Below are 72089 nucleotides of genomic sequence, written 5' to 3'. Positions count from 1 at the left end.
GCAATGAATAATGGAACTATCCCAATGACACTAACTGCAGAGGACCCAGCGGAACTCACCTGATGTTTGGGCCAACATTTGTTCCCTGTCATAAAACAAAATATCATAAAACAAAAAGAATAGAAAGGAAGAACATAGCTTTTTTTCTTTGTGATTCCTTCCCATGGACCAATTAGTTGTCAAGTTGCCTAGCAAACAAAGTGAATACATTTCAAAAGTACTTAATTGGCTGTTGAAGTTTGAGAAGTCTTGACATTTTTAAAAACAATTTCTTCTTTTCATCCAAACAGAACACACAACAAATAATTCCTCCCACTTAAAATTAATTGTTGTTTGCACAATTTAAGGAACTTATTTGTGGTTCTTCTAAGGGAATGGACATTACATAATTGACACAAGAGAAACTATTTCAATATCATCTTTTTGGAACTTAAAAGAAATTAAAATCATAGGATTCATAATAAACAAAGAAGGAAAGAAGAAATGATAAGAATGTTCTGAAATTCCTGACAATGATTAGGTCATAAACAGAATAATGCTAAATTGTATCCAGTTTAAGATATTATCGACACAGAGACACTGGTTTCACAGCAAATTATGTTCAACATTTCATCAGACCTGGAAATAATTAATTGTTGATGCTTTTTTCCTACACAATCAAAAAGTTTCAGAACAAATACCTTTCACCAACTGAGAGCAATCAACGCTACTTTAAAGGAATCATTCACAGTCACTTCAGATTAGATGATAGCGAGAGACAGCTTTCAAAATAAAACAGAAAAGCACAGAAAGGTGTTTAAAATTAAGATTTTAAAATTAAAATTAAGGACAGGTTTTCACTGATAGAGGACTGAAGAGAAATATTCTGTATATTAATCGTTAAACTGCACTCTGGAAATGGGTCAGAACTTGAAACACAGAAGTTTAACATTTCTATTTAATTTCAAACGGGGCATGCTGTGACATCATGACTGAATGATGGGCAATTGCTGACATTCCCTGCATAGCAATCAATGGTTGCTCATTTTAAATGGATAGGACTGAGTCTAAAATTTGCTTTCCTGTGAAGATACAATGATAAAAGTTAATTAATATTGGCAACTCCAGATAGGAACAACATCATGTGCTAGAAACCTGGAGTTTTCTTTTAATAATTGATCAAGTAAAGTCTCTCATAGAATCACATCTATGTATCTAGCATTTTAAAAGTTTTACATCTGCATCCATTTCCTGTCTGGTGGCTGTCAAACTCCAGGAGTGATTGTGTCTGTGCGATTGAAATGCCATCTTGCCATCTTCATTCTCAAGTATCTTAGAAACATAGAATCCCTACAGTGTGGAAACAGGCTCTTCAGCCCAACAAGTCCATACGGACCCTCCAAAGAGCAACCCACCCAGACCCATTCCCCTAACCTATTACTCTACGTTTACCCCTGACAAATGCATCTAACCTACACATTCCTGAACACTATGGAAATTTAGCATGGCCAATTCATCTAACCTATACATCTTTGGATTGTGGGAGGAAATCCACACAGATACGGGAAGAACGTACAAACTCCACACAGACTGTCATCTGAGGCTGGAATTAAACTCGGGTCCCTGGTGCTGTGAGGCAGTAGTGCTAACCACTGAGCCACCACACCACCCTGGCTGGAGCTTGAATACATGGTAGAAGCTGGGGTCTAAGCTGAAGCTTGAATACTTGGCTTGCTGGGGCAATAAGCCAAATTTAAGAGTTAGTGGGGAATGCATTCCACAGTTCATCCCAGCTCGACACCCAAGCACCTCTGTAATCCCTTACAAAAAGGCCAGCAGTGGCCAAGACTGGAACTAAATGCATCTCATAGATTCAAAGTCTTTGTCTGGGGAGGGCTTCAGTGAGACCTTGCGCATGAATATGGGGAGGTGCGGTTGATGTACTAGATGGAGATTCCATGAGAGAGGGAACAACCACAGGATGAAGACCTTGGGAAGAGTGTCCAATGTGGATATGGGGCCTTTCAGAAGGCAACCCCATAAAATTGCAGACAGGCTGTGGACTGGCATGGCTTCACAATTTGAGGCTCACAACGTGGATAGAGTGAGTACTGACAACACACACTGAAACTGTGAGTGAAGAAGCTCCAGAGTGTTACTGTATGAAAACAGAGTTCTGTTGATGAAGTAGAGATGCCCTCACAGACCTGCAAAGGATGGTTGTTCAACAAATAGTGGTACCATCCAAATATTCTAAAGAGATCCTGAGAGTGGCATATGAAATTCATATAACAGGACATATAGGTAAATGGAAAATGCTGGCATTGATAAACAAGTATTTTACTCAGACTTCATGCAGACATAAAGAGATCTGAAAAACATACACTTCAACATGTAATAAAGCCAGTATCTTTGATTCCCATACCAGTTTTTGAAGAATTATTCAATCAAGTGTCAGTAGATTGTTTAGATCCATGACCAAAAGTGAAAGCAGGCCATCAGTATATCTTTAAAATTATGGATATGGCAACTCAATCCCCAGAAGCTGCTCCTTTGAGGATAATTGCAGCGAAGGTAGTAGTAGAAAAGTTAACTTGGCTCTTTACTTGTTGTGATCTACCAATTGAGACACAACCTGGCCAGGGTTCTAAACTTTATGCTGAAAACTTTCCAGGAAACAATTAGCAGTGAATAATTGAAGTCAACTGTTTATCATTCACAAACACAGAGTTTTGGAGAGAAATCACTAGACTTTCAAAACCACGATTAAGACATACTGATGGGATTGAGAAAAAAAGGATTATATTTCTTACTGTTTGCTACCAGAGATTTCCCAAATGAACTGATTGGGTTTAGCCAACTAAAATTGATTTATGATCATCAGATTAGAGGTACATTAAAATTGATTCTTGTTCTTGAATGAGCAAGATAAATCCTCAATGTTGGATTGCATGTCCATGGTTATAGAAAGATTCACAGGAGGATGTAGGATAGTACAAAAAACATTTGAAAGTTTCACATGCAAAAATGAAAGTGTGTGCAGATAAACATTCAGCAACTAGAAGTTTTCACATGGGAGATGATGTGCCCGTATTATTGTCTTTGCAAGGTGAATCTCTGACAGTGAGATTCAGTTGTTCATACAAATTAGTTAGAAGGTTTAGGAAAATGACTCCCCTGATAAATCCTCCAGGTGCGAGGAAGAAGAATTGGACAGCACCAGTGAAGGTTCTAATTGAATTCCTTATTCCTAAATGAGAAATTATGAGATTTTTAGGGATCTGTTTTACCAGAAAGTTGTAGCTGTACCTTGAACAAATTTGAGAACTAAACACACAAAAATGATATGGTCAGCCAAATGCCATACAGCCTGTGAGAAAATGAAAGCAATCCAAACACTTGAGCCAGGCCTTTCAAAAGTATCTAGACATAGACAAAACATACATCTAACATAATAACAAGGAAACACTAATTTACACAGATTCTAATTCAATGATCTTCATTGAAATCTTTAATCCTTGAAGTGTGAGACTTTTCAGATGGAGCCTTTTGTTTGAAACAGCTAATATAAAGATTATTCACATTACTGAAAAGATAATGTAATTTCAAATGCATTATCCCAAGTGGAAAATGTTGGAATAGGTTGCAAGTTTGAGAAATGATAAGATTGTATAAGATGGGTAGGGTTTGTGTATCACATATTTTGTGATGAAACGCATCTTTGAATTGACATTTGGCATTTCATCTTATAACAATGAAGGCAAGTAAAACTACTCTTTAAAATTTTTTTCTATATTTTGATTGTGGCCTGAAATGGGAAAAGAATTGTTTCCAAAACAAAAGATTATGAAATGGATTGTTTCACTTTTTAAAAGCAAGTTACACGATACTCATAGTAAGTACAATGCTGCTTGATCAAGCAGTTAGGGGGAAGGACAGCCTACAGGCTCGAGCCAATAGGTGTGTATGAAGGGAACAAGTTGCCAGCAACAAGTAGCTGATTGGTGTGTGGAATGTCGACCATTTGCTATTGGTAAATGTCTTCTGCCTGCCAACAACTATGTGATTGACACTCAGATAGATCAATAGCTTGTGGATGTAAATGTTTGGTCTGAAGCTCTCGGTCCTCTGGAAGGGAAAGTGCTGTTTTGTCCTTTGCAATAAAAACACTTCAAGCCTAAAGAAAACTAGGACATTTCATCTCCTCCATCTCTGTGATCTGCTACTTTTAAGCAATAAGTCAGCGATTTTATAAGTGTCAACAGTCACCCTGTGTCTCCTGTAAGCACGTGAAAGGATCTGGAGAAGGAAGATTAAGAAGCAATAATTCCTGACAAACCAAAAGGATCATCTCAGTGAACACTGCTGAAAAGGACAATCGAACTTCCCTCGCAGATTTTCCCTCTATTCATAATACCCATTTTTTATTGTATCTGTGTGTGTATATAGAATGAGTTTTACAAGGAGGTTACGATTTTAAATAGCATAAGTACATGTCAACAGTTCTTAATTATTTACCTGTAACAAAAATCTCTTCAGTTGCAATAAATAGTCATTCCAGTAAGGAACAGAAATCTGGTCTGTGCTTTCTGTAAACCAATATCTAAATTTCAGGTCAATTGAGGAATTCTGCATTTTAGAAAATTTTTAACTTTTGTGATGACTCTGGTATAAGCAGGGCTTGATTTCTAGCGTATTACCTTACTGAGGTGCAACAGAAGGAATTGAATGTTTGCGAAAGAGCTGACTATGGATATGCAACTACTGTGACAACACTTGTGTTATGTGATGTTAGCCCATTTAACTGTACATGATGTTATTGTACAGTCTTACCTTCAAAAATTCTGTAAAATGTGCCATCTTCCCTTACATCTCTTCCAGCTCTGCTGGTAATGTAAATAGCGCTGGGCCTGATGGTTGTCTCTCAGCAAGCTTTGGAGAACTGTGAAAAGGATTTTAGATTGCCAAGTACAGTAACTCTCTTTCTCCTATCCTCCAGTCCCCACCTTGCAGTACCTCAGTCGTTTCACTAGTCACTAAAAAGTTATTATATTTTTGTGCTGTTCTATCCAACTCACTCGACTTTATTCTAATGCCTTTCCTCATTTTATCACTCTCTGTCAATTCTTTTTCTCCTCATACATATGCAGTTATTTGTTTGTTTCCGGTTTGTGCTGCTACATGTAAAGGGTGGTAGGCTCTCGGGATCTTCTTCCTTCAAATTAGTCAGTTGTCTTGCAATTCTTGCATGGGCTTTGGAGCAATTACTTCAATTAGCTGATTCCAGCAACTGTTTGGAAGCCAATTCAAAGTAATTTAATCCTGATACACAAGCAATGCATTATAGCTTGTGAAAAAAAAAGCCATCAAATGGTGCAATATGGCTATCATTTTCTGAGAAGATTCACATTGGAACACCAATAGCAGACATAAGTAAAATATCCCCCAACACCTTCTACTGGCCAACTGGATTGTCCGGACACACACACTCTAGAGTTTTACGTTGGTCAATCCGAGTTTCTAGAAGGAATACAGTAGTTCTGATATAATGCAAGAGTTCCATTCTTGTGTGATCTCCTAGAGTCATGGAGATGTACAGCACTGAAACAGACTCTTCGGTCCAAGCCGTCCATGCCGACCAGATATCCCAACCCAATCTAGTCCCATCTGCCAGCACCTGGCCCATCAAACCTTTCCTATTCATATACCCATCCAAATGCCTTTTAAATGGTGCAATTGTACCAGCCCCCACCACTTCCATACATGTACCACCCTCTGCGTGAAAAGGTTGCCCCTTAGGTCACTTTTATATCTTTCCCCTCTCACCCTAAATCTATGCCCTCTAGTTCTGGATTCCCCCACCCCAGGGAAAATATTTTATCTATTTATCCTATCCATGCCCCTCATAATTTTATAAACCTTTATGAGGTCACCCCTCAGTCTCCGACCTCCAGGGAAAACAGCCCTACCCTATTCCCTATAGCTCAAATCCTCCAACCCTGGCAACATCCTTGTAAATCTTTTCTGAACACTTTTAAGTTTCACATTATCTTTCTGATAGGAAGGACACCAGAATTGCACGCAGTATTCCAACAGTGGCCAATGTCCTGTATAGCCGCAACATGACCTCCCAAAACCTGTACTCAATACTCTGACCAATGAAAGAAAACATACCAAATGCTTTCTTCACTATCCTATCTACCTGCAACTCCACTTTCAAGGAGCATTCCAAGGTCTCTTTGTTCAGCAACACTCCTAAGGACCTTACCATTAAGTGTATAAATCCTGCTAAGATTTGCTTTCCCAAAATGCAGCACCTCACATTTAATCTAAATTAAACTCCATCTGCCACTTCTCAACCCATTGGCCCATCTGATCAAGATCCCGTTGTGATCTGAGGTAACCATCTTCGCTGTCCACTAAATCTCCAATTTTGGTGTCATCAGCAAACTTACTAACTATATCTCTTATACTCGAATCCAAATCATTTATATAAATGACAAAAAGTAGTTGACCCAGCACCGATCCTTGTGGCACTCCGCTGGTCACAGGCCTCCAGTGTGAAAAACAACCCTCCACCACCACCCTCTGTCTTCTACCTTTGAGCCAGTTCTGTGTCCAAATGGCAAGTGCTCCCTGTATTCCATGAGTCACCAGTGTCCCATGGAGAAGCTTGTCAAATGCTTTACTGAAGTCATATAGATCATATCTGCCGTCTGCCCTCATCAATCCTCTTTGTTACTTCTTCAAAAAACTCAATCAAGTTTGTGAGATGCGTAAAGCATCTACAAGAAAAAAAGGAATGATGATGGCACAAAAGTTTTATTTGACATTTACAATTTGGAAAAATAAATGAAGAAATTGACCATCATCAGGGTAGACAGATGCTCCCTGACCTGCTGTGCTTCTCCAGCAACACACTCTCGACCCATCATCAGGAACAGGTACTAACTCTTTGGTATAATTTTTTTTTTTATTTCAGTGTCTTTAAGCTACATTTTCTTTGAGAGGTGTTTTGGACTTGTCCTCCCAGGATCATTTAAAACTTTTGCTTTTTTTGCAGCCTTTCTTGTTTCTTTGTTTCTCTTATTATAGAGAGAGAGAAGTGTAGAGCACTGATTATGCTTCAGATTTGTAGTCTTTAATTTTGGTTGTGCTAAACATTTAGTTCTGAACTCAAACAGATAGATAACCGTTAGGAAAAAAAACTTTTCAGCTTTAGCATCCACTTACGACCAATAACTAACTGTTATGACTAGCTTTTAGTGTTCCCTTGCTGCCAGCACAATATGGTTTGTGGTTTTATGTATGTGTTAGCTAATGCAGCATACAGCACAGAAATGTGGTTTCTATTGAATCAGATGTCTTGAGGCTTATTAACAATGCAAGCTAGCTATAAGACTACAATTTCACTGACTTGCCTGTATAGTCTATGTTATATATTTATAGATCTATCTCTGTATTATACACATGCATACCTGGCTGACTATACTGACTCTATTACACAGAGCAAACGACTGAATTGGAAAGGCACTGCGAGGTGGATACCGTTATGCCAAAACATTTCCTGTTGTGACCTCATGAAACTGTACACGAACAGGTACAAGATATAAGTTTCAAGATTAGAGTGGTGCTGGAAAAGCACGACAGGTCAGGCAGTATCCAAGGAGCAGGAAAATTGAAATGATTTCTATAACATAATAAAATAGTTGCTGGGTTTAAAGCCCTAGAACTCCTCCTAACCACACAGTGGGAGAACCAATGCCACATGGTGTTGCAGTAGTTCATCAATTTGAAAGCAATTTGTGATGGATAACAATTACTATTCTTGTCCTATCTGCCCAATTTTATGAAGAATCAATATTGAAAAACGAACATGTAAACTAGAAGTAAGTGAGCTGGGCACATGGCAGTAATTTTGACTTTAAATTATAATATAAAAAGATGTAACATTAACCAGGGAATAACAGAAGAAATCAAAGAGATGTGTATGGTGGAAACCTAAGCCAATTTCATTAATCTTGCACTGTTGTCCTCAGCCAAATTTATGCTCAGTGTTCCCAGTACGTCACCAACCCATGATCAAACAGCCAGAACTCAAAATAGAAGGCAACATTCCACTGGCACATCCATTTTAAATTGGGTGTGAAAATGGAAACGAACATCTTCAAATACTCGTCTGTGAACTTTAGTCACCACAGTTCATCATTAAGTGTGATTTTGAAACTAGATTACCTCTGCTGGGATACAAGTTGGAAAGCATTTCTATTCAACTAGGTAACATGTGAGTTGCCACGGGTATGAATGACATTTTGGAATTGTTCCAAATTGGTTTTAAAGCCAGCTGAGAAGGGTTGTGATAAATGGGTTAGACTGAAATATTAATCTGAACTTGCTCCTCAGAGAATTTTTCAGTTTCTGTCACTATGCCTTAAATTAGAAGTCAACTTCAGTTTTCTTGTTTATAGACCTTAGTGTGTTTCCAGAAGTTTATGTCCTGCACTAGAATCTATGAAAACTTTAAGAAATGAGAGCAGATGTCAGTCACACAGCTCCTCAAGCCTGTTTTGCTCATTCAATCACTCAAAATCTGATATTTTACCACAACTTCATTTTCCCACCTTATCCTCGTAATCCCTTGAATCCTGAAAGGCCTAGAAATCCAATAATCTCAGTTTTGAATATACTCAATATTAGAGATATGCAACATTTTCTGGGTTTGAAAATCCATACATTTGCAACCCTCTGAGTAAAGAAATTCCTCCTCATCTCAGTCATGAGTGGCCAACCCCTTAACCTGAGACCATGATCCTTAGCTCTAGCTGTTTCAAGCAGGAGAAACAGCATCACAACAACATCCATGACATCTCAACATTTGCTGTTTTAAATTAGAACACTTCTTGTACATCTAAACACTGAGAATATGAGATGATTCTCATTGATTTCTTCCCATTGTGGACAATCCTGTTATCTGAGGAATCAATCTAATTTCATTCACTGCTCTAAGGTATGTGTTCCCTTTCTTGGGTAGAGAGAACAAAGATTTACACAATACTCTAGATGTGTTCTTAATAAAGCTATATAATGCAACAAGACTATCTGGGGGCAAAAAATAATAGTCTGTGAAAATGGGCACTAGGAACATATTGTGGAATTAACTCTGAGCAGCTGTTAAATGCTGTGTTGAGTAAATGCATACCTCAGCTATGGTCTCCAATATCTGTTCAGCTACTGCTTCCAAAGGTTGCCAAGCACCAATTAAGGTTACCTCTTGCAGGGTAAGTGTATTCTAGTTAAAGAGGGACTGGAACTGTTTGTGGGATAAGAGCATGGATAAAAGGAGTTATGGGCTAATTAAGACTCAGTGTAGGGAGCACATTGTATTAGCTTTATTGTCACATTCAGTGAGTGCAGTGATAAGTTTGCAATGTCGCCACTTCCGCCACTATCTTAGGTAAAATACCTAGGTACAGGTATTTAACATGCTGTAATGTTCTCTGAATTGCATTGTGGAGGAGGTAGAGGGAAAGACGGATGTGATCTCCCTTTTCGGGGAGCAGTAGATCTCCAAAACAATCTTTGGGAAAGCAGGGATCCACACTGCCAATGTCAGTAAATTTAAGGATTGAAATCTCAAGGGATTGTGGATCAGTGACACAAAAAAAACATTTGATGACCTGGAACAAGTGGTCAGTGGAAGTACTGTGTACATTGCTGGGTTCCATATTTTAGGAAAGACGTGAACACGTTGGAGAGACAACATAAGAATTTTATGAGAATGGTTCTGATGATGAGAAACTTTAGTTATGATGATCGATTGAAGAAATTGGGTGTCTTCCTTGGGGAAGAGAAAATAGAGGGGAGATTGAAGGATGTGCTCAAAATCACAATGGGTTGGAATGGAGTAGATAATGAAAACTGTTCCTGCTCATCAGAAAATTGACAACCAGAATACATCATTCTGTGTTCTATGAGAAATGCAACTAAAATGTGGTCAAAAAATCTTTCCCACATAATAACTGGTCCAGATTTGCAATACACAGCCTGGAATTGTAGGTGGAGGCAAGAAACTTTCAAGAAGGTACTGTGCTATATATTTATATATTGATATATATTGCCCATGATAACATTTATGTGTCTCTGCCAATTCCTTAGTGGCCGTTACAACTTCTGTCTTTGCCTTTAAGTGATATATGTGCATTTCACTAATTGTTTTTAAGATAACGACAGACGTTCCTATACAATTTGATTTTGTGTTTGTTGATAGTGGAATCTTATGTTCCATTTTCTCTACTTCTCCAAAGTTGTAAGCATCCTCCTTCTAAGCTAATATTAATCATAACTACATGTAAGCATATAATTCATTAATGTTGTAAAAATTTTTTGAAAAAAGTAGACAGTAAGTTTATAAATACCTGTAATTTTTGGATCGAGAAAGTCAAGTCAAAACTTTCTTGAGAAACACAAACACCATATATCCTTTATAAGTCTATCTCACGCCCTTTTACTGAAATAATCCTGCTTCTTTGCTAATCAAACCTGAATTATTCTGGGACAAACCTGTTAAGGCCAAAACTGTCCAGTAATGGATTATTTGAACATAATCCAGCAGACTGAATTGAAAATTCAATACATCCTGGTGGTTAAGGATGTTCGATATGATGAAGGAGAAAGTGAGGTCTGCAGATGCTGGAGATCAGAGCTGAAAATGTGTTGCTGGAAAAGCGCAGCAGGTCAGGCAGCATCCAGGGAACAGGAGAATCGACGTTTCGGGCATAAGCCCTGAAGAAGGGCTTATGCCCGAAACGTCGATTCTCCTGTTCCCTGGATGCTGCCTGACCTGCTGCGCTTTTCCAGCAACACATTTTCAGCTCGATATGATGAATCCAACCTACGTCACTCTACAACTGAAGGATGAGAAGGATATGACAGGAAAGTTGACTGCAAGATCGTGACTATGTCTTATTTCCATTACATGAATTGTTGCATCTGGACATGATTATTCTGGACCAGTTGAAAAGATCTGTATTACGAGCAGTATGGTTTTATGTCTCTCATCTGTCTTTACGTCTCTCTCTCTCAGATAGCATTGTCACGTGGGGAGGACAAAAGTGTTGTGGTGAAATCCGATTCACATCATTGATCAACTAGGTTGTATTTGTTGTAAGCCACTCACCTCTGGTTGGGCTATGTAGGGATGGCAGCAGGGATGAATTAAAGTAAGGATTTTTAAAATATTGATGAGTAATGACTTTTTGAAAACGAGCAAAATATTTGATGTAGCTATCAGACTCTTCCAGTGTAAAATTTGGTTTATTCAGCTGTGCCTCGGTGGAGCAGTTTTCCATTATGTCTTTTAAGTAACATTGTTGAAGGTGCCACACTGGCAGCGTGACAAAGACTTCATATCCAAGAGTGAGTGCTGGCCCCCTTCCTATCCCGGCACGGTGGCATAGTGGTTAGCACTGTTGCCTCACAGCGCCAGAGACCCGGGTTCAATTCCCGACTCGGGCGACTGACTGTGTGGAGTTTGCACATTCTCCCCGTGTCTGCGTGGGTTTCCTCCGGGTGCTCCGGTTTCCTCCCACAGTCACAATGATGTGCGGGTCAGGTGAATTGGCAATGCTAAATTGCCCGTAGTGTTAGGTTAAAGGGGTAAATGTAGGGGTATGGGTGGGTTTCGCTTCGGCGGGTCGGTGTGGACTTGTTGGGCCGAAGGGCCTGTTTCCACACTGTAAGTAATCTAATCTAATCATTCTGCATTTCACTGCATTCACTTGAGTCCCTCATCTTTCTTACAGGGTATATGATGTGGCAATGCCCCCATCATCCAATAGCATCCTTGAAAATTTCACAAATGATTGACACTTGTGGGCATCATCCACCTCCTTTTACGATAATGTCACTGTTGGCTGCGTTGTTGAAATAACATGTCAGTTTGGCTGTGCCTGCTGCAATCCATTTTTAACTGATGTATGATACTTCTGTCATAATTTGAAGATGCTGGTGTTGGACTGGGATGTGCAAAGTTAAAAAAATCACACAACACCAGGTTATAGTCCAACAGGTTTGTTTGGAAGCATTAGCTTTTGGACCGCCGATCCTTCATCAGGTGTTTGTGGCCCCACAACCTCGAGTTTGCAAACTGGTCATACTTCATGTTTGGTGTCGAACAGACATGGATCCCATGCTCTCACTTATCAAACTGACACTGACTCCGCATTGTCTGAGCTTTTTTCCAGTTGCATTGTGCATCTAGTGATAGCGGAGAGCGCAGCTCACAATGGACATAGTGAGCATGTCTGTTCACCAGGTACCCCTTATGTCACATTATCCTGACAGCCCATTTCCACCCATCCCTTTCGAAAGTGGAGACCCATCACACAGGCCGTTGCCTCCAACTGTCTTCCACACCCCCGATTCCCAACATTACAACTTAATGACGGTGCACCGTCCTCCTCTACACTCCTGTGGAGGACATGGCAGTGATAACTGCCAATAATCCAACCTTGCTTAATTTGCAATTACTCTTTATGCAGTTCCATACAGCCCCTTCTACTGTCCTCATTCCCATCTCCACAAATGCCTCTTCCTTTCCTTCCCCCACCTGTTCCATTTTGCAGTGATTCTTCACTGTTTCTGCAGGCCCCACTTGCATTGATGAATGATCTCCTGGACTGTATTCCTCCCAGACCTCTGACTGTCTTTCATAAGCATCCCTGGGAGTTGACTGACCAGACCTTGACCACTGCCTTTGAGCTCCCAGACTGACAATACTGAACTCCCTTGATAGATGGTGCTGCCTCTACAGGTTGGACCATTGTCCCCTCCTCTGACTGTTGTTGGTCAGATCCCATGCTGGTGAGTGTACCAAACTGAAGATGACTGTAGCCAGTCCCCTGAGCTGAGTGCGAAGTGTGCCGCTTGACTGGTAGTCCTGACTACATCTGAATGATGATGACTGGGCTGAGCACTAATCTCACCCACTTTCCAATGTGGCCATTGGGTGAATGTACATCATGCAGTGTGTTTGCTGTGTGGGCATTTGGCACGTGCTGTCAGTGCTAACTGACATATTGGTGTTCTGCATATCATGACGTCCATCTTCCCCTGGGCAGCTTGGACAAGCATGAAAAGCAGCAAAGAATGTCCATCAATATGGCAGGACTGAAAGACTTTGGCTTAGACTCAAGTGACAACGAGCTGACTGTCATGGCATAACTCAAGACGAGACAAGTCAATGATGCTGCAGGCATGCAGATAGGTGCTAAGTGAGTGAGTGCTAAGATGCTACCCAGTGCAATCCTTTCAGTTGGCTGCCTGTCCCTGTGTGCAGCCAGTGTACCATGCAATGCAAATCTGTGCTTCTTGAACATTTTGCAAGTGTATTGGAGAGGTACTATGATGGCTATGAGGGGTTGACAGACGCTCAATGCCAATCCCGAGGATGAAGGTTTGCATGTGACTGGTGCCTCTGGTCCATGCCCTGAGAAGCTGTTTGCTGCTAAGCAACATGGAACTCCTTCAGAGCAACCAGAGAACTGAAGATGCCAGGTAGCTGTTCTGATTTCCTTGTCGACATTTTTCTATGTCCGGCTTGTCTGGCAGTTTGGTAAGTTGGGAAGCTGAATATTAATGATCTGAGTTGTGGCATTAATAAGGTGTTTAACAAGCTACCATTCCCTCTCCCATTATTTGACAACTCATTGCTGTTTAATGAGAAATCTGCCTTGCTGATCTGCAAAAGCATTGAAAATGCACAAGGTGCTCCTGATGCCAAGAGAATCTTTATTCAACTTCTCTTCCAATTCTGCCACAGATCTCACCATGCTCTATGCTGCTCACGATAAAGTGATGACTGCAGATGCTGGAGATCAGAATTGAGAGTGTGGTGCTGGAAAAGCATAGCATTCCTGGTGAAGAGCTTATGCCCGAAACATCGATTCTCCTGCTCCTTGGATGCTGCCTGACCCACTGTGCTTTTCCAGCGTCATACACTCGACTCAATGTGCTCGGACCCAGATAAAATTCCACTCAAAGTATCTTTTCCACTTGAATCTGCTACTTGCTTCTACTTGTCAGTATACCGGGCTATAACTTTCCTTCTCTCTGAGTTTTGCTCCTTCATCTTCACATTTCTGGTGAGCAGAACATCAGCAATTTAACAGTTAGTAAATACTTTAAAATTAATTATGGTATGTTAGAAAGTGAACTGATGATAAAGCCAATGAAAATCAGTTTACAACAACAGGAACAAGAAGAAGGAAGTTGATATTAATTCACCAATACTCTGATCCATTAATTGATTATTGATTTGTGCCCTTAAGCATTTAATTGCTGCCCCTAATGTCTGCTTAGGTTGCTGCCTCTGGTTACTTAATTAGTTGGCTGGTGCTCCTTTATGACTTAATTTATTAATTTGTTACTCTCTGCTCTTGGAATCAGTGAGGGCCATTGTTGCATTGCTATTTGAATGGTCCTTAGGTGCACTATAATTTAATATTAAAGTTGTTGCTGAATCATGAGGCCCATGGTCCATTTTTTGCCTTTTTATGTTGTCACTGTACATCGTGTAAGAGTACGTCTTACAGTTCAATACTCATTCAAACCTACGCTCTACATTACGTGCTCAAGTACTCGTGTTAAGGCAAAGAGGTTTTGATGTGGGTTGTCATGGTGCATTCAAGGTGTTATCACTTCACAGGAGGAGGGAGAAAGCTATAATTACTATTGTAGACTTATGTTAGACAGACGTAGAACTTGTTGGCTGAAACCCACAAATCCAAGATTGGGTAGCAAGGATCCTATCATTGAGATAAACTGATTTATAATGGAGGTAATTTTAATCTAGCTCAATGGGTTTGGAGAGGGTACTCATTTTTATGTGGCGTCAAATTTCATGTCACTGGAGCTAAAATCTTAAGTTGAACACCGTTTGTCATCCAGCTTGGTGCAGGGAGGCATTTTGCTGCTGAAACACAATTAATTGATAAAGAACAAGAACGCTGCTCCAACTAATGATGGCAGCCTGACTCCCAAGACTGACCAGCAGCTCAGCACCTGCAACAGCACCACCACCATTGTTAAACCCGGAGAAGAGCATCAGTGGTCGGGTGCTGTCAAGGAAAGTGAGAGTGGCTTGGGAAATGCCAGAACCAGGCATCCAAGCCAAGGAAACCAATGTGATGAGCATCATAGAAGCATAGAAACCCTGTAGTGCAGAAAGAGGACATTCAGCCCATCGAGTCTGTGATGACCATCCAAAGAGCATTCCACACAGACCCACCCTATCTCCATAACCTCCATGAATTTTTTATCATGGCCAATCCATCTAACTGCACATCTTTGGACTGTGGGAGGAAACCGGAACACCCGGAGGAAACAAATGCATACATAGAACATAGAACAATACAGCACAGAACAGGCCTTTCGACCCACGATGTTGTGCCGAACATTTGTCCTAGCTTAAGCACCCATCCATGTACCTATCCAATTGCCACTTAAAGTTCGCCAATGATTCTGACTCTGCCACTCCCACAGGCAGCGCATTCCATGCCCCCACCACTCTCTGGGTAAAGAACCCACCCCTGACATCTCCCCTATACCTTCCACCCTTCACCTTAAATTTATGTCCCCTTGTAACACTCTGTTGAACCCGGGGAAAAAGTTTCTGATTGTCTACTCTATCTATTCCCCTGATCATCTTATACACCTCTATCAAGTCACCCCTCATCCTTCTCCGTTCCAATGAGAAAAGGCCTAGCACACTCAACCTATCCTCGTACGACCTATTCTCCATTCCAGGCAACATCCTGTTAAATCTTCTCTGCACCCTCTCCAAAGCTTCCACATCTTTCCTAAAGTGAGGCGACCAGAACTGCACACAGTACTCCAAATGTGGCCTAACCAAAGTCCTGTACAGCTGTAACATCACGACTCTTGAATTCAATCCCTCTGCTAATGAACGCTAATACACCATAGGCCTTCTTACAAGCTCTATCTACCTGAGTGGCAACTTTCAAAGATCTATGAACATAGACCCCAAGATCCCTATGCTCCTCCACCTTACAAAGAACCCTACTGTTAACCCTGTATTCCGCATTCTTATTTGTCCTTCCAAAATGGACAACCTCACACTTGGCAGGGTTGAACTCCATCTGCCACTCCTCAGCCCAGCTCTGCATCATATCTAAGTCCCTTTGCAGCCGACAACAGCCCTCCTCACTATCCACAACTCCACCAATCTTTGTATCATCTGCAAATTTACTGACCCACCCTTCGACTCCCTCTTCCAAGTCATTAATAAAAATTACAAACAGCAGAGGACCCAGAACTGATCCCTGCGGAACTCCACTTGTAACTGGGCTCCAGGCTGAATATTTACCATCTACCACCACTCTCTGACTTCGACTGGTTAGCCAGTTTTCTATCCAACTGGCCAAATTTCCCATTATCCCATTCCTCCATACAGGGGGAGAACATGCAAACTCCACACACACAGTTGCCCCAGGGTGGAATCAAACCTGGCTTCCTGGAACTATGAGGATACTGTTTAAGTGGCTGCAGTAAGATTGCTATGGGTAGGGCCACTGCTGCCTATGTGTGGAAGGAGAGGGTGAGACCCCTTTTATAACCAGTTGGTTGAATTCCCTGATTTGTTATAGTTGCAGACAGGAAACCTCAAACCATTAAGTTGCTGGGTGAGAAGGGACAAAATGGCTCTCTGTGGTTATTAATCTGCCCTCAATCAGTCTCAAAAATGTTAATTTTTAAAGGCTGTCCTCCCTCTATACAGGCATAGAGGCAAATAGTACAGAAGAGGCCATTCAGCTCATCACATCTATACTGCCTGAACCTACTCAATTTCACTTTCCGGCACTAAGCAAAAGCCTTGAATATGATGGCACTTCAAGTGCTCATCCACATAATTTATTAAAGGTTGTGAGGTTTCTTGCCTCACCTATCCTCCCATGCATTGTATTCCAGATTCCCCTCCCCCCCCCCCCATCCCCCCCATCCTCTGTGTGAAAAAGCTTTTCCTTAACTTCCCTCTAAGCATCCTGTATTTTGAGTTTTGAGAAGATTTGGAGCTCTGGTTGAGGTTCTGGAGGTAGGTTTGCTCACTGAGCTGGAAATTAACATCATCAGTGACCCTCCAGATGAAGCACTGGTGGTATGGCCCACATTTCCTGAGATGAGGAAGGACACCACTTCGACAGGGACAACACATCCATCCTAGGACAAGCCAAACAGAGACACACACGAGAATTCCTAGAAGCATGGCATTCTAACCAGAACTCTATCAACAAACACATTGACTTCGATCCCATTTACCACCCCTGAGAAAAAGAACAGGAAATGACATCACCACAGGAAATGATGTCACCAATTCAAGGAAACCTAAACACAGAAATAGAAAGCGGGCTAGCTGAAAGAAGACAGAAGGTGGTGGTGGATGGGAAATGTTCATCCTGGAGTTACTAGTGGTGTACCGCAAGGATCTGTTTTGGGGCCACTGCTGTTTGTCATTATCATAAATGACCTGGACTAGGGGATTGAAGGATAGGCTAGAAAATTTACAGATTACACTAAGGTCAGTAGAGAAATGGATAATGATGAAGAATGTTGTAGGTTACAGAGGGACTTAGATAAACTGCAGAGCTGGGCTGAGAGGTGCCAAATAGTGTTTAATGTGGAAAAGTATGAAATGATTCACTTTGAAAAGAACAACAGGAATAAAGAGTACTGAGCTAATGGTAAGATTCTTGGTAGTGCAGATGAGAAGAGAGAACTATCCATGTGCATAGATCTCTGAAAGTTGCCACCCAGGTGATAGGTTTATTAAGAAGGCATGCAGTGTGTTAGCTTTTATTGGTAGAGGGATTGAGTTTCAGAGCCACAAGGTCATGCTGCAGCAGTATAAAACTCTAGTGCATCCGCACCTGGAGTTTTGCATACAGTTCTGGTCACCGCATTATAGGAAGGATGTGGAAGCATTGAAAAGAGTTCATGAGGAGATTTAGATTAGATTAGATTCCCTACAGTGTGGAAACAGGCCCTTCAGTCCAAACAATCCATACCGACCCTCCGAAGAGTAACCCACCCAGACCCATTTCCCTCTGACTAATGCACCTAGTACAATGGGCAATTTAGCATGGCCAATTCACCGAACCTTTTATGAAGATGTTGCCTGGTATGGAGGTAAGGTCTTATGTGGAAAGGTGAGGAACGTGAGGCTGTTTTCGTTAGAGAGAAGAAAATTGAGAGTTGACTTAATTGAGACATACAAGATAATCAGAGGGTTAGATAGGGTGGACAGTGAGAGCCTTTTTCCTTGATGGCTAGCATAGGGGACATAGTTATAAATTAAGGGGTGATAGATAGAGGACAGATGTCAGAGGTAGTTTCTTTGCTCAGAGAGCAGTAGTGGTATGGAATGCCCTGCCTGCACAGTAATAGACTCGCCAACTTTAAGGGCATTTAAATAGTCTTTGGATAAACATATGGATGAAAATGGAATAGTGTGGGATAAATAGGCTTCAGATTGGTTCCACAGATTGGCTCAACATCAAGGGCTGAAGAGCCTGTACTGCGTTGTAATGTTCAATGTTTAAACATGAGAAAAACTAGCAAAATAACACACATACACACGGATTCAAAATCAGAGCTGGAGTTTTGCCAGCCCCTGAATGATGTGGCCCCTGGAAAAAAGCTTGGGAAAAGTAGGTAAGATATTCAGTGAGAACACTCCCTACATTGAGACCAAGAAGTCCCATTTTACAAACAGGTGTTGGATGGCAAGAGACCCATTTGTGTGGATTAGCCCTCATAACTGCCCTTTTCACTACCTCATTAATATGTAGTTTCTCATTTTACAATCTACTCGATAGAAACTAGACACCAAGAATTCTAAATTTGAAACAACTCCAACTCACCCATTGCTCTTCAGTAACTCCATTTTGGACACCCAGCATCACCATCTTGGAGCAGACGCTGTCTAGTGGGTAAGGCATGAATATTCTGTGTAATCTTCTGAATAAATCTGTGTAATGAATCTTCTTGAACTGTAATAAATCGACCGAAGATACATTAGCAATTCCTAAACTACCACCACGCCATAAAAACATTTTTCCATTAGTCTACAGAGATAATTATTTCAATTAAATTGGATTTCCCTGGATTTATATTTTGCTTTTTAAAGGAGTGTATTTCTTCTCAGATAAAAGAAGATTCAATGCTGGAGAAAGCCATTCCACTGGAGAGTGAAGCTAAAGTTCAGAAACAGCACGGAATAATCCTAAGAGAAGAAGGTTGATCTTATCAAAGGAAAACTGCAGAGTTTGGTCAGTTTGTGAGATGTAAATATTCAAACAACACATACTAGAAGCAAATTCAGAGAGAAGATTTGGAGGGGTATGTTTTCCAGTTCCTGGGGCGGCACGGTGGCTCAGTGGTTAGCACTGCTGCCTCACAGCAGTTCGATTCCAGCCTCAGGCGACTGTCTGTGCAGAGTTTGCACATTCTCCCTGTGTCTGCGTGGGTTTCCTCCAGGTGCTCTGGTTTCCTCCCACAGTCCAAAAATGTGCAGGTCAGGTGAATTGGCCATGCTAAATTGCCCATAGTGCTAGGTGCATTAGTCCGAGGGAAATGGAAAGGGAATCTAGTCTAAACTAATTAAAGTAATTGTCAAAAACCTGTATACCTTCATCAAAATTATCTGTGTCTGGACTATAACTTTATCAACAATAATGACAATCAAATGCAGAAGTGTGTTTACTCATTCTGATTTTAATTTAGCATGTAGTTTGCTAATTCTATATTTAAGAAAAAATGGTTTCACCAAAATATATTCTATTTGGCTCTTCTCTAACATAAATCTTCCTGACAATGTTATTTTTCCTGGTATTTCATCCTAATGTGATTATTTAGCCTACTTTAAAGCTTTTCAATTCAGCAGGGTCTGAGTGCTGGTTAACTCTTGTTTTAAAGGCTTTTAATCCTGTCAGATATCAATGCTGCTTTGTTCTCCTTGCCCGAATGATATTCCATGAGATGGAAGGAAAGGGCTACTGAGAAGGGAATGCTTGCATTTGGGAGTTCACCAAAGTCAGTACTGAAGTCTTGAGCTGCATCATAAGTACGTCAGAGATGTGCACAATAATGTGTTGTGTCCGTAGATTGGCTGAATCCAATCTCCATGGAAGAGGGATGTGGTGCATGTTGCCAGTGGACTCTATTGTATGGCAATGTTGTTTTATTTTCTTTGTACTAAAGCCTTTTAACTGTGCAGTACAGCAATGTTGTTTGACTGTAAAGCTTACAGGGTTTACCCACACCTTTACAAAATGGTGGTTTGTTGATTTTTATGGCCAAAATGGAGTTTACCTGCCTTTCCATGAGCAAAATGGTCAGTTGTCTGCCTTTCAAAGGTTAATAAATAATATTCTCCAACTTTAGTGAATATATCCTGTTGCTTGCAGCCTTAAAATTAAATCCTGTTTTCTTAACAGCTTTACTGAGATGGTTCACGTAGTTTGTAGCATTTCTAATAATGCCTATTAGATTAGATTAGATTAGATTAGATTGCTTACAGCGTGGAAACAGGCCCTTCGGCCCAACAAGTCCACACCGACCTGCCGAAGCGCAACCCACCCAGACCCATTCCCCTACATTTACCCCTTCACCTAACACTACGGGCAATTTAGCATGGCCAATTCACCTACCCTGCACATTTTTGGATTTGTCTAACAAAGAACGATTTCTAGTTTCTGCAACCCTAATAGGTTCTGCTCACCTTAACTCTGGCTTTAATTATGGATCTCCCACCCTGATTACAAGCTCGATATTCTCCATACATCTTTCTTCTGTTAAATGCTATCAGCGTAGACTTCTCAATTGCCCTCTTATAACTTTAATTCTGGCTTTGCAACATTGCTGGGTGATGTAACCTCGGTCCAAACAATTACTTTGGTCCTTGATTTCCCTAACTATAGCTGTGCCTCACGATGTCTGCCGACTCTGAGGACAATGCTCAATCTGCTCTCAGCGTTTCTTAAAATTTCTAGCCTTTTCAGCTGTGACTGTATCATTTGTTTTGTAATGTTTTCCTCATGCTTAGGGATTTTAACTTTATTCATGGAGCACCTATTGTTCATTTGCTCTCTGTGGCTGAATCTCAAACCGGGATGTTCCTACAGTTCATTGTTTCTCAATGTATTCTGTAACTGCCAGCAATGAGTAATGTGTCACCTCCATGTAGCTTCTCACACACATCTGCACTTCTCTTACCAGGTCTGCAATGATTTGTCCCTTGACTGCTCATTTTTTTGTAAAATCTTTCCACAAGTTTATCTACTGCAGGCTGCTCAATTGCTCAGCTCCTTGTGTTGTTGAATATCTGAGTTGGTCTCAAAATTGTAATGAGAAATATATTTTGGATTCAGTGAAATTCATTCTGCACTGTTAAATTGAACATCAATTAGCACTGTTGCCTTTTGCATTGTGCATGCATCTGTAACCAACTGCTCTCAACATTTGGTTGAGGAGACAGCTGTAACCAAAACTGCAGTGCTGCAGGAAGTTCAACATTGAAGCACTCAAAAACCAGAAAAAGCCCCACACATCCAGCTCCTCTCCACAAACTTATTGACCCTTGGCCACACCGAGTCGCAGGATTCCAACAGCCTCAGGTCTGCCCTCATGCCTTCCACCCTCAATGCCTGCAACAAATGCCAGGTGAAAATAGCGTGAGGAGCGCGCTGTCACACCAACACCCCACCCACCCCTCCCCACAGTCACCTTTTGCCCTAGTATGGAAGAGTCTGTGGAAGCCACATCAGACTGTACAGCCACCTACGGACTCGCGCAGAGAGTGGAAAAGAGTTATCTCATCTGCAAGGGACCACCAATGATAATGAACTGGTGAGGTCACATTTGGAGTACGGTGTACTGTATTGCTCTCCCCCTATTTGAAAATAAAATTTAATTACATTAGAACGAGTTACATAGGTTAACCCCATTCATTCCTGGGGTGAAACTTAACTTACGTTGAATGGTTAAACAGGTCAGCAATATATCCAATAGAGTTTGGAAGAATAAGAAATGATGTTATTGAAACATGTGATCTTAAAAGGTCTGGATTTGTGCATACCCAGAGAATGACAGACACTGCATTGAGGGAGGTGTAGTTTAAGAACAAGAGATCTTTTTAAGACAGAGAAGAGGAGACTGCTGTTTCTTTCAGACAGTCATTAGATTGTGCAATTCTCTTCCTGCAAGACAGTTCAGACTGGGTATTTCAGTTTATTTAGGACTGAGTTAGATGTTTCATTGACAAGGCTGTCAACATTTCTGGGATACAGACAGGAAAGTGAAGGTGAGACCACATCCAGAGCAGCCATGATCTTATTAAATGATGATACTAGCTTGAAGGGCCAAATGACTAACTCCTGCACCTAATTACCATATTCCCGTGAAATGTCTAAAACTGAATTTTGAAACATGAAATGCTAAAACTATTGGGATGTAATGCCAGTTGTTGGAATCTGTTCATTCACTTTAGTTTGGTGTTCATTGCAAGGTCAAAAAAGTCATCCACTAAAACCCCAATCAGAATGCTTTAAAATGGACAGGATGGAAATACTGTCACTACCTGACAGAGTAGTATCCAATCACTGTCGACTTGATACATAAATGACAGCACTGAGGTCAGCATTGTGTAGTCAGAAACAGTATACATTGACACTACTACATTGTGAGATGTTTGTTTATGGATGTACCATTATATTAGCCGAGTTTTCTGTCTGATTTTTCAAACCAGATAAGGCAGGTCTCATACAGAAGACTGACAGAGGGAGAGAGAAAAAAAATGATAATTGCTCTCAATTGTAAAGAAAACTAACATGTTTCTCACTGCAGGGCTAATGCTTTTTCACATAATCCGAATTCCTGTTTGTTAACATTTCTTGTAATAATTTTAATTAAAAGACATTAATATGATAATTGATGTGCACTAATCTGTGCACATATTTGGACAAAATTTGAAATATAGAGAACAAAAGACTGAGACATGACTGATGCACTATGTATTCTATTGCTGAACTGGCTTCATAACTGTATAGTTTGCATTCATACTTTAAAAATGTTCAGAAAGTTTCAAAGAATTCTGATATAGCTTCGATATCCTGAGTACTGTGATTGACAAAATATGTTTAACTCAGAGAAGTGGAGTGCACAAGGTCAAATGCAGAATATATCTTCATCCCTTAGAGGAAAGATCTAAAACTAATTTTAAGGTTCATAACTAATACTATGAGCCTATAAAAGATGTTTGTTAGCAGGCGAATTCACAATAAACAAGATATCCTATTCTGTCATGTTACAAAGCTCTTTAATATTCCTCAGTCTCCAGTTTTGTTCTCCTCATTTGGAAGAGGTGTACAGGAATGCACAATATTAATTCCTAATTTAAACTGGTTAGCCAGATCATCTCAAAGAGCCGGTCCTCAATATTTAATTGATATGAAAGTGTTGGGATGCTTTGTCTGAGAATTATAAATATTGAAAGAAATATACCATGTTTATATGAACTTGTTCTTTCAGCTATGCAGGTTAGAGATGACTAGAGGCTCATTCTAACAAACTTATACAGGGACAGAAGTAGTGCAAACATTTGAATCTAATTTCCCAAGAAAAGTAGATCAATGGAAGGGATTGTGTTCATAAGTAAGCTTGACTCAGACAAAAATATCTTGCAAAGTTTTACTCATCTAAGGGATGGGAGTGACACTTCCAGTTTCATTTCTCTTAATTAGTCTAAACTTTGATTTGTTTTCATTTTTTCAAAGAGGTTACCTGGCTTCCAGCTGAAGTAGGGCATCCATTTACAATGATGGACTAGACCAATACAAGACGATAAGAGGTTACTTAACAGTAATGAGATGAGGTGCACATAGCTCAGCCCTAATAACACGATCAGAATATTGAGGTCAGGTTCAATGAGACTGAAATGTAAATATATAATAAGCCCATATGCATTGAGTTGACTTGAATATGTGTGATCCTTAGCCATATTTAATTACTGGTTGCAAACCATACTGGGCACACATACTCAGTAAATATTAATATAAAAATATTAGTCAAGGGCAAATCAGGCTGTCAGAACACTTTGTTTGCTTGAAGTTTACGTTTTTGCTATTCCAATGAAATTGCTAGAACAAGTCAGTGAGAATACCTTGGGGCAATCTGCTGACATTACCTACTGATTCTGAGGCCTCCGTCATCCGATTTGCTAAGTGCTGTGGAGATCAGAGTGACATTAATTGATGAAGCTTGATCTTACCATTGATTTTAGTGAAGCTATAATAATTAATGTCTGAATGCTTTTGGTGAGGATCTGGGTGCAGCAATATGAAAGATCCCAGCAAACTATAGCACAGCATAAGTAATGGCATAAGTTACTTATAGAACATAGAACATAGAACATAGAACAATACAGCACAGAACAGGCCCTTCGGCCCACGATGTTGTGCCGAACTTCTAACCTAGATTAAGTACCCATCCATGTACCTACCCAATTGCCGCTTAAAGGTCGCCAATGATTCCGACTCTACCACTCCCACGGGCAGCGCATTCCATGCCCCCACCCCTCTCTGGGTAAAGAACCCACCCCTGACATCTCCCCTATACCTTCCACCCTTCACCTTAAATTTATGTCCCCTTGTAACTCTGTTGTACCCGGGGAAAAAGTTTCTGACTGTCTACTCTATCTATTCCTCTGATCATCTTATAAACCTCTATCAAGTCACCCCTCATCCTTCGCCGTTCCAACGAGAAAAGGCCGAGAACTCTCAACCTATCCTCGTACGACTTCCTCTCCATTCCAGGCAACATCCTGGTAAATCTTCTCTGCACCCTCTCCAAAGCTTCCACATCTTTCCTAAAGTGAGGCGACCAGAACTGCACACAGTACTCCGACTGTGGCCTAACCAAAGTCCTGTACAGTTGCAACATCACTTCACGACTCTTGAATTCAATCCCTCTGCTAATGAACGATAATACTCCATAGGCCTTCTTACAAACTCTATCCACCTGAGTGGCAACCTTCAAAGAGCTATGTACATAGACCCCAAGATCCCTCTGTTCCTCCACCTGACTAAGAACCCTACCATTAACCCTGTATTCCGCATTCTTATTTGTTCTTCCAAAATGGACAACCTCACACTTGGCAGGGTTGAACTCCATCTGCCACTCCTCAGCTCAGCTCTGCATCATATCTTATGCCACATACTTATGCCATAAGTATGTGGCATAAGAATGCTACAATATTGTCACATACTGTAAATGTTGCAGTTAATGTGATGCAAGTTTTCAGCCAATTCAGTCTTATTAAAAGATACCTCAAACTTATGATCAGAGGGAAATGTGACAATTCAGATCAGGCAATTAAACTCTCAAATATATGCCTTCTCCTTTTTCCCTGAATATTTTAACTCAACTAATTATGTATATGCTGATATGTGGAGGTGGTTATGTTTTCAGAATTTCTCAGGTTCTCAGTGGACTTTTCTTTGCATATAATATCCAATGTTGCTGTAGCTCTGTGAATTGACTATGAGCAAGAGACAGAGTTGTGCAGGGTGGGTATTTCTGGCAGGACAGAAGGAATTGTTTTAAAGTCTCGCAGCTAAACTCCTCAACACCAAAGTCCAAGATGGCAGCACACCCAAAAGATGTTAAATACTTAAAAGGGGTGAAGAATTTAAATAAATCTCCAGTCTGATGAGGCTGGGAGCACTCTCTGACCTCTTGGCATTGCTAAAGATGGAAAGCAAAGTGAATAATGTTTAGCAGCAATTAAAGTCACCCTGATGGGATACAGTGCTGAGGAAAGTAGGAGGGCAAAGAAATTGAACTGGGGGCTGGCCACTACCTTTCCTTTCTCCTTCAATACATGGCAGGGTTGCCTGATGACAGAAACCATTACGATGGAATAGGGCATCTGAACCTAGGGTCACCAGCTTTGTCTGCTTTCCTTGCTGTTTCTTTTCTTCACTCTCTTTTCTTTTCTCTTTTCTTTTCCTTACATCTTGTTGAAGAGCTTGGTCGCCGTGATGGCGGTGGTATCTGAGGAGAGTTTGAGTTCTTGGTGGCATCTGCAGATTCATGGAGGCAGAGGCGGGTTTGGGCCCAGTACGAGATCCAGTGGCATTGGCAGTGGCTGCATCGGCAAGGTGGGATTCTTGGCAGTGGTGGAATGAGTTTGGGCCAGTGCAGTACCTAGTGGCATCTGAATTGGCGAGGTCCATCGAGGACTCAGTGGCACTGGTGAAGGCGAGAGAGTGCTGAAGAATAGCTACTTTCAATTCAGCGATGGCACGGCAAAGTGGACTCATGCCTGTCACCAGGCCATGGCCTGTGATGGGGCACTTAACAAGAAAGACTGCAAAGTTGAACACGCTTTCTTGATTTCTTGATTTTTCTACCTTTATGTTTTGTGCTTTGTTTTTTTTTGTGTTTTAAGTTGGTACTGGAGTACAACAATTTACTGCATTTTGTGGCAAAATATATGTGATAATAAATCAAATCACTTTTGTTGAAAAAGGTGGAGAAGGAAAAATCTGTCAATTGCAGGCAGTGCTCTCTGAAATGGGGAAGCTTTTAGACCTAATGATTTTGGAGTAAAAGATTTGGATAGGCTAAGCATGGAATTAGGAAAGAGATCCAGCATGGATTTATGAAGAAAACACGTACGGTTAACCATTTAATTTAGTATTTGATGAGAAAACAGAGTCAGTTGAATCAGACTGTGCAGTTGTTGCTGAGTGTATGGATTCTTAAAAGATGCTTGACAAAGCACCATAGATTTAGCTTGTGTGTACTCTTAAAAATTATGGGATTAAAGGGGCTGGAACTTCACAAATGCAAAATTCGCTGAGGTCTTTCCAATACTAAGCTGGATAGGGAAAGCTTTAACTCATCCTATGCTGGATGTTTAACAAGTAGTCTTGCAATTTACCAAGAATGGTGGGATCGAGAGAGTTGGGAGAGTTTTCAGCGTAAGCATGGAATGTGACACTGTTTTGTGGTGACATTGCAAAGGAGCAGCAAGGAGACAATAAATATGAGGGAGGGGTGGGTGGAATCGATCCATGGGGAACATCCAGTAATATGGTGATGCAGCAGCAACAGAACTAATTTATTTTATTCTGAAGAAGAGCCATTGGACCCACAATGTTAACTTTACTTTCTCTCCACAGATGCTGCTAGACCTGCTGAGTTTCTCTTACAATTTCTGTTTTTGTTTCAGATTTCCAACATCTGCAGTTCCTTGGTTTTCTTTTTTTCATTCTTTCTTGGGAAGCAGGCATCACAGGAAAGGCTAGCATTTGTCACCATCCCTAATTACACTTGAATTGAGTAACCTGCTCAACTCTTTCACAGTTAAGGAGAAAGTGAGGACTGCAATGCTGGAGATCAGAGCTTAAAAATGTGTTGCTGGAAAAGCGCAGCAGGTCAGGCAGTATCAAAGGAGCAGGAGAATCAACGTTTCGGGCATAAGCCCTTCTTCAGGAATCCTGAAGAAGGGCTCATGCCCGAAACGTCGATTCTCCTGCTCCTTGGATGCTGCCTGATCTGCTGCACTTTTCCAGCAACACATTTTCAACTCTTTCAGAGTTAACCACATTAATGTGAATCTAGAGTCACACGTTGGCCACACCAGGAAAAGATGGGAGATTTCCTTCCCTAGAGGAATTCATGAATCACAGGGGTTTTTCCAACAATCAATGATATCTTCATGGTAAGTATTACTAAAGTTTAATGCAAGATTTATTAATTGATTGTAAATTCCACTAGCTACCATGGAGCAATTTGAACTTAGGCACCTATACATCAAAGTGGGCCATTTAGATTAGATTAGATTCCCAACAGTGTGGAAACAAGTCCACACTGTCCCGCCAAAGAGTAACCCACCCAGACTCATTTCCCTCTTACCAGATAATTAGTCCAGCAAGATTACCACTATACTGCGATCTCACTGCAAATTACAAATGATAGTTTGGCTACAATTAGAGATAAAAAATGGCTAATGACAGTGCAGTCCTAACCTAGCTAAATGATGGTGGAGTGGCGTTGGAAGAGGTTGTATGATAAACTCTATTACACACTGCAGGAATATCAAGGAATGCGAGGAAGGATAATTTTTCAGAGTAGATCAGTTATTTAGAAAGACTGAAGAACTGGGCTTGTTCTCCATAGCTCAGAGAGGCTTAACAAAGATTTAAAATTATGAAGGGTTAAGATAGTTTCATATTATTTATATTTCTAATGATTGAAGGGTCAGTTGGCAAAGCCACAGTTTTAAGAATTTTAATTCTCATGCAATGAATGGTAAGGATATAGAATTCATAGATGATAGAATCAGATTCAAAAGGGAATTAGATATGTCCTTGAAGGAGAAAGAGTTGAGGACTAGGACTGACTGAAGTGATCCTCAAAAAAGCTGACATTAACTTGATGGCTAAGTGGCCTCTTTGGGGTTTCTCATTCTATTTCTGTACCGATGATGCTACATCAACTCAAGTTTTGAACAAATTATTTTAAGTGGGAAGTTCTGCTTAAGTGGGTAGACTGCCAGCAGTGTACTCATTTAAACACAAGAGATTAAACATTTTGGTCCCCTTAAATGCAGGGAAAGGAACAGAGTTGGATCTGAATATACTGATACTAGGGCGGCACAGTGGCTCGGTGGTTAGCACTGCTGCCTCTCAGTGCCAGGGACCTGACTTCAATTCCAGCCTCAGGCAACTGTCTGTGTGGAGTTTGCACATTTTCCCCGTGTCTGCGTGGGTTTCCTCCCACAATGCAAGGATGTGCAGGTTTGGTGAATCAGCGATGCTAAAATTGCCCGTAGTGCTGGGTGCATTAGTCAGGGATAAATACGGGGGGGGGTTGGATCTGGGTGGGTTACTCTTCAGAGGGTTAGTTTGGACTTGTTGGGCCGAAGGGCCTGTTTCCATACTCTAGGGAATCTAATCTAATCATAAACTTCAGTTAGCTTCACCCAAACAGGAAGGAAACATCACATTCAGAGTGAGACACAACCTGAGTGAGCATACAGTCCAGGGAATTTGTAGCAACGTGGGGATAGAGCTATTAAATCTTTTTTTTCTCTCTATTTTCAAAGTTTAAACTTCAGTAGTCCAGTGAAAAGGCTTATAAGGTAGCTGGCTGAGGGACAGTTATCAGTCAATCACCTGAATCCTAAATAGGGCCCCAGTAGGTGTTAGTTACTGTTGAAGTTTAACTGGAGTGATTCATTTCAGCTCGCCTCAGCTCTGTTTAAGAGAAAGCCGATTGAAAAGGCCTGACCAGTAAGCTTTGCACATTCAGAAGGGAGCAATCATTTCCGAAGTAAGAGACAGCCTGAGGATATAGTTCAGGGAATTTGGAGGCAGTGTGGGAATTCATTGCAGAGGGAAGAACTGCATTTTGCTGATTTTTTTTAAATCTCATATTAGTAAGATTTTTTTAACAGGAAAATTGAAGTCCAGAATTACATGCTCAGCATAAAAGAGTTACGTCACAGGTAAACCGTAAGTTTATTTGTTGGTTACAGCTACTAATTTGACCACTATTATAAGTTACTACGGGGTACAAGTTAAAAGACCAGTATGAATTTTTTTAAAAATCAAACGAAGAACAGCGTAATTAAAATAGAGATGCTGGATCAGGTGATGCTTTGTAATTGCATGATGTGGGAACTGATGGACTCCATTGTGGATCATAGTGACCATATCTGTAACAAGTGTAGGTTGTTTGAGAAACTTTGGCTCAGTTGATGAGCTGGAGTTTGAGCTTCAAACGCAGCGCCACATCAAGGAGGGGGAGAGTTGCCTGGAAGCTGTGTTCAGGAGGCAGTCACACCCCTTAGATTAACTATCTCAAATTCTGTCAGTGGTCAGGGACAGGTGGATATGACTACCAGTGAGGCAGGTAGAGGGATCCAGGAGACAGTGCTGAAAGAGCCTCAATGCTTGTCTAACAGATGTGAAATTCTTGGTCCCTGTGTGGGTGAGAATGGGGACTACGAGGAGGATGAGCAAACTGACTATATCACCGTGGTACAGGAAACCATTCAAGATGGAGGGAGAAAAGAGAACTGTAGTTGTAATCAGGGATAGAATATTGAGGGGAATAGACACACTTCTCTGTGGCCTTGTTACAATGCAAGTATCAAGAGTCCCGAAGGCTGTGTTGCCTGCCTGACGTCTGGGTTCAGGATATCTCATCTAAGTTACAGAGCAACTTGGAGTGGGGATGATAGATCCACATAGGTGCCAATAATATAGGTAGCCAAAGGAAAGTGGTCCTGCTGAGGGAATATGAGCAGCTAGGGGCTAATTTTAATAAAGCAAAATGAAAAAGCACTAATCTCCAGAGTATTACCTAAAAGAGGAGGAGAGGAATTGGAAATGGAGGGAATGGTGTTGAATAGACAAGAGCTTACAAAGAACAATGTAGCACAGGAATAGGCCCTTCAGCCGTCCAAGCCTGCGCTACCACATTTTGTCCTTCCATACTAAAACTGTCTTCGCTTACAGGATTTGTATCCCTCTACTCCTGTATTCGTCCAGGTGCTCCTTGAATGCTGCTATTGTGTCTGTTTCCTCCACCTCCTCTCGCAATGCGATCCAGGCACTCATCACCTTTTATGTGAAACACTGATCTCACAAATCTTTTTTAAACTTTGCACCTTGAACCTGTCCCCCCCAGTAATTGAACCCTCCACCCTGGGAAAAAGCTTCATATTTTCCACTCTATCCATGCTATTCACAATCTTGTAAACTTCTATCAGATCGCCCTTCAACCTCCTGTATTCCAGTGAGAACAAACCCAGTTGATCCAACCTTTCTTCAGAGCTAAAAATCCCCCAATATCTGGTAAACTTTCTCTGTACCATCTCCAAAGCACATTGAATGATGAAAGATAATGCAAGGCTGTTCACTGGCACCCTCTCTTTGTTAACCTTTCTCTCTCCCTCACAGTCTCTGACTTTAAATCCACGTTGGTATTGAAAACGCAAAGGTCTCCTGTACCTTAAGTGCCAGACCTCTGGTTCTGCTGTGACATTTTGCTCTACTCTGTGAAAGTTGAGTGTTTTGACACAATTGGCAGTTTGCTCGCTCAGGACAACAGCAGCCTCAGTGATGTGATGTTTAAATGTCCCAAATTTGATTTGACCATCTCCTTTCAGGCTCAGGCTTGGAGAGCCGAAGGGCCTGTTCCTGGGCTGTAAATTTTCTTTGTTCTTTGTTCTCTTTCCCACTGCAAGGCTTTAATTGAACAAAAATCTATCTCCATGCTACTTAAGTGCACACCTGTGTGAAAGTTTGATCTTTAGATTTTTTAAAAATTCACTCATTGGTCATGTGTCAATTTATTGCCTGTCCTTAGTAACTGTTGAAAAGTTGGAGGTGAACTGCCTTGCATGAACAACTGCAGCCTATGTGCTTAGGAAGGGAATTTCAGGATGTTGACTCAGCAACAGTGAAGGTATGGTTATATATTTTGAATTCAGGATCGTGAGTGGCTTGGAAGGGATCTTGCAGGTTGTTGTGTTCCCATGTATCTTCTACCCTTACCCTTTCTGATGGAAGTGGTTGTGGCTTTGGAAGTATCTTTAGTATCTGCTTTAGTATCTTTGAATTCCTGCAGTGCATCATGTAGATAATACACATTGTTTCTACTGAGCATGTATTGGAAGACATTGACGTTTGTGGTGTCAATTAAGCGGGTAGCTTTGTCATAGATAGTGTCAAGCTTCTTGAGTGTTATTGCAGCTGCACTCATCCAAACAAATGAGGTGTATTCCATAACATTCTTAACTTGTGCTTTGTAGATAGTGGACAGATATTGAGGGGTCTGGAAATGAGTTAATCACTGCAGCATTCCTAGCCTTTGACTTGCTCTATTTGTTAATGGCAAGTCCATTTGCGTATACGGTCAGTCATAACCCCTTGGATGTTGGTGGGGAATTCAATGATGGTAACGCTATTGAATGTCAAGGGGCAGTGGTTCGATTGTCTCTTATCGGAAATGGTCATCGGCTGGCCCAAAACAAACTGGGCTTCTGTTTCCTATCTCCTTGATGAAAATTCAGCTCATAAAATGTATCCAGATTCACACCAAGCAGGCATATTTAGTTTTGTAGATTTTCCAAAAACTGCTGAAAGTATATAAGTTTTGTTCTGACGAGTAACAAAGTACTTCATTAAATCTCAGGCCAATATTTACAGAATCTGCATCCATAACCTGCTTGGTGTGTACTCAGATGAATTTATTCAGACTCCAAAAGCCGATGCATCAAATTAAGAAAAACTCCGCATTATTATATAGCCAGTTAACAGCCTTCCATTTTTATTGAAATCAAGGCCTTGTGCCCTTGCCCCTGCTGGTGCTCTCCAGTGAGGTACTTATTTTTTTGAGATCATGGCTAAAACAAATGAATAAGCTGACCATGTGCTATGTCAGCTCTTAGGTTTGCAGCTGCTTGCAGAGGGCTGGACTCCCAATGGATCTACACTGGAGTTGCATCATTCACCCTTATGTTTGTTTAACATTAATCAAAAATCACTTCTGGTTATGAAAAGTTTCATCAAAGCGGCTAAACCAAGAGTTGTAATCAATTATTTAAAAGCCCCATCCTGGGTCTAAGTGCTTGAGGTCTCAAAGACCCACTGAGGAACAAGCTGTTCTGCTAGCTTATCAATCACAGCCAGTCCTGTCAACTGTCTTGTTCCATCTGAGTGACAAGTAGAGAAATTGTTCTATTTCTCCATTAAGTCCTCCCATCATAACCACAGGCTAGTATTCATGCTGCTAATTCAACCAAAGCTTATAGAATCTACATGACAAGTTGTCATGACATCCCAATCACAACAGCCCTTCATTATTATCCTTTCACCTATTTAGTTTTTCTGTGTGAAATTGAATTTTGATTGCCTTTGTCTATCTCATTCTGGAGACAAAAACAAGGGCTGACTTTTGGCACACAACAGGGATGGGTAAACATTTTGAAAATTGGAAATCCACAACTCCCAAGCTCAAACCTGCCCACCTCCAGGTTGTAAAGGAACAGAAGTCGGAGTGGGCGGACAAAACGCTCCTAGAAGGTGGTTTGGCAGTTTAATTATTTTACAGATGCTGGTAGGCTCTGATATAACTTATAATAGACCAGAATTGTAAGGATGCAGAGATTCAGGTGGATTGCAAGGCTGCTGGAGTTTGCAGGTACAAATTTAGCTCTGAAGATAACAGCAGCTTAGGTAAAGATTTCAGCAGCAGATGAGATGAAGTAGGTGGAGAGTCAGATGATGTTATGAAGGTGGAAGGTGGCAAACATTGCTGTAGTTACGTTGGCGTAAGCACATAGCTAGGTCCTATGTGAGCCCTTTATTGAACATATTCTGTTTTCAGCTTAAATAATCACTTTTTGAGATGGAACTGAGTTTGCAGCAGGGAATGAATACAATGGCAGTATTCGTGCGGTTGTGTCAGGAGTCTTGCTTTCCTGGCTGCAGGCCACTTTGTCAGCACACAGGAAAGGTTAAGTGTGTAAAGGAAGTGTGCGGTTAGATGGAAAATACAGTAAGTAGGGTGTCGGTGTGACTGGCATGTTCTCTTCTCAATGAAAAAGTTCAAGAGGTAACATTTTTGCTCCAAAGCTCACAAGGCACTGAGATCCCAGCAAGTTTGGGAACTGTAGTGAAATTTGAGATGGAGGCCATCTGCTATTGTCTCAGGCCGGAGTGGATGGAGAGATGCAAAGAAATTGCTGAATGTATCAGTCGCTGCCATTTGTGCACATCAATGACAGTATGCAAACATGAGAAAGTGGTAAAACTTGAACCCTAGATCTCCTGTAGCGATGGAGGCCACCTCAATATGGCACAGTGGCTCAGTGGTTTCCCTGCCTCACAGCACCAGGGGCCTGGGTTCGATTTCAGCCTCTGGCGACTGTCTGTATGGAATTTGCACATTCTCCCAGTATCTCCGGTTTCCTCCCACAGTCCAAAGATGTGCAGGTTAGGAGAATTGGCCATGCTGAATTGTCCTCAGTGTCCAGGGATGTTGGGTTGGGTGCATTAGTCAGGGGTAAATGTAGGGTAGGGGAATGGGTCTGAATGGTTATTCTTTGCAAGGTCAGTGTGGAATTGTTGGGCCAAATGGTCTGTTTCCTCTCTGTAGGATTCTATGATATGGTGAAACAAGGCATTGACATCAGTTTCTATCTGAGCATTTTCTAGATTCAGAGTTGCTTGAGACTGCCCTCCAAGGCCATATGAAATCTCCCCCAGTAATGTCAGTAACCTTTGACTAGCCATTCTGGGCAGCACTATATTACTGTACTTGGATAATCAAAGGAGACAGGCAGGAGGCTGGAAGAACACAGCAAGCCGGGTAGCATCTCCACCAGGAGGTGGAGAAGCCAATGTTTTGGGTGTAACCCTTCTTCAGCTTCCTGCCTGTCTACTTTGGATTCCAGCCTCTGCAGTTTTTTTGTCTCTAACCTTGGATAATCAAAGGCACACCAGATAAGTACAAAGGGACTTCATATAAGTGATTAGTTTAATTTTGTATACAAAATAACATGATTTCATTTCTAAGTTGATTTGTATTTTGTTGATTTTTTTTTTGCATTCAAGCCTTTTTTCCATTCTAGCCATTTTTGCAATGTTAAGGTCAATGACTGATGGAAAGTAAGTCTTGTGCAACAGTTGATGAATGGTAAATTGGAGTTTGGACAGCTAACATTTCACTTCAATTGGTTTTTCATAGTCAAGAAGATTTCTGGGTTGCAACCTCCATTTCTCTTCCTTTCTTTCCTCTTTGTTCATCTTCCTCTTTTCCTCAACCTCCATTTCTATCTTGTTCTCCTATTCCTTAGCTGTACATCTGATCATGATCATTGATGGCAAGGCCTCCTCTTTCATGATGGGTCAGGCAGCTTACCATCAAACTGTTTGGTTGCGTACTGCTGCAATAAAGGACTTGCTGCAGGGTACCGATGGATTACTCTGTCAGATTTCTTGTGGGAAAATGATTCGCATTGAATGGCATATGTGGGTCACGAACCGGTATCATAGAATCATTAAATCCCTACAGCGCAGAAAGAGAAAAATTAGCCCATTCAAATCTGCACTAACTTTCCAAAGTGCATCCCACCTAGACCCACCACCCCACCTGTAACCCCACATAGGATATTTACCATGGTTAACCCCCCAAACCTGCACATCCCTGGACACTGTGGACCAATTTCATAGAATGGCCAATTCACCTACCTGCACATCTTTGGATTGTGGGAGGAAACCGGAGCACCTGGAGCAAACCCATGCAGACACTGGGAGAATGTGCAAACACCACACAGACAGTCGCCTGAGGTGGGAATTGAACTTGAGTCCCTGGCGCTGTGAGGCAGCAGTGCTAACCACTGAGCCACCATACTGCCCTCAAAGATGGAAACATTTTCCTAATATTTCACTGGATTGTCATTTAGTCTATAGGTTATGTCCTCAGATCTCTGGGGTGGGACTTGAACTTGCAATCTTCTGATTTGGTTCAGGCTTGAAGGGCTGAAAGACCTATTCCTGGGTGGTAAATTTTCTTTGTTCTTTGTTTAGAAGCAAGGGCACTGACTTTGAGCCACAGCTGGAGCTTGCCTTTGTTGGGCAATGATCAGCCTTTGGTTTGATCTAGACTCTGAAGGACAGATGCACAGTAAGCTGCTATAGGATGATGGCATTTCAATGGCTGTTGAGATTGAGAGAACAGATCTGATTGATTCCTATGATAGCACACTGAGGGGCAGGAACCTTTCTTGTTGCTGGTGCATGGCACAGTTTACTTACAGCATCAGCAAAACAATGTTCATTTAATCACTGGCATTCTCCAGCGGTGGGAAGCCTGTAAACCCCACAAATCCGTGTGCCCCTTCATTTTGCTTTCCTCTGGCAAGATGGAATGAAACAAAGTTATCACAGAATCCCAGTATTGTTATGAGACAGAAGGAAGCCCATCAGCCCTTTGAGCTTGCACCACTTCTATTACCCAGTGCCAATCCCCTGCATTTTCCTGAATCCCTGTAAGCTCTTCTATCTAAATAATTATCCAATGCCCTCTTGAATGTGTTATGACATGGGATAACCTCCCCCTCCCCCACCCTACTGATTCAAACCAGACACACAGAAAAGATTTACCCTGTGTTGTAATCTGTTAAAATTCGAGAACTATCCCAAAAATCACGATTTAAAGTCCAAAAAAATTAAGAACTTTACTTTATTCTTTAAGTCTAACATTGAATATTAACTAACCAAATATGTACAACTCCTTTCTGTAACCTATCTTTTATGTTCCACTCTATAATACTAGAGGTATTAAGATTTTCCAAAACATTCAAATTTTAAAACCAGCCAGCTGTTGAATCTTCTCTTAGTATCTTCCTCTGTTCTCTTTTCTTCTTCCGAGGGATTTCTGTTTCATAGGTCATTGATAGATAAAGGTACCTTTAAAAGAGCTATTCTCTGGGCAGTCTGCATCTGTCCGTGGCTTGACAGTTCTCCTTCAACTGTTCAATTTCCCTGGTCTTATACCCCAAAACATTGGATTGTTTCATTGGTTTTTAATATTGTCAATATCCTAAATTCAAGCTTGTTTGGAGGTTGGTGTTTTGGGGTATAATTTAAACTTATCGGCCGAATTTGAATTTGTTTTTGTCTCCAGGCAACCCAACCAGTGCTAGCTGTGTTGAACCAAAAGTTGCATTATAAATTCTCCAGCACTCTGTATGTGCTTGCTGAGTTCTTCACTCTCTTAAATGTACAGTACACCTCTACAGCTTCATAACAAATGCCTCATTTGAACTTGCTTTCACCACATTTCTAGGCAGTGTATTCTATACCATACACTGTGTGCAAAAGTTTTTTTTTCCATAAATCTTTAGATTTTAAAAATCTAATGTCCCCTCATTCTCTTTTTCTTTTATGAGCAGAAACAGCTTCACGCTATTTACTCTATCTAGCCCACTTCTGATGTTGAAATCCTCTATCCAATCTCCTCTTGGCCTTCTTCAGTCTAAGGGCAACAGGTTTCATTTCTTCAATCTATCTTCATAAGTAAAGTTTCATGTTCTTGGGGCTATTCCTGTAAGTTGCTTCGGCACTCTTTCTCTCATGCATTCACAGATTTCCTATAATATGGTTCCTACAACTGTATGTTATACTCCCAAAGGTGAGTTATAACAAATGTCTTGTACAAGTTCAACATTGCCTCCCTGCTCTTGTACTTGATGCCTCTGTTAATCAAGCTTTTGTTGCTGTATGCATTATTTACTGCTCTGTCTGCCTGTCTTGCGACCTTTAATGATCTGTGCATGTTTTCACTCCGGTTCCTCCTGTAGAATTATATCCTTTCTTTTATGCTGTCTTTCAGTGTTTTACCTCACGGTTCTCCACACTGAGCTTCATCTGTCAAGTACTTGCCCTCTCCATCAACTTGTCAATGTCCACAATGTCGTCCTCACCATTTACAATGCTTCCAAGTTTAGTCTCATCTGCAAACTTTGAAATTGTCATCTGGACACCAAAATCCACATTATTAATATATATCAGAAAAAGGAATGGTCCCAATACTAACGTTTGGGGAAATCGACACTAGACTTCCTCCAGCCTGAAAAATATCTGTTGACTAATACTTTCTGTTTCCTATCACTAAGCCAATTTTATATCCTCATTGCTAACATTCCGTTTATACCATGGCCTATAACCTTCCTCACAAATCTATTGTGTGGCAGTGTAAAAATCACCTTCTGGAAATCCATGTGCCACATCAGTGGAATTACCCTCATCAACAATTTCAGTTGCCTCTGTCAAAACAATCCAGCAAGTTAGTTAAACACCATCTCCCATTTAGAAATTTGTGCTGACTATTACTAATCTGCCTACTTCTTTTCCATATGACTACTAATTCTACCCTGAATAATTGATGTCAGAAGTTTCTTCATCACTAACATAATTTAACTGGTTTGTATTTGCTGGGATTTTCATTGCAACCTTTTTAAACAAACCTGTAATTTTTGCAATTGTCAGTTTTCTGGTACCTCCCCCGCATCCAAGGAAGATTGTGGTCAGAACCCCTGCAATTTCTACCCTCCGTTCCTTCAAAATCCTTGGATGCATCCTATCTCTGTCAATTTTAAGTGCTAACAATATACTCACAGCATTTTCCTTATTAATTTTTAACCCTTCTGATTCCAGGCTTTCCTCATGTATCATCATGGTTTGGCAGAATTCTCCTCTTTTGTAAAGGCAGATGCAAAGTATTAATTTAACATCTCAGCTATGCCCACTACTTTCATGTGTAAATTATGTGTCAATGACCTTAAGTTTGTACTAGTTTCTCTCTAATTAGTCTATCAAAAACCATCATAATCATGAACACCTCTCTTAAACCTCTTTGCCTGTAAGAGATTCTAGGTTTGTCTGTTTTCTCTATGTACCAGAAATGCTTCGTCCACATTGATGTTGTATTTATAGTTTTCTCATTCATTTGACATGCAGTTGGATTCAGTATGGTAGATGTTTAGGGAGTGTTTTCATGTCCCTTAGGATGTGAAAATGTCATCTGTGATGCACACCCACACATTCAATGTGATACATTGAGGGCACCATAATAGAGCAGAGGTGCTGATATTATGCAGAGCAGACAGATCATGATTTGAAATATCACACATCATTCATTTGGTTTGATAGCTTGGGAGTCTAGCCGATGCATTGCTGCAATCTCGACAAGCTGAACAAAACATTAAGCAGCACAAAAGGCTCTCTTTCAATGTTATTTAAAGGGATCATCAACTACTTACAGTTAGCTGTGGGTTTGCTCTTTTGGTTGTCGCTAGGATTTCTCATAATTTTCATGTGTCCTATAGCTACTTCAGGTTTTAAAAAAGCCACAGGAGAATGGTGCGGCAGGTGCTGAAGATGCTTTTGCCTACTTTACGGCACCTGCCCACATTGGCACATTAGTAACCATTTCTCTGGGAATTGAGGATGATTGGCAGAATGAGCAGAGGTTATGCAGAGCCTGTCAAACTGAAAGAGAGCAGTAGTTGGGAGAAGGGCTCTCAGCAGAAGGACCCCAAACCCCAGGTACATGTCAAGGAGCAATTCACCTACCTGAACCTTAGCAAAACCAAAGTGTGAGACACAGTCAGTTCACTAGCATGTCATCACTGAAATCTGGTCTACCTGGTCAAGCAATAACTGGCTAAGGACCACATTGCCAGTGCTGAAGAAGGCCTGTGGCAATGCACTTGTGGCTCCCTTTGGTCTGCTGTTGAATTACTAACAACAGCTCAATTTTGCAGTGCACTTTGCAGTAAGGGAGGTCGCTGGTGATTGTCTGAAATAATCCTCTGAGTGTGCTTATGACAGGTGTTATGCAGAAGATACAATTGAGAATCAACAAGAATACTGAAGGTTTAGGAGGAAGGTGAAAAGCAACTAAGAAAAGCCAAGTGGAACTATGAGGAAAGATTAGCAGCTAACATAAATGGAAATCCTAAAGATTTTTGCAGGCATATAAAAAATAAGGGAGTAGTTAAAGGAGGAACACAGCTGATCAGAGACCAAAAAGAGACCAGATCAGCACTGAGGCCGTCAATTTTGAGCAGCTGATGATGACCATGCTGGGTGTGTGGGACAAGCATTTGGAGACCGAGGGAGATGCCAGAACCTTTTGTCTCTCACTGAGGATAGCCTTTGATAGACTAAATACAGAGAGACTGATCGAAATTTAAAGCAATTGGCAAAAGTGTCAAATAGATGAAGATTTTGCTTTAACACAGCATGGAAGGGTTGTGCAGTAAATTCAATGGTAAAATGTCGAAAGGAGATTGTATACATTTGAAATGGGGAAAACAATTGCACTGATTTGGGGAAAGACTGTGGGAGCAGGTTTAATTAGATTATTATTGAAGGTCCATCATAATATGATAGTTTCCCAGTGAAATATTCAAAAGAGGAATGTAAATGGTGGAAATCTGAAACAGTTGCTGAGAGTAATGAACTTGTTGATCACTTGGGGAATGGAGTAAAAAGTGGGTCATAATGAATTGGCAGACCTTTGTGCAGAAGAAAAATAATCAGGGTGCAAAACAGAATGCTAACTCACTATCACTTCTATTCACTTTTTAAAAAAGCTAAAGCAAAATCACGTTTGACAAAAATAATGTTGCAAGTTATTTTTAGGTACAAACTCTTCATAGGCTTTTGCTACCCTGTTTTAACCATCAACAAAGAACAAAGAAAATTTACAGCCCAGGAACAGGCCCTTTGGCCCTCTAAGCCTGAGCCGATCCAAATCCACTGTCTAAACCTAACACCCAATTCCTAAGCATCTGTATCCCTCTGCTCCCCACCTACTCATGCATCTGTCCAGACCATACCTGTCTCTACTACCTCTGCTGGCAACGCATTCCAGGCACCTACCACCCTCTGTGTAAATTACTATCAAAAAACTATTTGTGAATTAGCACCTTTGGAAAGCCACTATTGTCAGTCCATTTACCATTTAAACTCTGCTCACTGGCAATACTTTGAATAAAGACTAACCTGAAACACATAGCTTCATGTCCTTTGGTCTAACTTCACGAATTATTATCGAAATATACTCTGCTGATTGTGTTTCTTTTTTGTTGATCATCATTGACCCATCTCCTGCACTTTGTGTGCCCCTTCTCAATATTCCAATTTAATCTTTGGCAACAAAATCACTGATGTCAGCTTTGTCCACATATTACACCAGCAAATCTTCTAACAACATTAACCAGCAAATCTCTTGCTACCAATAACCTCCCTGCTCCTTTCTTGTATCACTGCTTGCTCTCCAATTCCCCTAGGCTGGACTGTCTTGTCATTAATTTCTCTTTTCCACCTCCTCAGCAATACCTTCGGCAGGAGCAACATCATGTGCAATCCTTCTATTTCTTGTGTTACTTATCTGAATCCTGAATCAAAGAAAGGTCTCATTTAAACTTGGGCAAACAAATAGCAAAGGTGACTAGGAATGCTAAACAAAAATTCAAATCTTAGTGGGCATTGTTAGCAATTTTCAATGTTCAGATAAATTTAATAAAGAAACTCTTTGTAGAGAATCTTGTTACTGCTCTGTTGCTGAATACGGTTTAAAGCTTAGCTTTAAATAGAAGATAATCATTAAAAGGTCCAATAAGGAATTCAGACAAAAAATTCCTTTGTCCAGCATATGGAACTTGCTACTACATCGAGTGGTTGAGATGGAGAGCATGATAGCATTTCAGAGGAAGCAAAGTAAACCAATAAGGGAGAAAGGAACAACAGTACCTGTGAATAAGCTTAGATGAAGTAAAGTGAGAGAATGCTTACAAGGGACTATATTAGTCTGAGCTGGTGAGAAGAATGACCAGATTCAGTCTTGGAAATTCTATGAATTGTTTTCTGTATTGACTTGTATAATAACTCATGGGGGCAGCTTATCGCCAACTTCTCCAGGATAATTAACGCTAGGTAATAAATAATGACCAAACAGCAATACCCACATGCCGTCAAACTAAAAAGGAAGTGACGTCCCCAGTATCAGAGTTCCCCTCGGAAGCATTTCAAGTGAAGCTCTCAGTGAAGCTCTCAATTCCAATAAATAAAAACCAGAACAGCACTGATTAGCAAGGTTAGATCTCATGGAATACAGGGAGAACTAGCCATTTGGATACAGAACTGGCTCAAAGGTAGAAGACAGAGGGTTGTTTATCAGACTGGAGGCCTGTGACCAGTAGAGTGCCACAAGGATCGGTGCTGGGCCCTCTACTTTTTGTCATTTACATAAATGATTTGGATGCAAGTATTTAAGAGGGACATTTAATAAGTTTGCAGATGACACCAAAATTGGAGGTGTAGTGGACAGCGAAGAGGGTTACCTCAGATTACAACAGGATCTGGACCAGATGGGCCAATGGGCTGAGAACTGGCAGATGGAGTTTAATTCAGATAAATGCGAGGTGCTGCATTTTGGGAAAGCAAATCTTAGCAGGACTTATACACTGAATGGTAAGGTCCTAAGAAGTGTTGCTGAAAAGAGAGACCTTGGAGTGCAGGTTCATAGCTCCTTGAAAGTGGAGTTGCAGGTAGATAGGATAGTGAAGAAGGCATTTGGTATGCTTTCCTTTATTGGTCAGAGTATTGAGTACAGGTGTTGGGAGGTCATGTAGCGGCTGTACAGGACATTGTTTAGGCCACTGTTGGAATATTGCGTGCAGTTCTGGTTTCCTTCCTATCGGAAAGATGTTGTGAAACTTGAAAGGGTTCAGAAAAGATTTACAAGGATGTTGCCAGGGTTGGAGGATCTGAGCTACAGGGACAGGCTGAACAGGCTGGGGCTGTTTTCCCTGGAGCATCGGAGGCTGAGGGGTGACCTTATAGAGGTTTACAAAATTATGAGGGGCATGGATAGGGTAAATAGGCATAGTCTTTTCCCTGGGGTCGGGGAGTCCAGAACTAGAGGGCATAGGTTTAGGGTGAGAGGGGAAAGATATAAAAGAGGCCTAAGGGGCAACTCTTTCATGCAGAGAGTGGTACGTGTATGGAATGAGCTGCCAGAGGATGTGGTGGAGGCTGGTACAATTGCAACATTTAAGAGGTATATGAATAGGAAGGGTTTGGAGGGATATGGGCCAGGTGCTGGCAGGTGGGACTAGATTGGGTTGGGATATCTGGTCGGCATGGACAGGTTGGACCGAAGGGTCTGTTTCCATGCTGTACGTCTCTATGACTCTATGAAAATTAGTAGCTGTTCGGCCTTTATTGCAGGAATATAAGGTATCTTGTTACTCTTCAACATTCTTTCTAAATACAAACATGGTCGTGTTCTAACTTCACACAATCGGTGCAAAGCCTGGCTTGCGTGAAGCAAAGGTTAAGCCTTAATTTCATCATACATGATTTTCCAATCTTTGGTTCAAATGGTGAATAGCATATCAATGGACTCAATGTGCTCTGCTGACAAGCAACGCTTTTCACTGATGATACAAAGTCATAATGTCGTACACAAAATGCTGGCAGGGAAGCATCCTAGCTCACTTGCGTCTGTGAATGCATTCCAAACTACTTCAACGTCTTTGGACACAGAAACAATGAATGAGGCAATGAAGGGGATATTTTAATTATCACTAACGTGGTGCCACTCTTTAAGAAGGGTAGTAAGGACAAGCCAGGGAACTATGGACCATTGCACCTGATGTCGGTGGTGGGAAAGTTGTTGAAGGGAATCCTGAGGGACAGGACGTACATGTATTTGGAAAGGCAAGGACTGATTAGGGACAGTCAAGATGGCTTTGTGTGTGGGAAGTCATGTCTCACAAACTTGATAGAGATTTTTGAAGAAGTAACAAAGAGGATTGATGAGGGCAAAGCGGTAGATGTGATCCATATGGACTTCAATAAGGCGTTCGACAAATTTTCCCATGGGAGACTAGTTAGCAAGGTTAGATCTCACAGAATACAGGGAGAACTAGCCATGTGGAGACAGAACTAGCTCAAAGGGAGACAACAGAGGGTGGTGGTGGAGGGTTATTCTTCAGACTACAGGCCTGTGACCAGTGGAGTGCCACAAGGATCAGTGCTTGGCCCTCTACCTTTTGTCATTTACATAAATGATTTGGATGCGAGCATAAGAGGGACAGTTAGTAAGTTTGCAGATGGCACCAAAATTGGAGGTGTAGTGGACAGCGAAGAGGGTTACCTCAGATTACAACAGGATCTGGACAAGATGGGCCAATGGGCTGAGAACTGGCAGATGGAGTTTAATTCAGATAAATGCGAGGTGCTGCATTTTGGGAAAGCAAATCTTAGCAGGACTTATACACTTAATGGTAAGGTGCTAGGGAGTGTTGCTGATCAAAGAGACCTTGGAGTGCAGATTCATAGCTCCTTGAAAGTGGAGTTGCAGGTAGATGGGATAGTGAAGAAGGCATTTGGTATGCTTTCCTTTATTGGTCAGAGTATTGGGTACAGGAGTTGGGACGTCGTGTTGCAGCTGTACAGGACATTGGTGAGGCCACTGTTGGAATATTGCGTGCAGTTCTGGTCTCCTGCCTATCGGAAAGATGTTGTGAAACTTGAAAGGGTTCAGAAAAGACTTATAAGGATGTTGCCAGGGTTGGAGGATTTGAGTTATAGGGAGAGGCTGAACAGGCTGGGGCTGTTTTCCCTGGAGCGTCTGAGGCTATGGGGTGACCTTATAGAAGTTGACAAGATTACAAGGGGCATGGATAGGGTCAATAGACAAAGTCTTTTCCCTGGGGTGTGAGGAGTCCAGAACTAGAGGGCATAGGTTTAGGGTGAGAAGGGAAAGATATAAAAGGACCTAAGGGGCAACCTTTTCACGCAACGGGTGGTACGTGTATGGAATGAGCTGCCAGAGGAATTGGTGGAGGCTGATGCCATTGCAACATTTAAAAGGCATTTGCATGGGTATATGAATAGGAAGAGTTTGGAGGGTTATGGGCCAGGTGCTGCCGGTTGGAACTAGATTGGGTTGGGATATCTGGTTGGCATGGATAGGTTGGACTGAAGGGTCTGTTTCCATGCTGTACATCTCTATGACTTCCAACAAAGAGGCATTTGAGCATTTTCTTCGTTATGCTAAAACCCTCATCTGCCAAACTTCATAAAGGCACTGTTCCATTCCAGTTGATGGTCACCTCATTATGTAGTGTAGTACAGTGATAGTGGAATTGCTGATGTGATCAGGCTGGGCTCTTTTCACTTGAAGTGACAGGACATAAGAATTGCTTAATTGAGGTCTTTAAACTATAAAGGGTCCAACAGAGTAGTTTAGAAAATATGTTTCCACATGTGGGAGAAGCTGACCTCAAGCCCTTTAATATGATAGTTACTATTAATTCCAGCACTTAACAAAGGAAAAACTTTCACCAGAGAATAATGAGAATGTGGAACTAGCTGTTCCAAAGGTGAACAATGCAGGTTAGTATATGTAAGAAGTATGGTATACAGTTAATATTAGAAGAAATAGGCAAAGGAATGCTCCAGCATTACTTGTTTAGACCAATTGTCTTGTTTCTGTGCTGTAAATTCAATAATACTTTTAATGAAGTGGTCACTCTCTCTCTCTCTCTCTCTCTATGACAAAAGGAGCCTGACCAATGAGCTACATGAGGTGGAGAATAAAGCTCACGGCATTCTGATTAAACCCTGGAATTAAAATAACGTATTTTAAATGAAAGGAGGACATTTCCATTTAAAACACCACAAGCCTTGTAACTTTTTTTTAGAATGAGTATGTTTTTCTCAATATTTATTTGAACAGATTCGTGATGCTGTAGTTTCTTAGACTTGCCAACAATACCATTCAATAAATACCCTTCCTTTCTGTTTTTGTATGTAAGCTTTTCTGTATAACTTCACATTTAACCAAGTTGTAGTGCATCTGCCATGTGTTGGTCCATTCACTTGTCCAAATCACTTTGAAGCCATCTTACAACTCTTAATCTTGGCCAATTCTGTACTATCAGCAAATTTGGCTCTTCATCCAGGTCATTTACATATATTGTGAATAACTGGGTACCAAGCACTGATCCTTGTGGTATCCCACTAGTCATTGCCTATCACTCTCTGTTTCTATCTATCAACCAATTCATGATCTCAACCAATATAATAACCCTATTCCATGTGTTTTAACTTTGCTCATTAGTCTCTTCCGAGGAACTTTACCAAAACGTTCTGAAAATCCAAACAGACCACATCCAATGATTCTATTGGATCTAGTTACGAGAAGTTGCCGAAATGATGAGTTTGCACACTTTCCACTGTAATCATGCATCCCTGTAGTTGGGAATATGTGACTCTAAACCCTAATTCTCATTGTAGGTTGCATATTCGAAAACAAAACTCCAGTAGATTTTTATGCCTGATTTGCATTTCATAAGCCCATGCTGGGTTTATCCAATCCAATTAATGCTTTCCAAATGCTCTATTATCATATCATTTTTAACAGATTCCAGCATTTTCCCTGATGTTAGGTTAACTGGTCTGTAATTCTCTTTTTGTTTCCCTCCCTCCATTTTTAAATAGTGCAGTTACATTTTCAACCCTCCCTTTTGTAGGAACAGCTTCAGAGTCTCTGGAATTTTGGAAAATGACGACCAAACTAATGTTACAGCCATATCAGAACAGTACCATTGGAGGGACAAAAAGCTACAAAGATTGTTTGTGTCAATGTTACCCATGCTCCTGGTGTATATGTGGAACTCCTGCTTTCTCTTTCCTTTATGATAACTTTGGTCACTGTATTTCTCTTGGAGTCAATGGCAGGCTGCATTTGAACAACTGATTAGATGAAGTCAGACTACCAGAGAGTTTTACAATTGGAAGCAGTATTACGTAAATCAAATGACCATTTCAGTCTTTAGAATTTTTAATGAAAACTAATCTTTTCATGATTATGGAATGTGGAGTTTGTTTTTGCAGGGTTCTTAAAATTGTATATGTGAAGTGATGCAGTAGCCTAGTATCTATTTACCATAAAATAATCATTCCAGCTGGTGCACGTTCATTTGTAAACCCAATATGTAACACAGTGTGCCTAGTCCTGAGCTTTATCTTTGCTAGCATAATTACTTTTCAGACCATTTTCTCAAAATGGTCATCAATTTAAAAAAAATACTCAAATAATGTAAGTATTTTTTGAATAAAGTTATTGCTATATCCTAGTGAATTACAGTACCAATAAATATTTTTAGGCTGAAACTATTATATATGCCAGAAAGAAAAGTATCCTAAATACATAACTATTCATCTATATGTATAATATTTATTGAATGTTTTTGAGTGTTTTCTATTACTGCTATAAAAGCTCTAATGATACAGAGCTATAAGTGCAGAAACTACTTTGATGAAGAATTATGCACATTTATCAGTATCTGTTTTATTGTAATATATCCTAAAATGTTACCAGTTTTGGCATCATTTCGTCTGATATTATTTTAATGTACAAAAAAATCCCAATGTAACACTATGTCATTAGAACTTCTAATAGAAATCAGTCAAAAATAATGAAATACATCCAGGCACTCAGTGGAAACAGCATCTGGGGTCTAGCACACATTGTGATCCCTTGCCATAACTGCATGCAGTAAAGGCATCAATGGATAGTAGTTCATCTTGAATGGAGATGAATGAGAGGGAGCATTCCAGACATATAGGTAGAATCTTCTCAGCCACTGAATAGTATTGACAATAGTGAAAAAGTTGGGAGAATCACGGAAATGAAATTCATGACGTCGAGTATTGTTAAGGTCTTTTCTCCAGCGTGGGGGTGTCTAAAACTAGAGACCCTAGGTTTAAGGTGAGAGGAGAAAGATTTAAAAGCGACCTGATGGGCAACTTTTTCACACAGAGGGTGGTATGTATATGGAATGAATTGCCAGAGGAAGTGGTAGAGGCAGGTACATATAACATTTAAAAGACATTTGGACAGATGCATGGAGAGGAAAGTCCTAGTGGGGTGTGGACCTATACAAGCAAAGGGGATGACTTCAGTTTAGGAAATCTGGCTGGCATGGGTGAATTGGGCCGAAAGGCCTGTTTCCATGCTGTTTGACTCTATGACTCTGAATGCAAAAAAATCTCATTTTCCAAAAAAAGGAGTAATGAGGCCTATTTACATGCATTAACATGCATTTATGTTTCATTAACATTTTTATTATTATCATCTTGCCTCTTTGTTATCTAGTTTCTAATTCTCCCACTTGCTAGGTAGAAGCTAGAGGTGACACAAATATCACAACTATAACCAAGTGAATCCAGCTCACTGCTTGCCTTTCCAGACCTCTATTTTGAACACCAGTCACCGATATGTAAGGACATACTCCAAGAGCATTCAAATGAAGCATTCCAACATTTTGCATTTCTGAATTCTAGGAAATTAGTCATAGAGTCGTAGAGATGTATAGCACGGAAACAGATCCTTTGGTTCAACCCGTCCATGCCAACCAGATATCCCAACCCAATCTAGTCCCAACCACCACCCGGCCCATATCCCTCCAAACTATGCTCCAGGGAAAACAGCCCCAGCCTATTCAACCTCTCCTGTAGCTCAAATCCTCCATCCCTGGCAAAATCCTTCTAAATCTTTTCTGAATTCTTTCAAGTTTCACAACATCTTTTCGATAGGAAGGAGACCAGAATTGCATTCAATTTTCCAACAGTGGCCAAACCAATGTCCTGTACAGCTGCACCATGACCTCCCAAAAGAACACCAGGGACGCACCCTTAGATTTGGCTGTGCGGAACTCCAGCAAATCAGATATGTGACACAGAATGTCTGTTACTGCTAATGAGCCATTGGAAGGTTGAAGATGAACTTCAGGTTGCCAGACATGTGAGGAGATATCCTTCAGCATTTACATGCAAGTTTTTCCAGAATGATCACGTACAGCATCCTGCTCATCATGACATGGCACAGCACAGCCAATTGAAAATGAGTGTGGTCCCTTTACTTGTGTTGCATAGGGAGAACAATGAAGATGGTGAGGAGGAATATAGTTATGAGGCAACCTTCACCAAACCAGTTGCTGTCTAAGAAGCCACAAATGAAAGGGATTTGTGGCAATCACAATCTTAACATCATGATGCTCCGTATTCTCATTGTTATGAAAATAGAGACCATATGTCAGAGATGTTTATATTTGTGTGACCAGCTACTTACACGTTTCTCCATCTCGAAACAGGGATGTACATTTGGCAAGTACCTGCAGGCTATTTCCCTCTGTATCTGAGGTGTACTGCTTAGGCCCCCACTTCCAATCCTCTTTTATATTTTTCCCTTTCTCTTCACTTAAAGAGGTGATAAAGAACTGGAAGCAATGTGTTCACCTGACGGGTGAACTGCATTTAATAAAGGTGACTGATGAACGTCCTCCATATTGCAGAAGGATTGGATAGGAAACAATAGCTGATAGATAAAGGGGCAAGTGGTGAAGTGCTTAAAAAGTGAAGAGTCTGTATTTCTGAAATTTTAGTAGCTTGGGAGTGGTGTAATGGAACAGTTTAGCAAGGCCAAATGAATGAGGGTGAGGTTTTACAACACAGCATGTAGATGAATCAACAAATATATACAGTATTGCTAACCTGCTTAAACTGCATGCAAAATGGGGGCATTACTCCTCTGAGGATCACTTCCTCAGATTCTTCCACCCACACCTTCTCAGTGAGAGCTGCAGGTTGCTTCCTGCTACTAGCATGGAAAAGTCTATCTTTCCTTCTCCTAGCTGCAGCCTGTGGTAAATCCGCAGCTCTATCATAATAACTATTATTGCCCTTAATCTCAATGAAGCCATCTTAAATTACCATTTCTGCAGTCTCCTTTCAAAAGAGTTAACATAATAGCATAGGTAGGCACCTCTTACACACTGTGGAACTTGGAAATATGAAACCTGGAATTCAAAATTTATTGCTTCAGTTCATTGCTATGTCAGATACCAACCTATTGATTTGACTTTCAGGTTTTCCCCATGTCATTCTGTGCCTGATCCCAGCTCAGAAGATAACTTCAGATTAATATCAGGCCAAGATAGTTCTCCCTGCCCCCCAGAACCCTGAGGGGAACACCACCCCTGCTCATGACTCCACCCCCATTCCCCCCACCATCACACCCACTCCAGTTACAGGCTCCGCCCCTACTCCCAGCTCCACCAGATCCCTCCAGACCTCCCCCTCACTGAGGACGAACGATCAGTCCTCAGCAAAGGACTCACTTTCATCCCCCTTCGTCCACGCATCAATGAATTTAATACACGCCGTGACGTCGAACACTTCTTCCGCCTCCTCTGCCTCCGAGCTTACTTTCACAATCAGGACTCCCGTCCATCTTCCGAGGACCCCTTCGCCCACCTCCAACACACTGCATCCACTTGGACACCCCACACTGGCCTATTACCCGCCCTCGACCTCTTCATTTCCAACTGCTGTTGGGACATTAACCGCCTCAACCTGTTACCCCCCCTTCCCCACTCCAACCTCTCACCCTCACAACGCGCAGCCCTCCAATCCCTCTGCTCCAATCCCGACATCACCATCAAGCCAGCAGATAAAGGGGGTACAGTGGTAGTCTGGCGCACTGACCTCTACATCACTGAAGCTAAACGCCAACTCGAGGACACATCTTCCTACCGTCCCCTCGACTATGACCCCACCCCCCATCACCAAACCATCATCTCCCAGACCATACAGAACCTCATCACCTCAGGAGATCTCCCACCCACAGCTTCCAACCTCATAGTCCAGGAACCCCGCACTGCCTGGTTCTACCTCCTTCCCAAGATCCACAAGCCTGACCACCTTGGCCGACCCATTGTCTCAGCATGCTCCTGCCCCACTGAACTCTTTTCTACCTACCTCGACACTCTCCTATCCCCCCTAGTCCAGAAACTCCCCACATACGTTCTAGACACCACCCATGCCCTCCACCTCCTCCAAGACTTCCGTTTCCCCGGCCCCCAACGCCTTACCTTCACCATGGATATCCAATCCCTCTACACCTCCATCCGCCATGACCAGGGCCTCCATTCACTCCGTTTTTTCCTCTCCCGATGTCCCCAACAGTAACCTTCCACCGACGCTCTCATTCGTTTGGCCGAACTGGTCCTCACCCTTAACAATTTCTCCTTCAAATCCTCCCACTTCCTCCAGACCAAAGGGGTAGCCATGGGCACACATATATATGCCCCAGCTGTGCATGTCTCTTTGTTGGCTACGTAGAGCAGTTGATCTTCCGTAATTACACCGGCACCACTCCCCACCTCTGCCTCCGCTACATTGATGACTGCATTGGCGCCACCTCGTGCTCCCGCGAGGAGGTTGAGCAATTCATCAACTTCACCAATACATTCCACCCTGACTTTAAATTTACCTGGATCATCTCTGACACCTCCCTCCCCTTCCTGGACCTCTCCATTTCCATTACTGTCGACCGACTTGACACCGACATTTTTTACAAACCCACCGACTCCCACAGCTACCTAGATTACACCTCTTCCCACTCTACCTCCTGCAGAAATGCCATCCCGTATTTCTAATTCCTCCGCCTCCGCCGTATCTGCTCCCAGGAAGACCAGTTCCACCCCAGAACACACCAGATGGCCTCCTTCTTTAGAGACCACAATTTCCCTTCCCAGGTGGTTAAAGATGCCCTCCAACACATCTCGTCCACATCCCGCACCTCCGCCCTTAGACCCCACCCCTCCAACCGTAACAAGGACAGAACGCCCCTGGTGCTCACCTTCCACCCTACCAACCTTCGCATGAACCAAATCATCCTCCGACATTTCTGCCATCTCCAAACAGACCACACCACCAGGGATATATTTCCCTCCCCACCCCTTTCTGACTTCCGCAAAGACCGTTCCTTCCGTGACTACCTGGTCAGGTCCACACCCCCCTACAACCCACCCTCCCATCCTGGCACCTTGCTCTGCCACTGCAGGAACTGCAAAACCTGCACCCAGACCTCCTCCCTCACCTCCATCCAAGGCCCTAAAGGAGCCTTCCACATCCATCAAAGTTTTACCTGCACATCCACCAATATCATTTATTGTATCCGTTGCTCCCAATGCGGTCTCCTCTACATTTGGGGGACTGGACGCCTCCTAGCAGAGCGCTTTAGGGAACATCTCCGGGACACCCACACCAATCAACCATACCATTCTATGGCCCAACATTTCAACTCCCCCTCCCAGTCTGCCGAGGACATGGAGGTCCTTCACCGCCACTCCCTACCACCAGATGCCTGGAGGAAGGATGCCTTAACTTTCACCTCGGAACACTTCAACTCCAGGGCATCAATTTGGACCTCAACAGTTTTGTCATTTCCCCTTCATGCACCCTAGTTCCAAACTTCCAGCTCAGCACTGTCCCCATGACTTCTCCTACCTGCCTATCTTCTTTTCCACCTACCCACTCCACCCTCTCCCCCCCTCCCTGACCTATCACTTTCATCCCCTCCCCCACTCACCTATTGTACTCAATGCTACTTTCTCCCCACCCCCACTCTCCTCTCACTTATCTCTCCACCCTTCAGGCTCTCTGCCTGTATTCCTGATGAAGGGCTTTTGCCCGAAATGTCGATTTTACTGCTCCTCGGATGCTGCATGAACTGCTGTGCTCTTCCAGCACCACTAATCCTGAACAAGATAGTTCTCAGCCTGACTCATAGCTCACTACCAAGAAAACTGGCTAAATACAACAGAGTTTCTTCATGAATGTCAAACCAATAATCGAAAACTAAAACTCTCATCTCCACTACCTGAGACCTTCAGAAGTTGGGTTTTAGTGCATAACCTTTTGACTTAGATGGGAGTGCTGCCAACAAGCTGAGCTCACTCCTTAAAATAATACAGATAAAATTAATTTGGAACTCTAATTACATAATTGATCTAGGAATAATTACTTACTTGTTTCAGAAATATGGCATAAAAGGTTTCGCAGGTTTTCTTTCTAGTTTGCTCGAATTCTGGAGCACCAGGGCATAGGTCAAAACTGGTGAAAGGGAAAGCTTGGATAGATATTAGGAGGAACCTTTTTATGCAAAAAGCAATCAACAATTGATAATGGAGGTGAAACCTTTTGAGTCACTTCAGTGGCAGATGATCTGATGAATGAAGACTAAGCTTTTCTTTATTCTGAATGAATTTGCTAAAATGGGTGAAAGCTTTCCTTCACCTTTAATGATTTAGTGGCCTTGTTCAAAGTGTGGCAGTGTGGGATTCCTTCCCTTAATCTATTATATCTTTTGTATCAGGTTGTTATTTTTAGAATTTAATGAGATATGTGTATAAATTATTTATCTGGTGATTAATCACAACCTATGCTTTTTTTGTTAGTGTCCATTATTGTTTTACTATTCATATCTTGCCATTTTATATTTTATCAACAATTGGATATAAATACAGGATTCAATGTTGAATATGTTGTGAATATGAGTCAGTCAAACAACCCTGGTAACCAATGTGTAACTACTGCACAGAAGGGCAATAAGCTTTCTACTAACACAGAACTAATGTGAAGGCAAACTCCTCTATGATCAAGAAGTCATAATTAAAGAATGCTGTTGGTTTCTCTCCCCCCAATTTCTTGATGAAATTTTGCAAGAAAGATATTCTGCATAAATACAGAATAAGCACAAAAGTACGTATGTATTGCAACCAAATATGTGACATATCCAGTCTATTACTTGTCTATTTTTGATTTCAGAAGCTCCGGAATGTATTTTTTAAGGCACAGTCTGGTACATTTGGTGTTTGATATTGTACTACTGCTAAAATCAAAATAGGATAAGAATGTTTTAGCATTGTTGAAAGTGTTAGAATCAAGGTTATTCACCCTTAGGGTTTAGGCAATAGATTAGAGTCTTCTGCATGTTAATAGAAGCTAATATATTGCTTCATTATGAAGCAGGTCTACATTTCTAGTAATAGTTCTGACTCCAGACTGACCAGACCCCAACCACTGTTTTTGTAATTGACTGACTGACGACAATTCCCTTGACCACTTGCAATGGCCCAATGGGATTGACTGTTGCTTACTCTCTGGACTATACTGGGACAGATCCCCTGACTCTGAGCGAACCAGGTGGATAACTGATTGCTGAAAAGACCTTGAACTGTGTGCAGACTGTTTCTGTGACTGATGGTCTTGAGAATCCCTGATCAACAGTGCCCTTCTCCTCCCTAGACTGAACTGAAAACAAGGCCCTTTCAGTTCCTCATATAGCAGTTTGGTTGAATAATTGTGCATTGTGTTTGCTGTGTAAGCAGTTCTCACACACTGTATAGGTGTTAAGTTAATGTCTCTGTGTATCATACACCAAGCTATTTCCACTACAGTGCAGTGTGATTCCTACGTGGCCTGTCAACGTATCCATGAAGGTGCCATGATGTACATGAGGGGTTGGCAGATGTCAGATGCCAACATCCTTGGATGAGGGGTACACGTGGCTGGTGTCCATGGATCAGGCCTTTAGATGCTGTTAGATTATATGCAAAATGGAAGCTTCAGAGCAAATGGTCATCTGAATCTGTAAAGTCCAAGGTCTGCTTTACATGTGTTTTTTTGATGTCTCGATTGGTGCATTTGGTAATATAGAAAGCTTAATATTAATGAGGCGAGTTTGTTCATCAAAAAGATGTTTAACAAGTATTATTACTCATTAATTGAAAATTCACTGTTGCCTAGCAAGAAACTTGCCATGCCACTTGTGGAAAGCATTAAGGATGGCATGAGATTCCACAACAGACTGCTTGTCTGATTCAACCACAAGTCTTACTACAACAAACTTGGAGAAGGAAGTCTAGACAGCCATTTGTAGAATTTGCAAGAGAAAGAAAAAAACAGGATGGGATCAGTAGTTTGGATCACTGGATAAAGAAGCAGGTTGAGAATGTAAGATCAATTATGATTAATGGAAAATTTGGAAATAAACAGTAAACATTAAAATTTATTTAGCTGAACATCAAGTATCAAAAATCCTCAAAGCAGTAGCTCTGGCAATTACATGTCAGGACAAGGTCATATGGTAACCCATAAGGAAATTAGAAAAATGGAACATCTGGGCTGATAAGAGTCAGAAATAAAGAGAAGGATACTAAGGTAATCTCAGGTGGTTGGACAACTGGTTTGCAATGCAGAGTGATAGCATGCATTCAATTCCTGTAGTAACTGAAGTTACCATCAAAGTCCCATCTTCTCAACCTTGCCTCCTCATCTGCGACATAACTACCCTCGGGTTAAACTCAGCACTAAATTTTTTTCTTTAATGAAAGAACAGCCCTATGATCCGGTAGAATGATGGTGATTTCGCTTTATTACTTTAGTAAAGATAAAAGGACTGGAACTTAAATGTGACAAAGTGAAAATAACATGTTTTCATTGTAACAAATCTGATATATTAAGGCCAGTGGATGGAGGTTAAATGGGAGACCGTTTATCATCGTGGGAGTGCTAAAGCAATGTTTAAGAAATGGCACATCAGGAATGGAATTGAGTATTAATGTAATAGCTCAAGTCCAAAAAGACATGTATACTTAGAATCTATTAAGTAAGGAAAGATGACTTAAGACAGTCAAAAAATTATTTCTAACTATTGATAAGGAAAATCAGAACACCAAAGATTCTTGTTGTTTTTAGAAAGGGAGGTATTTTCTTATTCTTTAAAACAAGGAATTAAACTAATGTACAATGTTGGAAGACATTGGAGCAAGTCATCACCAATGTCTTTCAGATGGGTTAGTGAAGGAGAAAATATTCATTGATAGTATACACAAAAGTTACTAACCAGTCTCATTCTACAGATTTGTATTAAAGAATGATTTAGTCAAAAAAGATTAGATTACTTGCAGTGTGGAAACAGGCCTTTCAGTCCAACAAGTCCGCACCGATCCTCCGAAGAGCAACCCACCCAGACCCATTCCCCTACATTTACCCCTTCACCTAACACAATTTAGCATGACCAATTCACCTAACCCGCACACCTTTGGACTGTGGGAGGAAACCGGAACACCCGGAGGAAACCCACCCAGACACAGGGAGATAAGTGGGCGGCACGGTGGCACAGTGGTTAGCACTGCTGCCTCACAGCGCCAGAGACCCGGGTTCAATTCCCGCCTCAGGCGACTGACTGTGTGGAGTTTGCACGTTCTCCCCGTGTCTGCGTGGGTTTCCTCCGGGTGCTCCGGTTTCCTCCCACAGTCCAAAAAAAGATGTGCAGGGTCAGGTGAATTGGCCATGCTAAAATTGCCCGTAGTGTTAGGTAAGGGGTAAATGTAGGGGTATGGGTGGGTTTCGCTTCGGCGGGTCGGTGTGGACTTGTTGGGCCGAAGGGCCTGTTTCCACACTGTAATGTAATCTAATCTAATCTAGTAATCTAATTATTGAGAATGGTGCAACAAATCTGTATTGAAGGAAATCATTTCATCTTGGGGTCTGATCTGACTTGTTCCTCCCAGAGTGTTGTAGTAAGTAAGAGAAACTTAACTGCTGAGGAGGAAAAATCATGAATTGTTACCTGACTGTGTTGTGACTAAATCTTCGGCCCATGTAAATCTATAAAAGGATTAGACTTGGAAATTCAGGTATTGGATTCAATTTTTAAAAAACTTGAAAAACTTTAATAGAAAGATAAGGTAAAGAAAAGAAGATTGACACATACACCTAATCTCTTTTAATAGAAATTCAACAAGTGGATCCTAAATTGAGTTATATTTTAAAAAAGCTTATTTAGAAATTAAACCAGAATGAATACCAGAGTGTTTTCACTGAAAAGACAAAATAGTCATAGAGATGTACAGCACGGAAACAGACACTTCGGTCCAACTCATCTGTGCCAACCAGATATCTTAAATTAATCTAGTCCTATTTGCCAGCATTTGGCCCATATCCCTCCAAACCATTCCTATTTCTATAACCATCCAGATGTCATTTAAATGTTGTCAATGTACCCATCTGCACTCCACCTCCCTGGAAGCTCATTTCGTACACACACTACTCTCTGCATGAAAAAGTTGCCCCTTGCGTCCCTTTTAAATCTTTTCCCTCTCACCCTAAACCTATGTCTTCTGGTTCTGGACTCCACCACCACAGGGAAAAGACCTTGACTATTCACCCTATCCATGTCCTTCATGATATTATAAACCTCTATAAGGTCAATCCTCAGCCTCCAATGCTCCAGGGAAAACAGCTCCAGCCTATTCAGCCTCTCCCTATTGCTCAAACCCTCCAACCCTGGCAACATCCTTGAAAATCTTTTCTAAACCCTTTTAAGTTTCACACCATCCTTCCTATGGGAGGGAGACCAGAATTACACAGCAGTGGTGAGGAAATGGAGAACACCTCAGTTGAAGAATAGGCAGTAGTCCATCTATGGTAGTTAAATGGTCAGGTGGTTCCATCTGAGTTCCAAAAAAAATTACAAGTGGCTCAGGAAAAGGGCTGCTTTAAAAATCAAGGATTGTGGAAAGGATTACTGCACTTCTTAAAAGTGAATTATCTGATATCAATTACATGTGTTGTTTATACTGCTGTTGCTTTAAGTATTGGGAAGGTTACTGTGAATGAGCTGGAGCCAGGGGTTGTGAATGAAGGGCAAATCAGCTGGCAACGAGTAGCTGATTGGTTTGTGGAATGGTGAACAATTGTAGATGACAAAGGCTTCCTCCCTGCCTACAGCTATGTGATTGGGTCCCAAGGAGTTTGAATAGCTTGTGGATGTGAATGTTTGGTCAGAGGCTATCAGTGCTGTTCTTTTCTCTGCAGTAAAGAGACAAACACCTCAACTCTGAAGAAAACCAATTTATTTCTTGTCATTCACACCATAAGCTGTGTCTTTTATCCAATAAATCAGTCACTCTGCGCCTACTTCAAGCAAGTTAAAGACATGGAGTTGGAAGATCAAAGAGCAGCAAGTCCTGATAAGCCAAAAGGACCATCTCATGGAACCCTGTGGATAAGGATCAATTGAACTTCCTTCCCAATCTTTCCATCCACAAATAACACCCAGGATTTTTTTTTTTTTGCGAATATCTGTATGTGTATGTAAGATGAGTTTCATCAGGGGATTGGAGTTTTAAATAGGAACATTGTATGTTGCCAATTCATAATTGTTTACCTGTCATTAGAATCTATTTATTTGTAATAAACAGTAATTTTGCATAATCCTCTCCATATTTTCTGTCAACCTGTTTCTGAAAGACTGGTAAATTGGGTAATTTTGTGCACTTTCATAAAATCTTTAACTTTTGTTTCAACATTGGGAATAGTGGGGTTGGATTTCCAGCAGATTATGCCAGTGAGGCACAATAAAATTTGGGGACTCTTATCTGGGATTGATTTGAAAAGAGGTGATGAAGATCTGGGTATGGTATTTGTAAATGAAGGAAAATGCCAGGTTGTGTACTACATTTTAGACATGTCACTGCAAACAGCAAAGGATTTCCTGCAGGTTGCAGAATTATCCATGACCATCAGGTTAGGTGAATTTGTCATGCTAAATTGCCTGCAGAGTTAGGTGCATTAGTTAGATGGAATGGGTCTGGGTGGGTTACTCTTCAGAGGGTTGGTGTGGACTAGTTGGGCTGAAGGGCCTGTTACCACACTGTAAGGAATCTAATCTTAAAAAATCTTAAGGGAACTTTAAAAAAATCACATTGATTGACTTGGTGGGGGAGGAGGGGGTGGGGGAACTGGAGGCAGCATTGCCTCACAGAATTAAGACGGAGATAACTGGTGTTCTAGCATGACACATGGGTTTAGAAGAAATACAAGAGAGGCTAGGTCCTCAGAGAAGTGAAATATCTGGATCAGATGATACTTATTTGCAATGAAAAGAGTTAGAGCATGTAGAGAGAATAAAGAAATTAGAGATGGCATAAAAACACAAGCAAGGAACTGTGAAAGATAAGGTAGACATCAGGAAAAGTCAGAAAAATGCTGTAAATGGAAATGAGGAAACTAGAATTAGAGTTACAGAGAAGAAAGTGTGAGGGGAGATGATTATAAGCTTGAAATGATGCAATTTGAAGCAGAAGATGGCAGATGCTGATGCAGGCCCTAATGGGGAGAATCTGAGCCACAATTTGAAGTCCAGTGAAGAAATGTCTTTAAATATGCATAGGTCACCAAAATCTGAGGGGAAGGAAATGGAGGCATGCTTCATGTCATTTGGGAATAAATTGGGCAAAAGGAGACTAAGTTCTCATGTACACTATATTGATCGGTAAAACATAGGATATGTGTGCTTCCCTGTCAGAAGATGTTTATTGGCATTACAATGCTGTTTGATACAAATGTTAGTTGGTGGAACCACATACAGAGTCTTTAGAGAGATTATTTTCTGGGAGAAATTAAAAAAATTGCCGCCTTTCAGGATAGGAATCCGTGTTGAGGATCATAAGTTTGCAAATGTTAGATAGAGAGCAATGACATAATATCATAAATTAAACCTTTTTTTTTGGTCACTATAGCTAGTGTAAAGAATGGAGATATAGACATGACCCAAGGTTCTTAGGTCAGAAGGAAATGTACTGAGGGTGGAGGTGAAAATTGGAAGGCATGGTATTTCTATTGGAACAAAATGGGATTCACTTGTTCAGAGTGGTGGAAGTTGCAAGGGAAACCCATGGCACTTCTCTAAGGTCATAAGAATGGGTCAAATAAAGGAAACTCAGATAACCACCACTGTGAGTGCAGAAGTAAAGAGATTAGATGAAAGGTATGAAGGGCTTTTTTAAAGGAAAAGTAACTATTTTTCATCAGAACAAGCATCTAAGTCCATAAATATTTTCAGGGATACAGGAGTACTTAAACCTGTTGCAAGAAAATGATCTAAGTTTTCTCTCCAGAGAGCATGAGATTTCCCAGTAAGGCGTGACAGAGTTTGTTTGGACTTGCCAGTTATTATGCTGCAGTTGTCTGAGAGCGTGAGTCAATCTCTTCCTGTTTTGTACAATGATCAATAGCTGCTCTAGGGAGTGCATCTGTTGTTGTTTGCAGTTTACCCTGTACATATATTATTTCAAAAGTAAATCTCATCAATCTTTACGAGAATCTTTGTATTCCTGGGGTGAGTCCCTTCTCATCAAGCAATAAAAGGAAGCGTTTTTGGTCTATCTCTATTCAACCCTAATGTTGCATACTGAAAGTTTCTCACAGCCTATGTAATTAAGTGATCCTTCTTTTCCAGGACTGTGCACACCACCTCACCACTGCATCTAATGGTGGATGCATAACAAGCTGGCTGTCAACATCTATCTGGCAGTTCTTGAAAAGAGTCTGCTCCTAAGGCTGCAGTTGAGACATCTGAAGAAATGATTGTTAGTGATGAAGAATTATAATCTGCTATGATATCTGACAACATCAAAATTTCCTTGATCCTTTGAAGTGCCTGTTCCTGATGAGCACTTCAACACCATATTTGACTTTTCTTTAAAGGTCTTGAGCCTTTCACCAAATTTGGCCTCCTGATCAAACATTTAAGGAACCTTGAAGATCTTGAATTAACATAGTGTTAGGTATATTATTGCTGGCTTATGTCTTTTGTGGGTCTGCTGTCAGGTGCTTGCCACTCACAAAACGCCTTAAGAAATTGATAGATATTGTTGAAAATTCACAGTTTTCATTAAGTATCAACCATTCACCCTCTAAACAAAACCTTTCCCACTCTCACATAATGTTCTTTGACAGTTCCACCATGGAATAACATGCTATGTAACTTCACTAAGCCCTTGAAGCAAATTTAACAGTATTTTTGGAACATTTCTGATGTTGACATTATAACGAATGACAAACGTTTGGAAAAAAAATTTCCAAACGGTTTTATGAATGTTGCTATTAACCTTGACTTCTTGCCCAAAGGAAGTTTCCAAAATCCATTGATGTGTCAAGTCTTGTGAAAAATTACTCCTGGATAACTTTTTATAAAACTTTCAACTACTGAGGACATTGAATGAATTTCTCTTCCTGCCACATTATTAACTTGAGTTAGAACTACATAAATGCAAAGAGTACCGTTAGGTTTAGGAACTAAACTTGTCAGAGCACCAGTCTGGTATTAAGACAGAGGAAATGACTCCTATCCTTGTCAATCCTTCCAATTGAATTTCAACTCGCTTCATTAGTGGGTGTGTTATTTTCCTTGGTGTGAAATATATACAGTTTTAGCATCCTTTTTTAATGTGGTATTACATTCAGCCAGAAGTTTTTTCTAGACTGTCAGACAACTTTGCAAAGCATTGCATTAAATGAATCTTGGATTATTGCTGATGAACCTTTTCTACTTTTCTGTGCAAGCTCTTCTGCTGAAAGAGAATACTTGATTTCATAGCAGATATAGTGTGTCTGGTATCTGTTTTTACCTGATCTATAGTGTCATCCAGAAACATAGAAAATAGGGAGCAGGGATATGCCCTTTGGCCTTTCAAGCCTGTTCCAGCATTCACCACAAGGTTGATCATCCAACTCAATAATCCGTTCCTGCTTTTATCCCCATAAGCTTTGACCCTTTAAGCCCCAAAAGCACTGCATCCAACTCTTCCTTGAAATCTTACAATATTTTGCCCTTGGCTGGTTTCTGTGGTAGTGAATTTCATAGGCTCGCCACTCTCTGATGAAGAAATTCTCCTCACTTCAGTCCTAAATAGTTTATCACATATCCTTAGATTCTGACTTCTGGTTCTAGACTCCCCAGCATTGGGAACATCCTTCCTGCATCTAGCCTGCCTAGTACTGTTAGGAATTTCTAGATTTCAATGAGATTTCTCTTCATTCTTCTGAGTTCCAGTGAATCTAATCCTGACTGATTCAATCTCTCCTCATATGTCAGTCCTGTCACCCAAGGAATCAGCCTGGTAAACCTTTGTTGCACTTCCGCTAAAGCAAGAACACCCTTCCTTAGATAAGGAGACCAAAACTGTACATGTTATTCCTAGTATAGTCTCACCAAGATCCTGTATAATTGCAGCAAGATATCCTATACTCAAACCCTTATGAAGGCCGACGTAGGATTTGCCTTCATTACCTTTATTTCTTGTAGCATTTTCTGATTTTTAATGTTACACCATGTGGATTGTGTAACTGGTTTTCTATTTATTGTGAATAATGTATTCACAACAAGACGTTCCTTTATGTGACATCAATGTTGCACTAGCACCAATATCGAATTTAAAATTTGTGATTTGTCCTTTGACACATGTTTTGGAATACAGACATATATGGTATGTGTCATTGATCTCATGAAGGAAGCCTGTCAATTTGTCTTCAAAGGAAGATTGTTCCACTTCATTCATACTTCTGTGTATGCAGACTTTTTCTTTCTGACATGTAAAAGAGTTTGTCATAATTTCCAATTTGCCCAACTTTTGTTTTATAGTAACAGCATTCTGCTTTGTTTATAGGATGCTGTTCAGATCATTAACAGTGTTTCACAACATCTTATACTTTTCCTCCTATCTATACCTTTGGTCCTGAGTTTTTTTTAACTGCTATGCCTTCCTGAAAGCTGGTTGATGCCATTGACTTCTTGTATCAATGACTTTCTTTCCTTCTAAGAATTGCTCTGTTCTGCCTTAAGGCCTGTACTTGTCTCTACATTCAATTCTGGATCTCCATGCTATAGGAAAGATGTTATTAAACTTAAAAATTTGCAGGAAAGAGTTTCAAGGAAGGGTGTGAGCTATAGGCAAAGGCTGAAACATCAGAGGCTGAGGGGGTGACCTTATAGAAATGTATAAAATCATGAGAGGATTGGATAGCGTAAATTGACAAGGTCTTTTCCCCAGCATAGCAGAGTCCAAAACTGGAGGGCATAGGTTTAAGATGAGAGGGGAAAGATTTAAAAGGGATCTAAGGGGCAACTTTTCATGCAGAGGGTGGTGCGTGTATGAATGAGCTGCCAGAGAAAGTGGTGGAAGCTGGTACAATTACAATATATAAAAGGCATCTGGATGGGTACATGAATAGGAAGGTTTTAAAGGGATCTTGGCTAAATGTTGACAAATAGGACTAGATTAATTTAGGATATTTAGTCTGCATGGACAAGTTGGACTGAAGGGTCTGTTTCCGTGCTGTACATCTCTATGACTCTATGTGACTTTCTCTTGAGGGAGGTTTCTTTACAGTCAATCTGATAGGAATTCATCAGCAATACTCATAACAATGCGATCCCTGATTAAATTTGTTTTTAAATCTTTGTACTTTGGAGCTCAGAAACAACATGTTCCCAATGAAAACAAAGGATAAGGATGGTAAGATTAGGGAAACTTGGATGACAAGAGAAATTGTAAGCTTAGTCCAAAAGAAAAAGGAAGCATATGTAAAGTTTAGGAAACGGAAGAATATGAAGAAAGATGGAAAGAACTTACACTAGGCGATAGGAAGGCTAGAAAAAAGCTATTAAGGTCCTTGGAAAACAGGATTAAGGAAAATTCCAAGGTGTTTTATACATATATAATGAACAAAAATGTAGCGGATGAAAGAATTGGTCCATTCAGGGACAAAGGAGGAAATTTACACTTGGAGCTAGAGGAAGTGAATAAGGTCCTTAACTTTGCATTGGTATTCTCAAAGGAGAAGGACATGGTAGACAGTGAATCTAGAGAGGGGTATATTGATATTCTGGGGCATATTGATATTAAAAAGGAGAAGGTGTTTGGTGCTTTTGAAAAGAATTAAGATACATAACTCCCCAGGACCAGATGAGATCTATCCCTGAATACTGAGGGAGGTGAGGGAGGCAAATGCTGGAGCTTTGTATGAAACCCCACAGGACTGCAGAATAGCCAATGTTGTTCTTCTGTTTAAGAAGTGCAACAGGAATAACCTGGGAAATTTATGACAATAATGAGGAAATCATTGGAAAGGATCCTTGGGGACAGGAATTACCTAAATTTAGCAAAATATGGACTTATTAGCAATGAGTGAGGGGTCATATCTTGATTGAGTTTTTTCAGCAGGTGGCAAAGGTGATTGATGGGTGCAGGTTGGTAGATGTTGCCTGCATGGATTTTAGCAAGACCATTAACAAGGTTACTCATGGCAGCCTGATACAGAAGGTGAAGTCACAGGATTTGTGGTGAGAACTAGCCATTTGGTACAGAACTGGCTCAAAGGTAGAAGACAGAGGGTTTTAGTAGAGGGTTGTTTTTCAGACTGAAGGCCTGTGATCAGTGGAGTACCACAAGGATCGGTGCTGGGTCCACTACTTTCCTTCATTTACTTAAATGATTTGGATGTGAGCATAAGAGGTATAGTTAGTAAGTTTGCTGATGGCACCAAAATTGGAGGTGTAGTGCACAGCAAAGAAGGTTACTTCAGATTACAACAGGATCTTGATCAGATGGGCCAATGGGCTGAGAAGTGGCAGATGGAGTTTAATTCAGATAAATGTGAGGTGGTGCATTTTTGGAAAGCAAATCTTAGCAGAACTTATACACTTAATGGTAAGGTCCTAAGGAGTGTTGCTGAACAAAGAGACCTTGGAGTGCAGGTTCATAACTTCTTGAACATGGAGTTGCAGGTAGATAGGATAGTGAAGAAAGCGTTTGGTATGCTTTCCTCTATTGATCAGAGTATTGAGTACAGGAGTTGGGAGGTCATGCTGCGGTTGTACAGGACATTGGTTAGGCCACTGTTGGAATATTGCATGCAATTCTGGTCTCCTTCCTATCGGAAAGATGTTGTGAAACTTGAAAGGGTTCAGAAAAGATTTACAAGAATGTTGCCACGGTTGGAGGATTTGAGCTATGTGGAGAGGCTGAACAGCCTGGGGCTGTTTTCCCTGGACCGTCAGAGGCTGAGGGGTGACCTAATAGAGGTTTACAAAATTATGAAGGGCATGGACAGGATAAATAGACAATGTCTTTTCCCTGTGGTGGGGGAGTCCAGAACTAGAGGACATAGGTTTAGGATGAGACGGGAAAGATATAAAAGAGACCTATGGGGCAACGTTTTCATGCAGAGGGTGGTATATGTATGGAATGAGCTGCCAGAGAAAGTGATGGAAGCTGGTACAATTACAACATTTAAAAGGTATCTGGATGGGTATATGAATAGGTAGGGTTTGGAGAGATATGGGCCGGGTGCAGGCAGGTGGGACTAGATTGGGTTGGGATATCTTGTCAGCATGGATGAGTTGGACCAAATGGTCCGTTTCCATGCTTAGTGATGGAAGGGTGTTTTTCTGACTGGAGATCTGTGACCATTGCTGCTCCAGTCCTGGGATCTCTGTTGTTTGAAATGTTTTTAAGTGATTTGGAAGCGAATGTACGTTGTCTGATTAGTATGTTTACAGATGACAAACAGACTTTGTGGTTGTGTGGGGGGGAGGTGTGCACAGTGAGGAGATTTGTCAGGGAATACAGCAGAATATCGATAGGCTGGAGTCTTGGGCAGAGAAATAGTCGATGAAATTTAATCTAGGCGCATGCAAGGTGGTGGATTTTAGAAAGTCTGAGGCAGGAGTGAAGTACAGTAAATGGCAGAGCGCTTAGAAGCATTAGTGTATAGGTCCACATTTTCCTGAAAGTGGATAAAATGGTCAAGAAGGTGAATGACATGCTTTCCTTCATCAGTCAGGGCATCGAATATAAAAATTGGCAAGAAATGTTGCAACTTTTCGGTTAGATTAGCTTACTTACAGTGTGGAAACAGGCCCTTCGGCCCAACAAGTCCACACCGACCCTCCAAAGAGCAACCCACCCAGACCCATTCCCCTACATTTACCCCTACACTTAACACTATGGGCAATTTAGCATGGCCAATTCACCTAACCTGCACATTTTTGGACTATTATTGAACTTTAGTTAGGGACCTTTAGTTAAGACACATTTGGAATATTGTGTACATAAACTGTCTTAAAATGGGCTACTGCTGAAATTTTATAATTGCTGCAGAATGAGATAATTGGCTGCTTCCAGAAATATCTAGTATTTAACAGGAGATGTGGCAGTCCTTCCACCCCTAGCCACAAACATTCCAGTCAAACAAACACAAAGCACTTGTAAACAAAGTGTTTGCATCAGCGAGCTCTGAACAAAGTGACCAATCAGAACACATTTACAGATTTGATTTGGTGCAAATCACTACATTTTCACCTGTACCAAAACACAATCGTTTTGATAGGGAACATCAAACCCATCTTGTTAAGTAAGTGTTTCCAACTAAAGCCCCATTCTCGTGATTGAAACTATTGGTTATTTTGAAACACCTTCAACTATATAGCTTTCACTTTTGTCTATCAGTCTGTTTGTCATACCATAAGAGCAGCCATCTTCGGGCTTAGCCAAAAGCCTTCCTCTGATCATAATATCTTTCAAAGGACTAATTCTCAATATCAACCTGTATTTTACTTGTGAAATGTATCAATTCCTAGTTTACAATTGCATCTACTCTTACAGAAAGTGAGAGCTACTTGAAGGAACCTCAAATGGGCGAACCTGACTTTGATTTAAACTGAAAAAGTTTGCTGTGGGTCATTCTAAAATTTGACCTCCTTGGGGAAACATGCCACTGCCTATTTTAAAAGCAAAAAAAAAGAAAATGAAAGCAAAAACTAATGCTTCTTATGTACAGGAGAGGGAGGAAGTAAAATAATTCTATTAATTTCTCTGTATTGTCTATGACATTTGCCTCTTAGGATGTTTATCTAAGGAAATGTATGTGCTGAATTATGAACCTATCAAGCATTACTTTTTATGATGATCATATGTCACAAAGCTATAACTTCAATATTTTTGTTTCACATGCTTATTTGAAGAAGTCACTCCTCCCTTTGTGCTAGCTCTGTCTTGTCTGAGGCAGAGTATGAAAGTTTAGCTCCACTTCTGAGTCTAGGTCAATTGTTCAGTACAATAATAAGGGAGCACCAGTGCTTTAAAGATTATATTGGAACACCTTTAAACTGCAAGTAAAAACTTCCTGTAGGTCTATGTGAAAAACAGAAGGGCTGTACACTTGTTGTACGACTCAACATTTGTCTCTCAATGCTATTATGTTAAATAATCACATATCGTGAATGTGGGACCTGCGGCAATTCCTTGCATTTGGTCTTCAAAGTACTTTGTTATTTTATGAAATGTGCTATTATTGCAAATGCCAGTTATTTATTGCATTCATAGATGGAAAACTGAGGGGTAGCGACTGTCAACATGACCATTTACGTGCAGAGTGCCTAGGGCAACTGTAACTAATTTAGACAATGTCAGCCAGTAATTGTTCAGGAGATCAAAGCTGCTGCTGGTTTTGATATGTAAGTGTGAAGCAAGTATTGAATTTGGACTATCTATGTTGTGATCAGATCAAACTTTTGTTGTGCAGGCTCCCAATTAACTGGGATCAGAAATACGTCCAGCCAAATTCGGATTGAAAGACACATTCCAATGTACCAATTATAATGTGGTTGACACAAAAAGACATCAAATCTGTAAAATTAATAAATCCTGGCCTGGCTAGTGATGTCCACATCCTATGAATGAATTAAAAGAAAAAAAGATACACTGCAGAAATTCAGCAGTTTTCTTAGACAGCATCCTCAAAGCAACGGTCATTATTATCAAGAAAGACCACCAACAGCTGCTAGTTTGCCTCCAAACCACATGCAATCTTGATTTAGAAATATCTCACTGTTCTTCAGTGTCGCAATCGTCAAAATACTGAGGCTCCCTCCCTAATAGCATTGTGGGGATATCTTTACCCCATATGGACCCCATTAGCTCAAGAAGGAAGCTCCTCATCATCATCTTAAGTGCAATGAGGGATAAATATTAGCCTGGCCACCCATGTCCCACAAATGAATATAAAAAGAACTACAGCTATTAATGAGTTGTAAATGTGTGGAAATCAGGTCAATCAACGTGGCGTTCTGATTTCACCAATTAAACTTTGAGGGAAATCACCAAATCACTTATCAAAGTCAAAATTTGTATTTTTTTCATTCTCACAATATTTTCCCATGTTTCTTACCATTGCACATAACACACCAGGGAAGAGAAAGTCCCGACCTTAGCTTCCCTTGTTCCATATTAATTTGAATACTTCCCTGATATCAATCGTATCTACTTTAATTTTGCCTCTGGCATTCAGCTGTTCTGTTCATATCTGGAATTAAGTAGCTTTACACACAATAATAATTTAAGAGTTTTATTTTTTTGCTTCTACTAATTATTACAAATGAGATGTTTGTATCCTTTCACCCTTCTTCACCATTTGTCAACATTTTACCATCTCAGTGAGGCAAAGGTTTCACAATCTTTCCATCCTGAAATATTATTGCCTCGCGTGTGTTTTTCACTCCATTTTCTAAAAAAAGAGAGATCTGAAACACAACATTTTCAACATGTACATTCCATTTTAAAATATATCACTCTGATCTATGTTTCATTGCTACTTGAAACGAAGTGTGCTACATCCTAACTTGCGCTTTTGGTCATTTGTGATAATCCTGAATCTGTACATCTTTGTTACTATTTCATCAACAAGTGGACTTATCCAGTAACATGCCTCTCTTTGCTGATTTAATTCAATACTGCAAACATTAGATGTAATATCACTACCTGAGTCTGATAAACCAATTACAGCAATCAAAGAAGGAAAAATAGTTACATTTGACACTTGTCAAAAATCTTTTATTAACTTTGGGTTAACGTGAGTTAATCCCAATTTATCTCAATGCAATAACAAAAATTGATTCAATTAAATTAATTGTCCTGCTGACAATCGTCTTGCTTTGTTTAATAGGTTGAATTCATTGTGAGCAAAGAATTGCTAGATAGATTCTGGCTCTACTCTTTTAGGGACTAAAGCTATTTCAAGGTTTGGAAGGACTATTACGTAATAATTTCATAAGTCTGTGCAGGTTGTGTGCTATTTCACAAGTGTTAGGCGTGAATCAGAAAATCTGGGGTTTTGAGCTATTTCCTATAACGCTGCCTCCATAATGATGTTATGTAAAATTAGCCCTTAGAGTTTTCAATGAAACTAGCTTTCAAAATCTGCCAATACTGATGTGAAGCACTTGGATTGATTGTCTAAGTAAGAACCAATTTTTAATTGCTATGTAAGCAGCCTTATAGAAAATGTGCTGCTTTAAACTCAAGCAGCATCAATTATCATTTTCTAAACATAATCGGTAAAAATATGTTCAGCATGAACTAAAATTAAAGTTGAAATGAAAACAAATGCCCCCTTTTTTTGCATTACCCCAGCTCTTTTAATTCAACAGAAAGCTGAATTTATTTTCAGCTGACAGTTTTTCAACCTCTCATGGAAACTTTGAGTTTTATGACAAACTGTTTTCATGTGTACACTATGCATCAAAACAGTCAGCACCTGGAGGAGGAGGGATAGAAAGTAGAGAATTGAAAAGAACTCACAGTACACAATTTATATAATTTGAAGAGTGAACTGAATTAATTATTTATGAGTTAATTAACATCCGGTTAGTTAACATTAATTCGTTTGGGTTTATCATGCAGGTCGCCACTGATTAACAGGGGTTTGACATAACATGATTTTTACTTTAATAACCATCATTCTAATAATGTGTCTCATTTAGGGTAACACAAGACTTTTGCAACTTCCAGCAGTCCGGAGAAATATAGGTGAAAGCATTCCTCGGCAAGTTCCTTTTTGTTCAGCTTGCTTTAGCCATTGTCTGTCTCAATTCAGAGTTGATCAGTTTTTAAGAACTGTTCCAAGGCGAGATAGCCAACACTTCACCTTCATAGCAGTTGAAGAGCAGTCCTATTATTCTCGAACTTCAGCTTCCCAAGTGGCAGACAAATGGGATGATGATCCACAAATTGCCACCTCCAGATAAGCAAACTTGTACCTGAGGCAAGAAACAGGTATTTGTCTTTGCACATTTTCATGTCTATTTTGATTTATATTAACATTGTGTTTTTATTTGTTTGATGTTCTAGCAATGTGACCTGAACACTTACCTGTTTTTATGTCAATAATGGGGCGGCACGTTGGCCCAGTGGTAAGCACTGCTGCCTTACAGCACCAAGGTCCCAGGTTCGATTCCAGCCTTGGGTGACTGTCTGTGTGGAGTTTGCACATTCTCCCCGTGTCTACGTGGGTTTCCTCCCACAGTCCAAAGACATGCAGGTTAGGTGAATTGGCCATGCTAAATTGCCCATTGTGTTAGGTGCATTAGTTAGAGGGAAATGAGTCTGGGTGGGTTATTCTTCAGAGGGTCGGTGTGGACTTGTTTGGCCGAAGGGCCTGTTTCCACACTGTAGAGAATCCAATCTAATCTAGATATTTTGAATATCATAGTTTCACTGAGGGCAATCACTTGTAGGAACATAACCTTATTAATCAAGGATGTATATGGTTTAATCATCGAATTGTTACTGCATAGAAGAAGGCCATTCAACCAATCAAGCTGAAATGTACCATATTTTGGCAAAGTGTCATTTTTGTCGAGATTCATGGAGGGTTTTTCTTTGCATGGTCTTGAGAGTTATTCCAAATTCACCTTATTAACAGCCTTCCACGTTCCAATGGTGCCCTTTTCATAGGATGGTAGGGTCGTACAGCACAGAAACAGACCCTTCGGTCCAACCAGTCCATGCCGAACATAATCCCAAACTAAACTAGACTCACCTGCCTGCTCCTGGCCCATATCCCTCCAAATCTTTTCTATTTATGTATTTATCTACATCTTCTACACTTGATAATTTCATCTGATACTTGCCTGATTCTCTCACTTGCCATAGCCGTAAGTAGTCACCACTGCTGGGATTGACTGGATCTCTTATGCCAGCTCCATCTTGCATCACCTGCAGCACACCTGAGCAAGTATTAGCAGTCTGCAGATGCCCTTCACTGTCAACATAATGGTGCAACAGCCAAATTCCAATGCTCCTCGGGGCACAGACTCTTTCTTGTACATCCAATGCGCATTCCTCCACTTATTGCTATTTAAATGCCAAGGCATACAGCTCGACCAGTCCTTAGCCACAGGGTGAAAGTGAAGACTGCAGATATTGGAGATTAGAGTCAACAGTGTGGTGCTGGAAAAGTACAGCAGGTCAAGCAGCATCCGAGGAGCAGGAAAATCAATGTTTTGGTCCTTCAACAAAGGGCTTTTGCCTGAAATGTTGATCTTCCTGCTCCTGGGATGCTGCCTGACCTGCTGTGCTTTTCCATCTCCACACTCTCGACTCAGTCCTTAGCCACATCCCATCTTACACAATACCCAATGTAGCCCAACACCATCCTGTTATGCATTACAGACCGGGAAGTCTTCAGTTGCTCAAAACATTCACTTTTATTTACAAACACAGAAACCAAATAAACAAAAGCTGCATTTGCCTTTCAGAACAGAAAGGGACTGCTGGTATGTTGAGGCATCAACAATTTTTCAGTCACTGAGGCGTCATCACTGCACTCAGCACCCATCAATGGAACTGAGTGTCAATTAAGTCCCATCTGTCTAATAGCATGCACTGTAACTGTGCACTATCGTGTAAAAGGCAATTTTCTTCAGCTCAGTGTCCTCATCCTACTCTGAACACTGCTCCTACTCTCCCAGCTCAACAGCCTCCATCACATCCCCTTGTTGCCTGCTCCAGTTGCGTAGAACACAACATGCTTGGTTTAAGCAGCTCACTCTGTTTAGAGTATAGTGAAGAGCTGTGCTATGCTGTCCAAAGCGGGCACCCGATCATGTGCAAGCTGTTGGGGTGATCGATGCCACCCTTGACAAATTGTACCATGACCCCTTGAATGATGCCAAACTTCTTCCACTTGACTGAGGACTACTCCTTTTTAACTTGGTCCACGTGGTTAATACACATGCACTGCCTTTGTGGAGGACACTTCCAGCATGTGCGTTTTGAGGTTGAGGTAACATTGTGTCATGTGGCAACATGTCCACCCCTCCCCTTTGACTGATGATTGCTGGCTTTGTGCCTATGCTAAACGTCAAGGCAATACTGAAATTCTCTGGACCATTAAAGTGCAGCTTGTGGGACCAAATCCTAATGGGGAAGGCAAGGCAAGGTGGGGATACTTCCAGGTCGATGCCAAGTGAGCAAAGCTTAGAAAGCAATGTGAGTAGCCCTGAAATGCAGCCTCTTCAATCTATGAGCTGGGTGCTTCTTCTTGTATGCAAAATGTCCTTTTAGCATCCTTCCAATGACAGTGTGCATTGCTGGTGTAACCCAAAGAGCAGTACGGCAGTGCCAAGCCATACCAAAGTATTTCAGAGGTATGGTATGATGGTGCAGAGAGCTTGCATTATATAAGATGTCAATGTCTGTGTATATGGGCCTGTGTATAGCCTCTGTCTATGGAGATGGCGTTCCAAGCAGTGAGCTCGAGTCACCAGGTATATACTTTGACTCTCACACCCAGTTTCTATCCTGCGAGTGATAAAATAGAAAAGTGCATAGTAATGAGGGTGATAATGTGTTAGGCTTCCCTCTGTTCACTAGTGAGAATCAAGTCTTGATG

The sequence above is a fragment of the Chiloscyllium plagiosum genome, unplaced genomic scaffold, assembly GCF_037043375.1.
Source record: "Chiloscyllium plagiosum isolate Xiang-an unplaced genomic scaffold, Cpla_swu_hap1 HiC_scaffold_11, whole genome shotgun sequence".
In the NCBI taxonomy this organism is placed as follows: Eukaryota; Metazoa; Chordata; class Chondrichthyes; order Orectolobiformes; family Hemiscylliidae; genus Chiloscyllium; species Chiloscyllium plagiosum.
The sequence above is the reverse complement of the archived record's forward strand: the minus strand, read 5'-3'. Positions refer to the sequence as shown.